Source organism: Tauraco erythrolophus, chromosome 11 (assembly GCF_009769465.1).
Source record: "Tauraco erythrolophus isolate bTauEry1 chromosome 11, bTauEry1.pri, whole genome shotgun sequence".
Lineage (NCBI taxonomy): Eukaryota > Metazoa > Chordata > Aves > Musophagiformes > Musophagidae > Tauraco > Tauraco erythrolophus.
In genome coordinates, this window is record NC_141475.1 from 2773048 (window position 1) to 2825316 (window position 52269).

General features: G+C 47.4%; 4 protein-coding genes across 9 annotated transcripts; 3 read left to right on the forward strand and 1 right to left on the reverse strand.

Annotated features, from left to right (window-relative positions):
- Positions 1 to 2377: 2377 nt before the first annotated feature.
- CEP63 (centrosomal protein 63) lies at positions 2378 to 22989 on the reverse strand. 4 transcript variants are annotated; one of them, XM_086618310.1, is made up of 14 exons: positions 22929 to 22989; positions 21033 to 21213; positions 19009 to 19104; positions 16667 to 16792; positions 15679 to 15792; positions 13022 to 13255; positions 12627 to 12772; positions 11704 to 11838; positions 10970 to 11084; positions 9146 to 9343; positions 8647 to 8733; positions 6471 to 6667; positions 5601 to 5898; positions 2378 to 2543 (listed from the first exon to the last, which is right to left on the reverse strand). In XM_086618310.1, the coding sequence occupies exons 1-14, from the start codon at positions 22970 to 22972 to the stop codon at positions 2385 to 2387; spliced, it is 2130 nt and encodes a 709-aa protein (XP_086474436.1). In that variant the 5' UTR covers positions 22973 to 22989; the 3' UTR covers positions 2378 to 2384. The 4 variants fall into 4 exon arrangements, with proteins under 4 accessions (XP_086474436.1, XP_086474437.1, XP_086474438.1 ...); XM_086618311.1 differs by lacking the exon at positions 8647 to 8733; XM_086618312.1 differs by lacking the exons at positions 5601 to 5898; positions 6471 to 6667.
- Positions 22990 to 26606: 3617 nt separating this feature from the next.
- Positions 26607 to 29392, forward strand: ANAPC13 (anaphase promoting complex subunit 13). Its single transcript, XM_009982898.2, has 2 exons — positions 26607 to 26809; positions 29007 to 29392. The coding sequence occupies exons 1-2, from the start codon at positions 26711 to 26713 to the stop codon at positions 29130 to 29132; spliced, it is 225 nt and encodes a 74-aa protein (XP_009981200.1). The 5' UTR covers positions 26607 to 26710; the 3' UTR covers positions 29133 to 29392.
- A 2339-nt stretch (positions 29393 to 31731) lies between these two features.
- LIPH (lipase H) lies at positions 31732 to 44951 on the forward strand. The gene is made up of 10 exons (XM_009982900.2): positions 31732 to 31783; positions 35784 to 36151; positions 36856 to 36964; positions 37075 to 37176; positions 38112 to 38201; positions 39285 to 39452; positions 40361 to 40456; positions 41742 to 41853; positions 43084 to 43257; positions 44867 to 44951. Exons 1-10 carry the CDS (start codon positions 31732 to 31734, stop codon positions 44949 to 44951), a joined length of 1356 nt encoding a protein of 451 aa, XP_009981202.2.
- A 427-nt stretch (positions 44952 to 45378) lies between these two features.
- On the forward strand, positions 45379 to 48018 carry TMEM41A (transmembrane protein 41A). Of its 3 annotated transcripts, none has more exons than XM_086618529.1 (5): positions 45379 to 45476; positions 45575 to 45775; positions 45966 to 46140; positions 47108 to 47246; positions 47588 to 48018. In XM_086618529.1, the coding sequence occupies exons 1-5, from the start codon at positions 45379 to 45381 to the stop codon at positions 47806 to 47808; spliced, it is 834 nt and encodes a 277-aa protein (XP_086474655.1). In that variant the 3' UTR covers positions 47809 to 48018. The 3 variants fall into 3 exon arrangements, with proteins under 3 accessions (XP_086474655.1, XP_086474654.1, XP_086474656.1); XM_086618528.1 differs by having other exon boundaries at positions 45575 to 45749; positions 45880 to 46140; XM_086618530.1 differs by having other exon boundaries at positions 45575 to 45728; positions 45979 to 46140.
- The last annotated feature ends 4251 nt before the right edge of the window (positions 48019 to 52269 follow it).

Below are 52269 nucleotides of genomic sequence, written 5' to 3' on the forward strand. Positions count from 1 at the left end.
TTAAACATGCATAGAACAAGTTTTTTATCTCTGGCAAGCGTATCTCTGCGCTTCCATCTACTCACGAGCTAGCTTCCTCACCCAGGGAGCAAAAACTGGTAGTAAACAATCCGATGCACTGCTGTTTCCACGCTGGCCGTGAGAAAGGCACATGCTTAAGAAACAAGCAGCGCAGTGAGAGCAGGAAACTGTTCAACTCATCACACTGCCTTCCTCAACCTCTGTCCTCCTCTCCTGTTGTCCATGCACAGCAGCTCCAGAAACTGCAGCCACCCCAGAGTCCATGGCACTGTGTATCTGCAAAGAGAGAAGGTGGGAAAGATGGAGCACGTACACCAGCACAGAGGAGTAATGCATTAGTTCCTCTGTCACAAATTTTACTCTTTAGATCAAACTTTTTCAGCCTACTCCCTGAATGAAGCTGCTTAATACATATATTAGAAATTGATAAATACTGCAGGATTATAGCTGCTAATTAAACAAATGGATCTTCTTTAGTTTTGCTCTTCGCTTCTGCCGACACGAACTGCCAAACCTCTCTAAAGGAAAGGGACACGGAAGCAAACATCACTAATGAGCCAAAATGGCTTCTGAACTTCTGAAAACACTTAGTGCACGACGTAGCTTGCTCAGCAAATCTTCAGGAAACAGAAAATGGTTTGTAAGGTATCATTTTAAAACCAGTATTGCTGTCACCACCGAAGGACACGAGGAATCCTTAAGAGTTCTGGCATACCACATACTCCGTGAATCTACAGGTTTATGCAGGAAGGGGAAACACAGTTTTCTCTATTTGCCCATTCAGTTGTTGTCAAAATGCCCTCACCTGAGATCTGGAAAGGCAAGGTGGATGTTCCGAAAACATGTTACCTGTGGACAACTCCGAACAGGAACCGAGGTCAATGCTGACTCTGTGTAAAACACATGACCGCAGCTCATCCCCAGTTGTGGGCAGTCAAAACACCTCCTTACAAAGACTGCACAGCGAGAATCCAGAATGGATTTGAAGGCTTTATCCTTGTTCAAAGAACTCCAGATGAAAGCCAAAATAAAAGGACTTGTTGATTCAAATGTTTTTCAACTCTGGAACGCAGGATTGCTTGACCAAGTGCAGTCCCATTTTATGGCATGACAAAGAGGGTGCAGTCTGCAGACGGGCATCACCTTTGCTGAACTCATCTGCCTAACCTGACAGTTGGTTTTTGCATGTGTATGCTGCTTTTGGATTCCTGTTTCTTTACAGTCTTAAGCTGCTCTCGGACAAGGTGAAGCTGACAGAAAGGAACAGGAAACACAGAGATGGACAAGGGATGTCTCTGTCGCCAGGTTTGCCTGTACAAAGGTTGTAAAGGCTCAGCCACAGAACTACTGCAGGGTGCCACTGGAAGAAAGGCAAATCCATAGGAAACGGGTTCTGTTCACTCATTAACAACTTGTTTTCCTTGAGGAAGGACTGAATATATTCCTCAAAGCAGGTCACAGATGTATTTTAATGCAGCAGTTCAACTTGACTGGACAGTGTGAGCATCTAGATTCAAACCAGGCTGATACCAGCTTACACAACAGCTGCAATTACATCTGCCATACAGATGAGTCTCACTTGCTTATGGGTGTTTATCTCCTCCCATCCAATCTCATTTCCAGTTCCAACTACTCTCCTTTCTTTTCTAAGAGCTGTGACCACAGTCAGAATTCAACCAATCATTCCTCAGCTATTTTTCAGTACTTCAAGCAATGTGCAAGGCAAGATAAAGATGCCAGATACTATACAAACAGCAAAGGGCAGAAGTTGCAAGAACCAGGAAATATTCAGATATTCCACTAAGGGAAAATTAACTGGAGAAAATACATGTAGCCTAAAGGAAAGAGAAATTATATTCCCTGTTCCTTGAAGAACATAGCTACTCTGGGAGGGAAAGAATGGAAAAGGTGTTGATCAAAGTTCCAGATAAGAAGGCATGATAAGCCACAAGAAATTTACTCTGTATATTTCTAGGAACAAGAAAAGAGGTGTTTAAACATTTTCTTTTATTTAAATGCTTTTACACGTATAAAACATACTTAAAATATTTTACATTAAAATTAGCAAATGGTTTGCTTCTAAAAAAACCACCACAATCTCTGTGAGTGCACAAACACGTACCTCTGACGCAGCTTTCTGACCTCCCGCAAGCTGACTAAAGCGTTTGTGGTGTAATACCCTCCATCAAATCAACCATGTCAGAGAGGAGTTTCCTTTCCTCCATATCCATCCCGCTAATTCAGCTCAAACTGGGAGATACGGCCTCTCACTCAAGCTCCAACAGCAACTGGTTTAGAGGTACCTCCCCAGTTGCAGTTTGGAACCATGTAAGCAAACCAGCGTTCAAGTTCAATGAGAAACGTTACTCCTGGTGTCCAAATTCTCTCACTATCTTTTGACTCTCTTTTTTCAGCTCCTCAATGTGAGCGTTTAGGCACTCCAGGATGTGCTGGGATCTCACTTCTTCCTCTTCCAGGTATCTTGCAGCTATCGATCCAACTGAAGATGCAGGCAAGGAGCACTAAAGGGAAACAGAGATATCAGGTATTCATCCACTCAGAGGAGTGGATCTTCAGCCAGAGACACTACAGATCTGCAAACCATGCAACTAAGTATGCTTCTGAAGGGCTCTTGTGTCATTTCTATCTTACTGGACAGACTAAGCACTCAGCTCTCACGCTTGTATTGTAGGTAAATGTCCCAACCAACAGTGAAACCCTTCCAAGCCTTTGCCAAAACTGCAGGGAGTAAAACTGGTACCTCAGCAAACAACTTCTCCATATCAGCAGTTCCCCTCTCTAAGGCACTGAGGGGGCTAGAGCTGAACAGAAACAAGCTCCCCATGTGCCTACACAACTGTTGCACTTCACAGGTGGAACCTTGACCCCAGAGGTATCAATAGGAATTGGCTGTTTACTTAGGGAAACTGGAGTTTCACTTCAATTACCAGCCCCTCCACTTAAAAATAATGACTGGGAATGACATGGCATGTGCAATCATAGCCCAACTCTACAGAAGGTCACTACAAAATACCAAGGGTTTTGTCCTGGGTGTCTTAGTGCAGCCTCACCCTTAACATCTACATCTTGCTCCTTGTCTTCATAAAAATCTCAGTGAGCAGTATCTCAGAATATGGGTTCCAGGAAAGGGAAAGAACTGCCAGACTGGACCAGTACCAGGAGTATCTCTGCTTTCTTTTATATACCTCCTCTGCTTCCCTGAATTAACAGGTTCCTGCTACAATCCCACAGGGGAAGTACAGACCAAACTCCCATGGTAGCTCACCAAACACCACTCCAGTTCAGCTAGCAACGGTCAGTAAGCTACCCCAGATTCTTTCCTTCACAGTCAAGAACTATTCCTGCTACTCACATCACTTACCCACAAGTTCTTAACTTACAAAAATAACATCGTGAACTAGCCTTAATTTACGAGTTGAAGCAGCAAAGCTTCCTGCACAAGGGCTGGCAGGTGAATTATAAAGTTACTAAGGGGCTGCTTTCCATTACAGAAAACTCGCCTCAGTGTCTTGGAAAGAGAAGGTAACTGGTTACTTCCAAATCCTGGAGTCTCGTGGTTTTCCAGTTTTCTACCAACAGCCAGGAACAAAGGGAAGCAGAAAAAACGCTGCAGATAACAAGCAAATCTCTCCTATCCCACTATTGCCTAGTGATAAGAATTCTTCTCTCGATGTTAAAGGAACAGATTTAAAGATATGGGAGCCCGACCGTGAGCAGGGAGTCCCAGTCAACACCAGGAGAAATATTTGCTTTTCCTTAGAAACCTTATGTCTACCTCTCAGAACAAAAAGCGGAACATTCTCTTCTACTAAACATCAAGTCCTAAAGCTTCCCAGACCCTGAAGTGGAACTATTCACACTTCAGTTCCAATCCTACATTCTGGAACAGTTTCCATTTAGAATATTACAGTTTCCTAAGCTCCCAACATTTGTTTCCTGGACATGTCCACAGCTACTTCAGTCTGGAAACGATCAAGACCTATTCTTGGTAGCAAACATCATCAATATCTACAAAGCTGAGAAGCCTCTGCTTATCCGTGCATCAGCCTTAGAGACTCTTCTTCTCTGGGCTCCCTACGAAATAAAAATAACTGTTGCCATTGCTAACAACACACAACCAGAGGAGAAAATACTCTGAAGACTGCTAGTGGCAACATGTCTGGAACAAGGATCAGCACCCAGGATTCCTCCCTCCCTGAACTACTGCAGCCCTGTCTGACCCATGGTATGACAATTACTCCCAGTGTCCCTCCACCATTCCCCTCCCTGTGCAAGTCAGTCTACAGCCTGGTCATTACTGGGAGATACGGTCTTAAACTCCACAGGCAAGAAGTGATCGAGTCGAAATTTCCTGTATCTTGGGCAAGTGCTTCAACAATCGAGCTGAGGTGAAAGGACAGAGAAGGTGTCAACACTACTCTCTACTGAAAAAAGCATGATGAGAAAAATAATGGCCTCCCCTTTGCAGTGAAGCACTGATTTCAGGCTTTCCCGTCAGCTGGCAGAAGTGGCTTTAAGTTCAGTGTGATGACTACTGCAGTCTCATTCTGGACTATAGCATCCAGTTCTGGAGCCCCCAACATAAGAAGGACGCGGACCAGTTGGAGAGGGTCCAGAGGAGGGCCATGAAGATGATAAGAGGGCTGGAGCGCCTTTCCTATGAGGACAGGCTGAAAGAGTTGGGGCTGTTCAGCCTGGAGAAGAGGAGGCTCCGGGGTGACCTTATAGCGGTCTTCCAGTACCTCAAGGGGGCCTACAGGAAAGATGAGGAAAGGCTGTTCAGGAGGGCCTGTTGTGATAGGACAAGGGGTAATGGTTTTAAAATAGAGGGAGGTAGATTCAGATGGGATATTAGGAAAAAAATTTTTACCATGAGAGTTGTAGAACACTGGAACAGGTTGCCCAGAGAGGTGGTGGATGCTCCATCCCTGGAGACGTACAAGGCCAGGTTGGACGAGGCCCTGAGCAACCTGATCTAGTTGGAGATAATCCCTGTTCCTTGCAGGGGGGTTGGACTAGATGACCTTTGAAGGTCCCTTCCAGCCCTAACCATTCTATGATTCTACGATTCTATGATTCAGAGGGGTCAAACTCGCCCTGTGCATTACAGGGAACGCAGACGTGCAGCGCCAGCTTTCGGATTCACCCACAAACTGTGTGTTGAAACACTCAGCCCTCTACATCCACTGTGAGCCAAGCCAAAAGCTGAAGCAGAATTCTGATGTGACCGCAGCAGTTCAGGGTACACACTGATGTACAGCACCAGTCTGGAGGGAATCATGAGCTTCTGGAATGAGCTTATCGGTTGAATCAAACACAGAGCCCTTCCCCAGAGAGTTCTGAAGAATAACCACGTGGCTCTCATCGTACAAGTACTAACCATCCAGCAGTGGTTTTTCCTCCCTGTTGAACGTTTGATGTATGCCTAAAGAATCATACACACCATGAGGCCAGACCAGACATTCAAAAATGTGGCTCCTTTCACCAGATGAGAACCCAGCTATACCCTCAGCTGTTGAATAGCAACCACCTTCTGTACAACGGCTTAAACTGCTTACCAAAGGCACAGATTCTCTCTGATCATTTGAGATGGACTGCTTAGATGCTTCATCTGCAAAACTTTTGCTTCCATCCAGCACGTGGAGCAAAGAATCCATTCCCAGCAAAGCAAGTGACTCCGGGCGGTTCTTCCTGCTGGTCTGGGTGGGTGGCTCACACGTCTCAGGGGGCACAGTTCCTATTTCAGCAGTCCCCCATATCTGGGGCTTGCCCTGATGATGCTCAACAGTCCCATCAGGCTTGCGATGTATTCTCTCTGCCTGTTGATCATGTTTGTGCTGTGCTTCCCGAGTTGTCCTGGAAGGCAGGTTTGAACACTTAACTGTTTGACAGTTTGCCTCTTGGCTAGCTGAACTTTAGCAACAACTCTCACAGAGGTAACAACTAACAGAGGTTACTAATAGCCCTGGCAATCCAAACTGGCTCTTGTTTCCATAGGATTTCCAGACGCACGTCCAGTCTTTAGGAAATTCTCTCTCACTCTCCTGCTATTGTAGATACCAAAGGCTACGGTTTGTACATCCTAGTACTGCAAAAGAAGGGAGCACAGCCACCTGGGCCTCATCTAATCCCATCACCGAAAGGAGCACATACTGCTTCTCGACCAAATTAAAAGGCAAAGGCAAGCAAAAGGCAGTCAAACACTAGCTGGCTTTGCAGAATACAAACCAGCTGGGACTACAAGCTATTGCACTGCTGAAAGCATAAAGGCAGCTTCCAGAACAGTCCTTTGTGCTCTCCCATATGTACTGTGTGCTGGAGACGGATGCTACACATAAAGCACATCATTAAAACCCCACATATCCCCACACCTTCTGTTCTCCTTTATAAATAAGGAAGCAGCACCCTCGGGGTCACGCGACGCTCACCTGTCCTGCACATCCCTGGCCTCAGGCTCTTTGTCTTGCACCTGCTGAGCAGTGCCCTCGGGTTCGTCCTGCTGGGTGAGCTCCAGTTTCGGTCTGGCCTCTGCTAGATCCTTCCGCAACCGCTGGTTCTCAGATTTTAATCTATTTAGTTCAACAGCATAGCCTTCACTGAGCGCTCTTAGGGCGACGTCTTTTTCCTAACAGACAGAGAAGGGCTGAAGTCAAAACTTCTGATTTGCCAGGCACCATAGTTAACTCCAGAGCAAAGGCCAGCAGGCGATTCCTTAAGGCATATCCTCTAATCCTGGTTTCGACCGGCGATATTTTCAAGGCTTTCATGAGAGCAAACCAATTATATATGTCCTATCGTGTCTGCACCCAGACAAGCTGTGCTGATCTGCCTAGGAAGGGAAGTCTCTCTGACCACTGGATGCTTCTGAAAACGGGAAAATACAAACCAAGTATCTGCCTCCGCCCTTGGGATAACAAGAAGGACTACGCGACCCCGAGTTCTCCTGCAGCTGTATATTCTAGGATTCCCTCACTTATCTCAGCTAAGATGCAAGCCTCTCAGCCAAAGCTAGGAACACTCAGGTGCCATCCCAGTAAACTTTCTCAGTCCCAGCAACTCTCCAGGTACCAGAGTAGCAGGGTCTGCCAGATACTTCCTATGGGTGTGAAGAAACACCTACCCCAGTGGCTCGGCTGTTGATGAGAAGTAACCACTCTCCTGAGAAACTATCTTCCATGCGATCTACCAGCAAAGTTGTTTGCAAAGAACACTTCTAGATCCCCTCACTCAAATGAGCAAAGGCCCATGGTAGTGATTATGAAAGGCTGTGCAAACACCTCCCCACCTGGGACGACCCATAGCCCTTTAGAAACTTTCACTGGTAGAAGTGAATTTTTTTTTTCTTTTCGAAACTCTGAATAACTTGCTTCTCTCCACCTCTCCATATCTAGGCCAGGTGGATATCATTTCCATTGCTTCTACTCCTGTGACATTCCCACTTTCTTTTTGCCAATCCTATCTGAATTAAGTGTCTAAATCTGTCCCATCATTGCTGTATCTAACAACACTCCAAATGTGCCTTAGAAGAACCTGGCTAAGATCAGGAGCTTATGTGCCATTGGGCTGTGAGGCCTTTTTTTACTTAAACAAAAAACAAACAAACATGAACAGGTTTGTTGCTTTGCACTTTGCTATCAGGTTTTTGGTAAGTCAGGCAGGCAAAAGCTGCCAGGCACTTTGAGCAGAAAGTAATGGGCTGCAGGGCATTTCAGTCTCAAATCAGCCCTCTAGAAAGCTTTGGTTTTTCTCCATCTCACCAGCAAGCTTCAGTTCAACGCTCTCCCAAGGACTTGGCACATTTGACAATCACCCCAAACTAATATTAAGAGCTGAGTATTTCCTTCCCACGGATCTGACAGGATAAAAGCTCTGATGATAGACTCCCATTAGGTTTTCAGCTGTCTGAATCCAGTCCTCGCCCCCTGTGAGGCATCCATTCCGGTTTCCGTGAGGCAGAACTTGCAAACTAGCTCTTTCTTCCTTCATGGAGGCACTAAAATGTACCACCTTCAAGGTATTATTCCTGCACATCTTCCCTGCAGGCTCCTCTTCTCCCCTCCGGATGAGATGCCCTCACCGAGCCTCGAGTGCCACATCAGCAGGAGCCCACCCCCGTGCCTCTTCCCGGCACGTTGCCCCACGGGATCCAGCCCATATCCACAGGCTACAACCTGCCTGTGGGGTGCACGGGATGGCCCTGCTGAATGGCTCCTCACCGGGAGAGGAACATGCTCTCACCCCAGAAATTGCAAGGACCAGAGCAGTTACAGATCTGAGACAGGTCAAAAGGACATCACAGATTTAGAATCAGAGGTTTGAGGTAAACTGGCATAAAATGGAAATGTTAACAAAACATACTAAAAATCATGGAGGTGAAACTGAGGTGAGGGCTCTGTTTCTGCAGTTCTCCTCGTCACTCTGTGCCTAAACAAGATGCTCAATATTTCCAGGCCTTATTTCCTCACAAATCACCCCTTTTGCTTCAGTTTTAAGTTCACTGAATTCTACAAAGCGTTTTGAGAGGCCTGGGCAAAGACTTTTACTGTTCCCAGGTAGAAGACACACCACACTAGCCCCTTCCCCACCCCGTTCCCTAACGCATACCTCTAGCATACTGCTCTTTGTTTTTTCCAGCATCTCTGCGAGATGACGTTTTTCCAGCCTCAAGGTTTCCAGCTGGACCAGAATTACCTGAGGAGACAGAGGCAAAAAACAAGCTCAAAAACAAACAAACAAAAACAACACATGCCCACAACACCCTCCAGGCATTTTCCACCCTCAATCCAAGCATGGGTACGACCCCACAGAGAAAGTCAAACAAATAACCATGCACAGTCATTCATTTTAGTTTTCAAAGATGTCATCACCCAAGCCATGAGTGATGTCAAAGAATTCTGTGGGACTGTCAGTTACAGGTTTGGAGAGAAGCAGTGAGACAGATTCAGTGAACACCACAAAGCAGAAGATTTCATCGGAAGGGTCTCAAAGTCTTTGCTCAAAGGCTAGAGAGAAGGAAACCATTAACATAAGCTAAAAACTAGGATGGTATTCCAAGCCTTCAGATCCCTTAAAGAGCAGCACAAGAGTCTTCCATCTTTCTTACCCTGTTCTCCACCGCTCTCCTCTCTGCTCTTTCAACCTCTGTTTTCAGCCGTTGTTCTAGGTCTGACGTGGAGCAATTGGCAGACGCGATTGTGATGTCCCGCTGGTGCAGCTCTTGTGTCAACCTGCAGATTTCCCTTTTCATCCCTTCTAGCTCGCTGCTGTGAGTTTGTTCAGCTTGAGAGAGCTGCTCTTTCAGCTGGAGGAAGATATGTGCACACACCACCCACGAGCTTTTAAAAAGATGTTTCAGCAAAAAAGCGAAAGTATTGCACATGGTAACGTGAAATCTAAGTACAGGAAAACAAAAGGCTCTATGTTACGAGTCCCCTGTGCATGCTTGTCCTTCTTGATTGAAAACCACCTCACCCCAAGCCTTTTCCACACCATAAACTGCCAACTGAGACAAGACATAAGTTACATGCTGTGGAGTACTGGAGAAGACCCATGATTGATCAAATCACAATCTCTTCAGCTCACCATTCTACTTCTGCAGCCAACAACAGACACCCAAGGGTTTCCATCACCGGGCAGACACAGTAACACTTCCATCACATAACCCTGCAATTTGCCACTCCGCCTTCCTGAGGCAGAGATGGGATCTTTAAATAGCTCTAGCCAGACTTTTCTTCCACGAATTTGTCTAAAGTCTTTTGAATTGGTATTAGCTTATAGCAACTAAAGCTCCCCATGGCAGACTTCCACGAGCTCGCTATGCACAGGGTAAAAATACACCTCTTTGTTTTCATAACTCCATTTGATCACCACTAGTCCCCGCATTATGAGGGAATAATCGTTCCCTATTTACGTTCCACATGACAGGCATGATTTTATTTTTAGTACGTTCAATCTCATTTATCTCTTTTCCAGTTTGGTAAGTCCTGTTCCATTCAGCTGTTCCTTGTATAAAAAGCACTCCATCCTTTTGGTCATCTTTTTCCATACCTTATCTTGCTTTATTCAATTCTTTTTTTAGATAGCAGACCTGAACTGCATATCATATTCCAGTAGGCACACCATGTATTTATTCTGTGACATAACAGAACAATAACACAGCATAATTTCTTCCCTAGTATTCCATTCCATTAACCAGAACTATTAACCACCCAAACCTCCAAGATTTTTCTGAGAATTACAAACATTTTAGAAAATTGAACCAGATGATCCTTGCCTAGCCATGTAAATACTACGCATATGGTGATTTATCTCCACGTCACCTCAATGCCTCCCAAGTATATAAAATAGAAACAACCATAATAAATCTCTCTTTCCTCCCCAGCAGCCTGCAGGAGATTCATTTACTGCGTGGCTGTTTAAATGGGTAACCAAGCACGCATCTCTGGCAGGATCTGCATCACTGTACATTCAGAATAAAGGATGAAAGATTTTCACAGAAGTAAGGTTTTTCACTCAAGTCCAATAAAGTTTCTCCTCTAATCAGGCTCCAGTGAAAGCTCTTACACTAACTGACGTGGACCATTACTAAAAGTCGAGCCTTTTGGAGAGCTTGCCTCCCTCGGGTGCACAGAGCACTAGGGTGAGGCTCCCATGGCAGAGGAGCTGCTCCATTTCTTCCAGACCCTGGTTCACCCCTAAGTACTGAGTCTGAAACAAACCCCCTTATTCACATACGGGCTAGAACACACCTGAAGCCCTGTCTCAAGTGTGATAGGACATATAACAGCAAAACCCATTCCCTCCTTGTTCATCGTCCTCTTAGGAGCCCGTATTAGGCATAAACTCAGGATTCCAGATCCTCATTCCTCAGCAGGAACGGCTGACTCCACAGTGCCTTTCCCACTCTCCAGGAACCAAGGGACATTACCTTTTTAATCTCTGCCTTTGACTCAGTATGGTGTTCTTCCATTGACTGCAGCTCTTTCATATTCTTATCCAGCTCCTCGTTCAGCTGTACGCACCTTGCATCGGAAGACACCAGGCTGGGCGCCAAATATAAAAAAACTACAGATTAGAATACCCCAAGGAGGAGGGCATGGTCAGAGAAGCTTTGATCTTCCAAGCAGTCTCCTATGTCCGTCATAACAGAAACCGGACTCTTAACCGAGAAGTTCCTTACCAATCCTTTGGTTTTGTTCACCGAAATAATTTCAAAAAAGATCAGGAAGCTGATCTAACAGAAAAGAGCTGTTTCTTGTTTGTTTCTTTACCATTCCAAGACGACAAACTTCCCATGCAAACAGCAGCCGAAAAACCACAAACTCAGAGAGGAAGACTTGTTTGTACTTCTTATTTCCCAGTAAGGTCTAGATCCAGTTCTTACCAGTTGACTAACAAAGACTCCGTAGGCTATTCCCAACGAAGGTGCTAAGCCTAAGCAAGCTAAAACACCGAAAACACCCACAGCGTGCGGAGAAAAGCAGCCAACCAATTAGCAAAACAGTCCCACTATTAAACTGCAAAATGAAGAGCACTGGATTTCTCCAGCCCTTTGATATTTAAAATAAGACTACAAAAATGAGAGAGACTGGTTAACTTGATGAAGACATTAGGTATTATATTATACAAGTTTCATTGCACATGCAGCAAGCAGTCAGCTACCTGTTCTCCAGATGAGTCACTTCTGACTGTAAGTCCTGTTCCTTCTTCTGGGCAACATCCAGCTGCAGTAGTACATGCTCCAGCTCCAGCCCCGAAGAAAAGAACTGGTTCTCTCGCAAGCGTTCCTCCAAGGCCCTAAGCAAAAACATGAACTTCAATCTCAGCACAGAAACATCATGTCCAAGTTCTCTAATACGGGGAACATAACCACCATTTTCTTGGAATTCCCTGAAAAATACACAAAACCCAACACTAGGTGACACCTGTGTGCATTGTGAATAAGCAAACATACCAGGTGGATGACAGCCCCTTCTTTGAGTTCAGGCTGACTAAAAAAAGACCACCCCCTATTCTGATGTACGCTTCCCGGATCCAGACAGTCTCCCTGCCGTTGGCAGACACTCAACTTGCAAGAAATGGTGTGGCTGCTCTGACACGGCCATCAGAACCCTACAGCTTTTGCATGTTGCCAGCACAGAAGGGGAAGGCCAAGATGATTCTGTCACATAGGTAGTTCCTTTACCAAGACCATAATCTGACATCATCAAATCGGTGAGAACTTTCACCTACGTTAATAAGCACAGTATCCAATCCTGAAAAGCCTTCAGCACTTGACTGAAAATGCCTGGGGAAAAAAAAAAAGTGAAAAGCCTCCAGAAAAAGTGGTGCCTCCAGAAACCTAGTTGAGTAGAAAGCTGATTCCTTCCGCGCTCTTCACTGAGTATCAGTTGATTTCAAAAGCAATACAACTTGGCAAATGCTGCGAGGAAGCACAGCACTTGTGAGAAACTACAGCATATCATTCTACGTATCAACCGATACAGATCCAGCTGTATGAAAACACTTCTACCACCCTCAGTGGGAAAATCTGGAATATAGATCTGGATTCAAGACCATAAGCACCAGCGAGGCACAGATGCTACCTGATGAGGCGTTCTTTTGCGTGAAGAGTTTCAGTCACCCTGTCCAGCTCTTTCTGTAACTGTTCCTGGTGCAGGTTAGAGCTGTCAATGAAATCTTCCTGAGACTGCAAGGTGGCTTTAAGTTCCATCTTCTCATCCTGCAGCACCTACACAGGAGGAAGAAGGAACGACCGTCGCAAGATGGACCAAATCAGTTTGTTGTAAGGCAATGACAGGTTGATCAGATTTTTAAGGCACCCTTGGAATTACTGCAGAGCACCACATGGGTACAAAGCCAGCTTTAGGGCCAATTACAAAGGCTCTGGAACGAGACAGGAGCTCCAGGATGAAGAGCTTTCCTGCTGCTTCTCACAAGCACTGCTTTATATTCAGTTTCCTAAAAGTTCCTTACTGACCTCTAACATTTTCTTGGATTGCCTTAATTCTTCTTGAACTCTTTGCTGATCTTCCAGAATCATCTGATTGTTTTCAGTCAGGTCGTCCACTCTCTTGTTAAGCCTCTCCACCTCCAACTCGTTGGCATAGATGGCATCATTGGCCTTCTCCAGCTCACTGGTTAAGTGCTGGATTTCCGACCGGCTGGCCAGCTCCACTGTCTCCAGAATCTGCTTCCTATTGGCAAGCTGAGCCTAAGAGCATTTGGTTTGCATTAAAGCTAAATTATAAAAACCAGTGTATCAAGACTACATTCAAAACAACTACTCATTTCTTTGTGTAACAAGTCACATTCTCAAAGTAAGCAATGCTACCTTTGAGGGAATTTGGGAAAGTATTGTTCCAGGGTTACATGATGGGTAAGACTTCTGATGGTAAGTAGAATTGAAAAAAAAAAAAAAAGGGGGGGGGGGGGGGGGCCCTCTGGTTCCAAAAGGGGTTCAAAGAGAATCTGGGAAAAGAGGATCTCAAATCACTCAAGTTGTCCGAGCACGAACTGTCTAAGAACAAAGCTGACTACTCTTTTTCGCTCATTAACCTAAGGCTAGAGCAGGAGAAGCAGCAGCATGTAAGAAGGTTTGCAAATAACACACACAAGCTAGAGATTACCCAACCATTAACTCCACACCAGGAAAGAAAGCAGCTCCTGGTGCACAACGAAAAAAAACCACAACCACCAAACAGATCAAAAACCCAACTGGGTGTAACAGTCAATTATGTTTTGCTTTATGTAGTAAATATCTGGTTCTAACAGCTTGTGAGAATGCTCACTTGGAACGTTTCATTGTTTTAACAACAGACAAAAAAAGTTATAAGGACCAGCAACAATACGTGCTCTATTATTTATAGGCACAATACTTCATTTTATGGCATTTCTTTCCACGTAGCTAGCTGGTGAAATTTAACAAGCCGGCTTTCGCATAAGCTTCTAAGAATATTCACTTCATCTATTCCCTTTTTGTATAGTACTTTATAATTTTTAAAGGCTGCAACAAAATATTTGAGTAGCCCTTTAGTCCCGATTTCTAAGAGCAGCAATTCCTGCCAGCTTCAGAATCACCACATGCCTTAATTTATTGCCTGACACATAATGCCTCGTAACTGAGCAAACCATAGGAGCTGTGCATTTGGAAGCCTATGGTATAATTTTGATTACAGCCTTTTCATTACTTGAATAGTCACGACAGAAAACGTAATCAGGAGGGGCAAGAGTTTAAAGTACAGCCTTCCTCCACGCAAGAACCCGGAGTACCAACCTACTTGAATATTTATTGCTGCATTAAGAAAACGTTTAAGCTATCTCTTATTTCCAGCCACAGAACATGCAGGACAGCACAGAATTCCAAGTTTCACCTGTTGGCTTTAAAGGCTGCAGGTGTTACAGGGAGGTGCCATCACTGGGTAAGAATGCCAGGCTTCCCCTAGGCTGCACCGAAAGATATGAGGGGAAGGCAGCTGAAAAAAAGAGAAAGGGGAAGTGCTCCACGGTCACGGATCGCAGCTTGACCTTGTGCCAAAAACCACACCAACCATACAAAACCCGTAGAAACATCCAAGGTAAAAATTGAGCACTTTCATGTTTGGGCTTTTCAAAGAAATTGGGAATTCAGGCAGTCTGTCCACCTAACTCATCTACACCGCTCAGGCAAAATCTCCCCAAATTCCTGTTTTTCTGCTGCACAGTAAGAGCTCCTCTGCACTCCCCTCCACCAGCCTGCACTCCAAGGACACATCTGTTCGCAGACAATTGAGCTATCAATGATACAAAGACAGCAGAGCAGCAAGACCTTCTGCTCAACGACTCTCTCTGCCTTCGTAGATCTGCTGGTGTCAGCCTCTCACAAAGCCCCTGTCAGAGCCAGCTTCAATCCTGTCATCACCAGCTTCCTCCTTGCAGGAGCTTCCACTCAAGAGCAACTCAGGAGCCCATTAAGGGTAAAGTCCCCAGCAAGAGCTTCTTATCAGTGTCTGCTGTGATTGTGTCAGTGGGACTTCACCGCTGCGCTCTAGGTCAATTCATCTTGCTCTGCTGCAGCACCACGAACTCGCTCAACCATTAGCTTTGCAGGAGCAGCAGCCCCACTACTTCTTGCGTTTAAGAGACTTTTTTTTTTAAAAAAAGAAAAAAAAAAAGGAAAGGCTGAAAACTCTTGTTACTTCAGTACTTTGCAGAAGTACCTGTCGTAGAGGAAGGCTATTTTCCATCGTCCTCTGAGCTGGACCTAGAAGGTACATATTCAGCTACTGGCAGGTACGCAGCTCTGAACTAGACGACGTGATGTAACAGCTATTTTCAAGTGTCATATGCTGTAGTGTCTGTCTCCGAGGGAAAGCTTCACCCTACTATCTCCTCTCCTAATCAGAGGGGCAGCAGGGAGAGCTGCACGTGGTTTATCTAACCTCTGCTGATGGACTCCAGATCTTTTTTCCATACACCACTTACACAAGTAAACCTTATTCCACCGGGACATTAGAAGCCATTTCAATGGCAAACTAAACTGGATTTAAGCCTGAGAGATTTCATTAGTCTCCCCCTCTTCCCCCCCTCCCTCCCTCCCTCCCCTCCCACCCGCTGCCACAAACAAAACAAAAAACTTTCAGCACATGTTAATTGTACCTGAAAGAGCTCAGACTGCTCAGTCAAAGCCTTCCTCTGGGCTTCCAGTGATGCCACCTGCTGCTGGTAAAGCAAGCGCTGCTTCTCCCAGTCAAGTGATTTTTGACGGAACTCCTGCAAGGACAGCGGGGGTGGCTTGGAGCAGTACGTCCACGCAGTTGACAAGAAGGCCCCCTTCCAGTTCATATCTGTGTTTGCTTTCTCTCTCCACCATATCCCCACGCACCTTTCCTCACAGCAGGGAAACCATTAGCCAGCCATTTGATGCACCAGCTCAGCAGCATAAAACCCCTCGCACACTGTGCTTGCTGTATTTCTTTCCCTCCTGAGTTAAAACGTCAGTGTCAATTATTGCTGTTTACAAATGTTAAGTGCTAACAGATTCATGGCTAGTTTCATGGATTTGCTGTCAGAGGTTTAACAATTCAGACTGTCTTCAGCTTCTAAAACATGCTGCTGTTGCAATCGCTACGATGGCAAGTGTGAACTACAGGATTTTAATGCTAATCTCTGCTCCAGAAATTGGACACTACATCAGTCAAGATGTGTTTGTTAGCCACATCTTCAGGGTACAGCAGAAGAAAAATCGAGCGCGGTTGAGCTCAGCATAGCAGAAAGATTAAAAGATGAGACAGGGTTGAGGAGAAGTTTGACATGCAGCTCCCTGCTCCTCAAAGAAGCCAGATGACAACCTCACCACACTGGAATTCATTCCATTCACATAATTAATTACCCTTCCAGTAGCTTCTTCCTTTTATTTAATCTAAGAATAAGAACAGTGGCATAGTTTATTCCGTGTAGTCAGAGGCCTCAACACGGGAAATTGCCTTTATTACACAAGCAGTTGACATGAGCTACACCTGGAGAGTCCTTTTTAAGCATGACTCAGTCTACCCCCTAGCTGACTATTTATTCTTTCATCAGTGAAGCCCAGAAAGTCAGTTAATACATACAAACTCCGAGCAGCATTTGCTTTCTCACTACATACCTCCAGCTTCCTGGTCAGTCGGCTGATTTCAAACTGGTCCTCCCCTTGTCTCTTGCTAGCTTCTCCTCTAGTTTCTCTTTGCTGCTTCTTCTTCAGCTTCTCATAGCTCCTCCTCAGCATGGACAACTGCAAGGAATTCCGTGAAGGAGATGACTTCGTTCAAGGCCCCAAGGCAAGAATTAAGCAGCGCTTTGCAAGAAGGCACACAGAACAGCTTCACACCAACAACTCCCCCAGTCAAAGCCACACGGCTTGCACGGGAAGACTTCTCTTCTATTGGCCTCGTGAGCCTGTTACACCAACAGCACTGCAAAACGCGCCGAGTCGTGCCAGGGTAGCAAGATGCCACTGAAGTCGTGACATTGGCAGCTCTAATTAGGCCTCCATCTTACCCCTATTAAAACACGACTAAAATATTGATACGATGGTGGTTTACAGGCAGCTGTGAACCCAGCAAGGGCATGGCAGCCCTCTCTACAGGTGGCTCCCAGCCACGGGCAGTACCTGTGGCCGATCTCCTCACAAAAATGGGCACATCACACCACACACAGGGTGGGGGGTAGTTCTACGCAGAGGTAACAGTTTCTTACACAATTCAAACACAGTTGTGAAGCTCAGGTGGGAACCAGAACTCTTCTGCTTAGTGGGAGAAGGAAGATTTGAGAATTGCTGTTCCGCATCATATCAACACTGGTTGATCTGTCCATTTTCTGCTCAGACACACCATGCATTTCACAATGTGTGCAGAATGCCAACAAAAAACATCACTCCTACACCTTTTGCTAGAATGCTAAAGTCGTAGCAGAAGCAGGAATGAGGAAAAAACTCTTGACATTTAAAATGACCCTCTGTGCAAATAACCACAAAATTTTCCATCCAATGAGCTCCCTCCAACTCAACCATCAAATAAAAAGTTTCCAAATACCCACAGGAATTTGAGAAGTCATCATTCCCATTTTACTGATGGAGAAAGCTAAGCCCACGGATGAACAGAAGGACCACGAGAAGAAAAAACATCTGAACCAAGACCTCATGCACTGGTCACAAAAGGTTCTCCAGAGCCCTGAGTCAGCAAAGTACTTGGGCATGTTCAAAGGGAACAGACAGACATAGAGGCTCAGAGTTAATATATGAACATCTTTTGCCAAACACATCAGGAGATTAGAGGTTCATTCTTTCAACAATCTCCATGAGTTAGACACTGTACCTGTAATTTTACCGGTAACGGTGGTAAACCGAGACAGAAAGAATTTCTCCAAACAGTAGTAAGAAGACTGAGGAACACTGGAGCATAATGTCATCTACATTAGTAATGAGAGGGTAAAATAAGAATGTATTGCCACCTTGGCCACAACACACACACTGTATTTTAGCCTCAACACATCAGGCAGATCTGCAAACGCACCTCTGCTTGGCTCTGCGGCTGATCCACGATTCCAGCGGGAACATCTAGTGAATGAAGACTCTTAGTCATACTGAATAGTAAGGTGTTTTAAATGAGGACAGGTGCCTTCTGTCATCAAAGCAGAGACTACCAAATTACTTTCACTTTGGGCTTAATGAGCACGAACAAAGCCCAACCCTCCAAAGAAAACAAGTCAACGCTCTACTGGCTGCTCATGCCATTCAACTCACTGCTGCTGACAAGCAAGTGGAGACAGGCAAAGAGTTAAGCTATAAACATGGAATGCTGTTATACCACCTGCAGGACATTCCACACGTACCACCTTGCAGTGAATAAGAAGCTTTTTGAGATGAAAGCTCTGAAATTATTTTTCAAAAAATATTTTCTAAGTATATTTTGTTTTTATTATGTTTATGAAGACTAACACGCCTTACCAACAAAATCAGAGCCAATAGAGGCAAAAAGATGAGACTACATACCATTCTCATCTCTTGATCTCATATGATCAAGGCCAGTTACACCACCACCCTTTTTTAATTTCAGGAAATGCTGAAGGAGCAAAGTGCTGCTGCCTGTGCCCATGGCAACTTCAGAACAAGCGCTATGGTGACTAGGATGGGTGAACATAGGACATTCTTGCAGTAAATTTATGCAGATGTCTAGCACATGAAAACTGCATCAATACATTTAGTGCACATTTCCATTCTAACAGTTTTCTGTTCATCACCGAGTTCCTCCGAAGTGCAAAAAACAGGCCTAATGGAGCGTAAAAGTATTACTTTGTCTATGCTCAATGCCCCTTTTTGTAAGAGCATAAACAATAAAAGAATGGGAAGTTTTAACCCTGCCATTTAAACAAAAGCAATGACACTAAATATTTCACCCATCAGGCCACGTATCTGAATTTAAAAACCAATCTTCTCTTCTTGCACCTCACCTCCTCTCGAAATTCCTTCAGCTGTTGTTCATATTCTCTAACCATGTCCTGTTTAGCTTTTTCCGTGTCTTCTACCTGCTGACGCAACATGGCAACCTGAATGAAGAGTTAAAAAGCAAATAAATAAAACAACAGAAGTGGACTTTATTGTCAGTTGGTACCGGGATAGTTTTCTTTTCATAAATATACATTATAGTAGGAGTGGTACATGACTATTAAAACGTCCTAATTCTATTAACAACTGCATATTTCAATGAAGTCACTTGTGATGAATCAGATGAAGGCTATGCCAAAGTTTTTAGTAGGCTGGGACCAGAACTGTTTCTGTTCTGGCCTCCTGTTTTGAGCCAGTTTCTTGCATTCGTTTTTCAGGATGAAACTAACAGTTTTGGCTTGCGTCAAAAGGCTATTTTTACCTGGCATTTTCATCAAATTCTTCGCAAAAATGCATTATGGTTTCAACCTGTCTACCAAGAGAAAAGATGCCCAGGTCATTATCTTACTACACTCAGGTGAAGCAGAGATTCCAAATAATACATGGAGATGAGGGGGACAAAGAAAGAAACGGGGCTTTAAAATTCAGGGGAAGACTTCTCTTGCATTGATTCAAATACTCCTGTGACCCATTTTCATCTTTTTTTTTTTCTCCCATCTTTTTCCCATCCACAACCCAAAGCAGCCACCTTTCTAACTGCAGGTCCCAAGGACAGCAAGCCAACAAATTAAAAGAAATCATCACAGAAAATTCATATGAGTAAACCAAAAGCACGAATATGCTCCAGTAGTGACTTTAACCACAGTTTCCAGTTCAGTCTTGAAATCAATGTTTGCTTTTGGTGGTAAGAAATATTTCAAAAGGGTCTTGAGAAAACACACTTGATAATAACAACGCTAACCTATATGATAAAAATGACACTTCTTGCTAATGAAAATCCTGTGGCGTGACTCCAGATTTAATAACTGGAGTTATTAACAAAGACATTAACTCTGTAACCTGCCATGAAGATCAGAAGAAGCACCTGACCCTATTAACAAGAAACCACATACAGCTTGTCACATTTTCCTTTATTTTACTCGATTCCATACCAAATTACTAAAAGCTACAGCAGAACTCGGGTAATTTTGAGGATATAAGAATAGCTGCAGTATAGTTGCAAAAGCACCCAAAAACCCCAACTTTTTGCACAGTTATCAGCTGGCTTTCGACCCAAGAAGTCAGAGCAACTTCCACAGAGAGCTGCCAAAACACAATTTGTAGCAAAGGGTCTGCTGAAAGACAGGACACAGCAGCTATAAACGTAAGGACAAATTTTAAACACGCTCAGAAAAAGTCAATGTGGCTACATCTTAAGATGCACCCAGAACCCTGCTGGTTTCCTCAGATTTGAGAAAAGACACATGAATTCATTTGCACGAGTTTATGGTCCACATCTTACGCAAAAATTTCCCTTGCTTGCACTTCTCCACCCATACAGAAATTTGGTGCACTTCCCCCAGGCCTTTAATTAAAGGCTACAAAACCTGAAATAGCTCTTGGAGAAGCTCCCAGCACCATCTTGGGGCAGTGTGCACCACTAAATGTTCTTTCTACATCGCTGGGCTGCCGAGTACTGTTGCACCCAGATTCAGCATCTCTGGGTTCTCTCTAGAAACTCTGACAATTCGGTCTGTGGACTTCCACCCACCCTTAGGGAGCTGATCACTTGACTTTGATTGAATTATGAATCAGGCACCTTGTTCCAACAGGCTCCTTTGGAAATTCTATTCCCGACTTCAATTATGAGACAGGCTCCTGTTTCGCTTAGCACAGCTATTTGCTAAAGTTAACCCTTTGTTTCAGCTTAGCATCTAAACGTTAAAAAAAAAAAAAAAACACAAAAAATAAAACCGGATGAAACAATACCCAAAACACATGTCCACAAAAAGTCAAACTCCGAAATTCAGGTTGTCTTTATACTCTATTTGTAACATGTAAAACACACAGGTCAATGCTGATCAGGAAACTATGAACCTGAGGCGGTTACCTCCTTATATTTTTCCTGCAGAGCAGCCTTGGCAGAGGAAAGTTCCTGCTCTCGAGCACTCAGGCAAGCTTCCAAAGCCTGTGTCTGTCCTTCCCACTCAGATTTCTTGTGAGCCACCATGATGTCGATCTGCTTCATCAGCTCCTGCAGCTCAGCCTCACAGGAGGTCAAGAACCCACCACTGGAAGGGAAAGAGCTTCAAGTTACGAAGCAGGCACCACCCAAGGCAGGTCCAGCGTCCCAAACCAACAAAGTCAGCGGAAGAACCTGACCTGAACCAAGGGGCCAACCCTGCACATGCTGTGCTTTGAACCCTACGCAAGTTAGCTTGCAGAGGAACACACTTAAGACATTCCTCCAATTCTCTAACGCAGCATCTCACACGTGGTAAGCTTGTATGACTGGGCAGAGACCAAAATTTGGCAACGACCCATGAAGAATACTTGTGAAATCCCAGTGAGAACAAATGACCTACGCTTTAAACGCAGGGGGTTTGTCTTCTATTCAGAGACCCATTTTACAAGCGCCTATAAACACTTATTCCTTTGTCTTGGTACTATGCAATACCCAAGTAAACCAGAGTTTTATCCATGTTTTGTATTTGCCTTAATTGCTCTCCGGGCAGAGACATTTTATACCAAGTTTCAGTCACCAGAGGAATCTTACAGCCAAGCTATCAGCTCCTGAAAAAAAAGAAGTTTATCGCAAACGCAGACAAATCCCTAAGTAGAGGGGGATGGATGACAACATGATAATGAAGAATAAAACGTTTGCAATCCGTTGGGGAGAGCATGCTCCCTAGCGACGCTGCAATTTCTAATTTGGTGCAGTAATTATTGAAGCCAATTCAACTAACTCCTCTAAAACTTCACAAGCTGCTACTAAGCCAGGGACAACATTAAGGCTTGCAAGATGCAGCCCTAGAGGGTGGTGAACTCCGTGATGATCTTTACCCCTTTAATTGGCCTGTCAAACGGGAAGCACTGAAAAGAAATGGAAATCAATAGGTTAAGAGATTGAAATTTCTCTGTTCCCCCAGAGCATATGCACACTTCACAATTTGGCAGTTTTTCTACAGGGAAATAAATACTTCTTAAAGGAGCCAAAATCAGTTAAATTTGAAGTTCACCCCATCCTGCGAGTTAACCAAAAATTAGCAGCTATTATGCAGAGCAAGAACATTTCCTTCACAGCATCTGCTAATATAAAGCTAGGTCTAAACTTGATTTCTGCAACCAGTTATCTGTAGAAGATATAGTATCAGTACATTTGAGTCACATTCTCGGAGACGACTAGGAAAATGGCATCAGTGACTTTTGCTTCATGCTTGTTTAACACATAAAACATTTTTTTTCCATTATTGGCACTACAGTCTTTCTCTGGGATCCGAAAGTCTACATACCTTCACCTAGGACAGAGCATTAAGGATTCTCCAGAGATGAATGGGACTCTGCAGTTTCAACACAAGCAGGCAATAATCAGATGTTTTCAATAAAAACAGGTAACAGACCTGGCTCATTAACCTTGCAAAGCTGCTACAAAAAAAAATATTTATTCACACCTTTAATTACCACTGCTCCTGCTGTAAGAAGGGTTTACACCAACAAAAAAGAGGTGAAGTTTTCAAGAAGATATAAAATTAAAATTCTAACAATTAAGACTATAATATCTGATGAGGGATTATTGCAAAGCCAATTCACCCAGTGACTTTGCTTCTGCACCAGCTGAAGGCCACTGCACACTGTGTTTGCCCACCAGCACGCGCCAGCAGACAAACTCCAGAGCCCTTATTTAAGCAGGAGCTTTGTCTGATTCCAGAGGATTTGGTTCTGAGTAAAAGGGAAGGTTAGTACTTCAACGATTTTGAATAACTGGTGTACACTGTTGCATACATACCTCCCCTGCCCGTTTCTCTGCATTCCTTCCAGCAAGGCCTCCATCACCAAATCCTGGTGGCTTTAGCAGCTAGGGAAGTACACAGAAGCAGCAGTAAATGGCAATGTAGGAACAAGGCAACTCCTCCATCCAACTGCAGAATAAGCAGAAGTCCACAGAGGAAAAATGTTAAAAAAACTACCCACTGCACATGATTACAGTGGCCACCTTCATGAACTTACAAGCCAAATATCTGCCAAAGAAAGGAAAACAGATTTTTCTACCAAAAAAAAAAAAAAAAAAAAGACCCAATGCAACCGTTCAGCACTGTCAAATCGCAGCGATATAATCACGCGATCTAACGAGCGGAGTAACTCAAACAGCAGCAGGGAAAGAGATCCTACACTTCAGCAAACAGGGGATCTCAACACGCTGGGTCTGGCAGATCTCCCACCTCCTGGGTGCACCAAACTGCAGAGGATCAGCGACACCCAGGGACTTCCAAACCAGCCAGCCCCAAATCCACCTTCGGCAAAAAACCATAAGCACCTCGTAGCAGTAAGAATCTGTCACTAAATCAGGTCTCTCCCATTTCAGACTGGATTAAACAGACCACACAGTTCATGATCACACTCAAGACACGTTGCTGGTTCATAGGGTTGTGAGAATTTTCTTTTAAGACAGCACTAACTCTTGAAAAATACCTCTGGTGCCTTAAGCTACGAAGTTACAAATAGCAACTTTTAAGTCATGAACACATGTATATACACATACTCGTAGAATTTTCATGTATTTGTGAAGCAAGAAAGGTTTACATTAAAGGCAAAAATGGGGAATAAACAAAAAAATAAAGTTACCATGGAACCACAACCGGAAAGCTAAAATTTCAGTGGCTCCTCCATGAAACCATGGCACTCTAACAGAAAAATGGTTAAACTCATCCTGAGGATACAAAACTACCCTTCGGTTTCACTATGGGGAGGTATTCACACGATCTTCTCTTTCCAAAGCATCTGTGCACATTCTCAAGTATTTAGAGACAGATCCTCACAACACCTTTCCCCAAAGATTACTATGGCATTATGAAGCAAACAAAAGGGGGAGCAGGTCACAGAAGGTGGGACTTTCAGAAGTGCATACTCAGCTTTGCTCTCTTTCACTTCCATCAGAGCTTCTATCCTGCTCCTACAACACTTTAAAACTCCTTCCAGAGATTAAAGCCTGTCCTTGGGAGTTCAGCTCTATTTTAAACCGAGCACATACAAAAAATACATATTTCACTGAAGGGGAAAAAAAAATATTCCTATCTCTATTCTGATACAGTGTTTTGTCTCTCTTTGGTCCTGTCTGTGCTTAACAGAATCCAATCAGTAAGCAGAACATCTTTGTTGTACTGCTGATAGCAGAGCTGCTGAGCTGAGCAAATGAGCAGGTCCCCAGAGCTGCTGACAGCCCTCCAGGAGAGATCTCCAGGTGGCAAGAGCAGACATCAGCCAGTAGCAGCTCTTCTGTTTCACTCCAGTCACACCTCCATAGAATTAATTTTCAGCAGGCAGCAGAGAGATTTCACTGTGCAACACGGAGAACGTCTGCTAAAATCCAAACAGAAAACTCAGAGAGCAATCCGGTCCCTTTATCAGCAGCTCTTCCAAGGGAGGCTGGGAACAGTTCAACACTGAAAGCTCTAGTGCCAAGAGGAGCCAGACAGCACCCACTCCTGCTCCTGCCAGGCTTTAGGCAGGGCCCCCAAGGTACGACACCCGAATCTGCCAACTTTGTATGCTTGCCAGCTTACCTGGGTTTGGGGTGGGAGCCTTAAAATCAGACACCTCTAGCCAGTTCTATGCTACACCAAGCTTGTTGATTTAATATTGTATTTTGATCTCTCAAGCTTGCAAGTTGTGATGTGCAACTTCCAGGCAGCGGATACCACCGGGGGAAACGATCTCTGCCATCAGCTACAGCTGAAGCAAGGTGAGCTTCTGAAAACGAAGAAAAACGAAGTGTTTGCAATAAAAAAAAAAAAAAAAAAAGATAAAACATTTAAAAAACAACAAGGTTTTGCATCCCGACTCAAGACGGAATCACAGCAGTACTGCCGAGCAGAGAAAAATCTGGCAATATGGACCCTGCCCGCGAGAAAAGCTCGGGATTATTTCGCGTTTATACACACGGCAGGATTCCGTGCTAAAGCGCTGCTGGGAGGGGGTTTACACCGAGCAGAAAAGCGCGACCCACGAACCAAAACCCCCCCAAAAAAACCCCAAACCCCCCCGAGCAGGCGGGACACGCCGCCCCGCTGCTCCACGGCAGAAGCCCGCGGGGAACCGCCACGCCGCAGCGCGGAGCAGCGGCCCCCCCGCCCCGGGACGGCCCCCCGGGAGACGCGCCCCCTCCCCACTGTTGTGATTCCTCCCTAACGGGACCCTCCGCACCGAACGGAACGCGAAGCGTCAGCGTTCCGGCCCGGGACCCTCCCCCGCCGTCGGTCCGTCCGTCCGTCCCCCCCCACCTAACGGCGGAACATCACCGCTGCGCCTGCGCTGCGCCTGCGCGCTGCCAGCGCCGAGGCTGCCGCCCGGAGATGGGCACGGTAGGGCGCGGGGCGGGGGGCACCGGGACGGGCCGCGTCCCCCCGGGCACCGGGGCTGGGGCGCGCTCGGGCCCGTTCCCAGGCGGAGCGCGGCCGGAGCGCAAAGACAAGGCCTGTTGGAGGCAGAGCGCTGGAGCCAGGAATGGCGGGGGGCTCCGCGCCCTCCCGAGAGGCCCCGTGTTTTATTTTAAATAAATACGGATCGTCTCCGACCGCGGCGCGGTCCAGCCACCCGCTGCTGCCCCGCAGGAGTCACGCTGGGGTGAATTCCTGCGGTGGCGTTTCACGGGGGGTGCAGTACGAAGGGAACGATCCCGGGAAACCTCTGGAATGACGGTGGTAGCTGAGGGTGGAAGATGGGTTTTATTTTTCTCCCGTTTGACCGTTTTCCTGGACTTAGAATCACAGAATGGTTTGGGTGGGAAGGGACCTCAAAGATCATCCAGTTCCAACCCCCCTGCCATGGGCAGGGACACCCTCCACTACACCAGGTTGCCCAAAGCCCCATCCAACCTGGCCTTGAACACTTCCAGGGATGGGGCAGCCACAGCTTCTCTGGGAAACCTGGTCCAGTGCCTCACCACCCTCTGAGAGAAGAATTTCTTCCTTAGATCCAATCGAAATCTCCCCTCTTTCAGTTTGAATCCATTGCCCCTTGTCCTGTCACTCCATGCCCTTGTCCAAAGTCCCTCCCCAGCTTTCCTGTAGGCCCCCTTTAAGTGCTGGACTTCAGGTTTTGGCACCATTAAACGCTTTGTCCTGACTCTTTCCCAGACTCGCCAAGGCGCCGGTGAGTTACGGCACTGATCGGGGGCTGAAAGCAAATCTCCAGCAAGCCATAAGCAACGGTTCTGCGGAGCTGGGGGAGCTGCAGGTTGCGAGCTCATCGGAAGAGATTTCCAAAGGTCGGTAGCTATAAGCACAGGTAAATATAATTAGTAATAACAGGCTAGTTTTATTTATTCATCAACCTGCAATTCAGTTTGGTAGCGTTCTTTTCAGATGAAGCAGATCTCTTGTGGTTCTGACCCCTTTTTGAAGGGAGTAGGAAAAACCCAAGGTTTTCTGTAGAAGCTAAAGCTTAACAGAAATTGGATAAAAACCAGAGCAAGCCCATAGTCTGAGCTCCAGCTGCTTGGCTGAGGATGTGGGTGTTTGAAACGGTATCTGCTTTGTGCCACAGGTTTAGCTGCAGTCACATTCCACGGTGATGGACAGCGAAGTGCAAAGGGACGGCAGAATCCTGGATTTAATCGATGATGCATGGAGGGAAGACAAATTGCCGTACGAGGATGTGGCCATCCCTCTGGTAGGTGAATTGCTACTTATCAGTCTGAGTTAAGGCTGGTGTGTTTATCACAGCCCCTTCCAAGGAACAGCACAGACAGGATTGCTTGTGGTGCAGCTAATTTGTACAAAAGGTTCTCGGGATGCATCCGACTCACTCTTTTTCTGCCCTACATGCCAGAGATCCCTGTGTGTGTATGAGGATGTGGATGTTTCTCTACACCTTCCCCTGGTCAGTTGCTGTATCTCCTCAGAAGGGGAGTGCCCTTCCCATCGCACACTTCTGGGTTTGGCATCAGGGAGAAGTAGAACCATCCTTTCCTTTCACATTACCAGTGGTTGAAGTGGTTTCCCAGCTGGTTTGTAGAACAGAGAGGATCAGTCTCATCCTGACAGTTGCAGTCTAGACTACACTTTATTTTCACTTTCTGAAATTCCATTAAAAGCTGAGAGTTTTTCAGACGTCTTCCTAATCAGTCTTTTCCAAATACACTGTTGCTGCTGCCAGTTCATAGAGAGTAGTGAACAAACTGGCATCTGCAGCAGGACTCTTGCTTGCAGCGCTGCATCCAACGCATGGCAGCTGTCTTTTCACCAGCGTACAGCTTGTTCTACGGCTATGGGGCCAGAGAGGTGCAGCTGGGAAAAAGCTACCTCAGATCCTACAAAGCCCAGAGCTGAAGCTTCAGATGTCCCACTCTGACGCCTTCCTTAGCTGTTTGGAAAGTACCAGGGAAGTGAGAGGTGTCTGAGGATTCTCCCTTTCCTTGTTCTGCCCGGTGCACCAGCTTTCCCCTGGCCAGCACTGACAAAGCAGTCATGCTGAAACCATGGGGACTGATAGGCTCCTAGTTTCTTTTAGCACAGAGACATTTCCAAATTGGCCGTGACACGGCTCAAGCTTTAGCCCTTGCACCACTGTCTTTTCAGAGGGGGCAAGGAGCAGCTGCAGACCTCCACAATCCAAAAACATGGCACACAAATTTTCCTGCCGAGATTTGGGCTTGAGGGCACGATCTTGCAGAACTGTGATTCTCATGTACAAGAGCCCAAGCTCCCCTTTGCTTGGGATAACCTTTATTAGGCAGGCTGAATATTATAATCTAGTTCCGTGCTGACATTTGCCTTTACCCTGTGTCCAAGTCAAGAAACATTACTGTTTATTTCCTTACAGCCATCTCTTGAGCTGCTTACAGTCCATACAGATGGCAGCCTCAGAGCAGGAAGCCTCATCAACTAACAATAGAAAGAAAGGCCTGGCTGTGGATATAACGATCCCCAGGGATAGGATTGGCTCTGATCACACAGGAAAACCAGCACAAATTCACGGGAGGCTTACTCAGTGGCGTTGTACAGGAGCAGACAGAATGGCTGTAAAGTGGTATTTGAGCCTATCCTGAGCATCTGATCCAGTGCTCACTGGAGAGATTCCTGTGAACTCAAATGGGCTTGAATCGTATGCTGTTTTCAAAACTGAACAATTTTATTTCGCTCGTGCTGGGATTTCCAGAGATCTAGAACTCAGAATTCTTGCCCAAATGGTATCTGGCAGAATAACACACACTTTACTCTGTGTGACTGTACCAATACAGCAACACAGGGAACAAATAACATAAGAAAGGAAGATGAAGTCTCAGTTAAACCATACTTCCTCCTTACTGTGTCACGAGCAGCTCTGTGCTGCAGCTGGCAGGGGTTTCTGACATCACTGTTGATACAGCCCAGCCACACCTGAGTTCAGCACGTAGAAAAAGGGAGGGTTTCTCACCTGCCATAGGAAAGTAACTTGTTACTGAACCAGTTGTCTTAAGAACAGCTATAATAAATGCAGTATCTGTGTTCTTGGCAACAGCAAAAGAAACACATTGCAAGCAAACAATGGAATAATTGCATGTTGCTATTATTTTCTTATTTTGCATATGCTATATATTCTCCTCCTTCACTGCATGTGCAGTCTGAGTGTGTAGCAAGGCCCCAGGGTCCTGGAAAACCAATTTACCTTTCAGATTAAGCACCAGATTCTGGTGAAAAGAATGTTGTTCAGAACTGGGCTTAGGAATATTTTTAAGTGGATCAGTATGCATGATATGTATTGTTCAGATGCACCCTCCGGTCTCATTTGTAGATTTTTGTATTTATCCAGATGAAGTCTTAGTAACCTGCTCCTTTCAGGAAGCATATTATGTGTGGAATGCATTGTACCTCTGTTTTCTTCTCAGAATGAGCTTCCTGAACCAGAGCAAGACAATGGTGGCACAACTGAGTCTGTGAAAGAGCAAGAAATGAAGTGGACAGATTTGGCTCTCCAGTATCTCCATGAAAACGTTCCACCCACAGGAAACTAGTGAATCAGTGAAATTTCATGCAGTGGATGCATGATTGCAATATAAAATAATGTTTTTCAGCTGACCATCACTGTCATAAGCTTCCCTAAGGAGAAAACATTTCTGAAAAAGGCTCGGATTCAAACAATGGTTCTACTCACAGTGATCAGAGTTTAAAATGCTTCTATAATGAGTGCAAAATAACAACAGCTATCTGACACCTCAGAGCTCATATCAGAATGTTCCTCTTATGTAAAATTATTTCATATCTCCTGTTAAATTGTTCTTAAGTTGGCACCGGTTCTGATCTTAAATGTTTTCTACATATGATAAAAGAATTAGTTTTTACTGTCTCACGTTGTCATTGATTTCAAAGCTCACGATGGGATCATTTGTGACTCCGAAGGCTTATGTCCCAAGAAGTATTCCTGTGTGTTCTGTGGTTAGGGTTCAGCGTACAAAACCCAAATAACTGTAAGTCAGTTGTTACCACCTTTGGTGTGTGGCTGAGGAAGGTTGTGTGGGACAGCTGTGAAAGACTGGTCCACAGGATTCAAGAGCTGGAATTAATCTGTAAACACAGGTGGTTATTTGGACTCCTCATCTCAGGATTGGGTGGTGGCAGCAGACAGCATTTCCAGTGCTGACATCCTGGGTGTGTTTGCCAATACAGGTACTGTAAACAGACAGTCTAATTTATGCTAAAATGGTGGTTACTCAAAATCATTGTCTTCTGAGAGACAGTTGAGAGTTACAAGGAAGAGCCCACCAGTCCCAGTGTAGCACCTGTTGAACTGATAGCCACTGGGATGAGCTGTCTCCGATGGGAAACAGAAAGTTGAGGAAAGCAATGAGGGAAAGAAGCAAGCGGGGCTTAGCTTCAGGCAGTATGCTCAGAAGAAAGGCAAGGCCCTCTTGATTTCTTTATCTCGTTTTATCTCTGATTCTCAAACGTCTTTTGCAATAGGTAAAAGCCTTCTGTTCATCTTGCATGTCTCACTGTTGGACCAATTCCCTCGCACCATAGGCAGAACTTGGTAAGGAGAAAATATTTTGACAGAGTTTAGGATTACTGGTAGAGGTGAGAAAGGAACTGGAACAAAAACAATGTTTCAACTGATTTTCTTTTGCCAGTGCATCAAAAAAAAAAAAAAAAAGCACTTTCCTGGAACTTGCAGCTTCCAGACTCCACATTGGTGTCTTTTCTCAATGTTTATCCTCTTCAAAATTACAAAAAACAACTTTTGCCTGTGTGATTACCAAGTGGAATCCCAGCATGGCACGCATCCTGTTAGACTGCGATTGCTGAGCTGCCTGAGGATGGGGAGCTCAAGGTGCTTGTGAAAAAAATCGTGTATTGCTTGGGCAACACCTTGGCTGAGGTGTAAGCCGTGCCTGCACCCGACAAGCAGCACACGCTTGTCTGAACAAGAAGGAGCTGCAGACAGCCAGCAGGCAGAGTCAAGGATTAACCCAAGCATTAGCAAAGTCAAAAAGCTTAGTGTGTACAGCATAGACCAAAGAAACAGCTCTGCAGCTAGGATCTGCAATAGTTCAGCTCCTCACTGGATCATCACCAGGGGGAAAAAACACAGCCTGTGCTTAATGAGGTGCTTCTGATCCTCCCCATGTTCCCTTTCCCTGGCCTACCTTAGGAGAATTTGCTAAGAAAACATTAGGCAAAGCTACCACACAGCTTCTACTCAGCAGCCATCCCTGTTCTCTCTTCCCCTCCCCTCTCTCACACCTTTACACGCTCCCCACCACCCTCATCTTTTCAATTTTGCCACTAGATGTTCCAGCTTCAGTTTCAGACTTCCTTTCCTGCCCCTGACAGTTGTCTTTGCATCTGCCATCGTCTTCCTCCCATCCAGCAGAAAAAAAAAAAAAAAAAAAAAAAAAGGCAAGCCTTTCTTACTTGAATTAGAGCTGGATTCATGAGGTTCCAGCAGGGATGCAATGAAGTGTGGTGGGGATGCCAGATGTATGGGTGTCATCCAGTTGGCAGCCTGATGGAGACCCAGACTGACGTGAGCTGGTACCTTCCCTTTGTCACGACATAGTGCTGTGCCTCCTCCTCGTGCCTGGGACGACAGGGTCTCGTAGGGCCCCGGTGCTCAGGAGAGCTGAAGAGACTTGGGGGAGTCAGGATCATCACGAACACTAAGGTAGGGCCCAGTGAAACCAGGTGCTGGCCCTGCCCAGATGCTTATCAGACTTGCAGGGACACCTACGTTCTTTGCTGCCTTTTGACATTCTTTGCAAGAGACAAACAGACAGGCAATAATTTCCTTAGTTTCAACATGCGTAGTCAAATTGCTGCTTACAGCGTGATACCAAACCATTGGTGTCTTTGATTAGTCATTCCCCAGGGCAAACTATATTTAAAATACGGAAATCTGGTAGAATAGAAGGTGCCCCACCTTTTTAAGAAGAAGCTTTAGTTGTATGAAGACTGGTCTTCATTTCTTGGCTGGTAACTTCCTCCTTTCACCACACCTACAGCAACTGGCAGGAAAAAAAAGAGAGCAAACTGTTGTCAGAGACAGCAGACCCATGCCAAAGAAACTGTGGGATCCTTAAAATCTTTTACCTGTAGAAGTTCCATGTGGAAGTCCATATGTTGGGGCTGTGTGTCGTGTTCATCTACCTTTTCTATGGGGTGAAAACAGGTAAGAAATCAACCCTTTGTTTTGAATGTTTTTGTCAAATATGACACGCTTTCTCTGCTTTGCAGGAACATGAATATGCCTACCCTCTGCATTATAGTTTCTGCGTGGGGTTTGTCACTGGCATTATTTATTTTGGCAAAGCAAATGACACTGGTTATGTGAATGTAGTCAGCTCTAAGAGTTACAAATGTAAAACCAGAAGTCATTTTTATTATCTTTTCCTCACTTTGCAAACATTTCTCTTACACAAGTACTATCCATCGACACTGAAAATGTCATTTGAAATCTTCAGAGAAGGATGATTTCTCTTCGGCGGTGTCTTACATGACAGACGCGAAGGATGAATTACCATTTATGAACAATAAGCTTCATTTCATATCCTCAAGAATCAACCTGTGTAACAATAAACAAATGTACTGCCTTGTGTTAGCATACACATGGGAGCAAGTCGAGTTATAGCTCTCTGCTTTGTAGGGAAAACAAACAGGATTAAAAAAAACCCAAACATATTCTTATAAATACTAACTTGTATTTCATCAGGTTCTCTGGAGTAATCTTGGGGTCGCATTTTGCTCAGTTCGTTAAATACGCTGTAGGACGTGTAGCCATAAGAAATGGAAAAAGAGAACTGTGTGAAAAGGCACCAAGGAAACCCAGTGAGATACTGGAGCCCAGTTTAGGAGGTAGAGGGCACGCGCTCTCGGTGGAGAAGGGATGGGAATCCTCACTAACGCTGCTGAGATTTGCAAAGTGTGCTTCAAGCTGAAGACTCACTACTGGTGGGTAAGACCCATCTGTTGAAACGCACTGTAAAAAGCCCAGGCAGGGTGACAACGTTTCGAGCGTCCGTGAAACCCCAGACAGATGCAGAAGCAGAACACACTTGTCTGAGGTCCAGGCAAGGTGCTGCCTGGGTGAGCAGCCCCTTTGCGGGCTCTGCGTGGCCATACAGTGTCCCGAGGACAACTACGAATCTGACCAAGTGACCACTGACACAAGTGGAAAAAAATCTGTTGGAGCTTCCCCTTGCAAGAGGACGGACTGGTGGAGTTTACAAATTCAGCTGCTGTTCTATTCATGCCCTCAAGATCACAGCCCCAAAATACCACTATTGCAAACCCTGCTTGTCTGTAGGATGAACATCCAGGACAGAAGGAGGAAAAAGCCTTCAAACACCTTGTCCAAGAAAGGAATGGGACAGACCAGGGGAAGGGAGGCATTAAGCAGCACTGACTGCAAGTATTTACCACCGAGTCTGCCTGGGACCATCCTCACAACCACAACACTCCCACTTGGGAGTATATAACTTCAGAAATACATATATATGCATGTAACTTCAGAACCAAGTTATTCTGAAGAGGGTCTTTCTGCTGCCATAGCACCTCAGAGGCTGATCTCAAGCTTGAGACAAAAGCCGTCCAGCTCCCACACAGGAACATGGGTTTGACATGTGCCCCCTGCTATAGGTGCTGAGATGTCAGAGCACCTTGCCCAGGAAACTGCTGGTTGCTGTCCTATTTTACATCCCAGAAAACAGAGCAGAGGGAGCAAAGTGAATTGCCCGAGGCTGTTCAGCAAGCTAATGGCCAAGACAGGGCCGGAAGGGAGCTAATGGGACACTGGGTTAATTGCCACATTTATTCACCTCTCCTGGAGAGAAATGGTCTGTTGGACACGGGTGTAAGTTTCCACCTCACTGATTTGCTTGCAGAGTCAATCTCAATAAGCCTCTTACTCCACCAGAGAAATCATGCTGGAGTTTGAAAGACGCTTGCAGCCATTTGAGTAGGATTCACGGTACTTACTAGGCAGAAGAAAGAGGAGCCAGGATAACTGGCTGTCCTCATGTGTCAGCTTCTGAAACACACGGTGGATGAGTCTGGGATAGGCACCAGCCTGCCACAAGAGAAGCTGGCAGGCTTCCCCCCCACTATTAGCACTGATCTGATTTTGTTAATCAAAACAGAACAAAAGGAACCAACTTGGTGCAGATATAACAAGGCTTTTTAAATGGTTCCTGTGTTGGGTATTAGCAAATGCCAACCAGTTCTTTAGAAGCTCTTCTCGACCAGAAGGTTTGGGCTGTTCTGGTGACAAACACAGTGCTCCTCCGGGCTTGTCTCAGCACAGCACAGGGGATACAGAACCAAATTAAGCAATCAGTGCAACCTTGCACCACATAGAAGTAATTCTTGCTTGGCCTGTGTCACTACAGCTTCAGTGGCGGTACAGATGACTAACACCACGAGATAATACAACCACACAACAACTAAAACAATTCCTAGTTAGTAAGAACAAATAATTAAAATTGTATTTTTTTGTGTTGCAGTAGCACCTAGAGGACAGTCGTTGAGTATCACTGTGTATGCTGGTGTGTGTCAGCAAAAAATGGGAATTTTTCCCTGCTAGTTCCTTAGAGATGTCCACACGAGCAGTGTCACAGAACTCCCGCTGCTGTTTCTCTGGAGCATCCGGGCGCTGTAAGAACGAGGTGAGGGCAAGCTGGTCAGGAGACAGCCACCCAGCTCACCTTTGCTCTTGCAAGCAGGGCCCAGAGTCCCACGTGGGAGGACATTTTGGAGGCAGAACACCTTCAATTCAAAGGCCCAGTGAACATCTCAACCGATGTTCACTGGGCATGCCTGAGGGCTCATTTGCCACCACTCCTGTCCTGCTCTTCATGTTTTACCATAGGCTTCATACAGGAAGGACTCCATGGATTTCAAACAGTAAAATTTATTTCTGAATTTATGGTAGCAATTTAAAATATCCAGTCGGACTTAACTGCAACATCCTTTTAGCCTATTAACTTTTATTTCTGGAGCTGCTGGGGCTTCTACAAAGTAATTAGCAGAACTATGGCAACTGAGCAGATTATTTTATGTACTGGGCACATAGCATTTATATCACTCTCCTGCTCCTGATTTCCACAGGAGTAGAAAAGGGAAAGTTATTCGTAGAAACTGTGAGAGTTCCATCGTTTAGAAATTCAAAAGCACAGACTGCTGGAGATTTGCTAGAGCACAATTAGCTTGCAGCTGCAGGTTTCCTAAACCCTTCTACCTACTGCACAGCCCTTTAAGCAACAAAGATCAGGAAGACAGAAGCAACTGCAGCCTGAACAATTATTGCAGCCCAGGGCATATGTGCGAGACAGACACTCTCTCTCACAAGGTTCTTCAATAAGATTAAGAGGATTTGGGGGAAAGGAGTGGGAGCCAGGAAGAGCTTACAAAACCTGGGAGGGCCTTCATAAGCAGTGTCTGTCTGGAGACAGTTATTCCATTCCCTGTCAGTGCCCTGTTGGAGATTGTATTGGACTCTGAAGGCTCAGCTGGTGTTCTGCTGGAAAAGCAAGAACAAAGACAGGCTTTCAGAGGGCAGAGACTGTCCCCTAAAGCAGCACTTACATAAAATTCAGTTACTCTTCAGCTGTGTATAAAGCAGTATCAGTAACATAACTCATGCAGTCAAAGGGTGTCCCACTTTGCAGTCTGAAATAGCAGGCTGCATCTGCAAACACAAATGAAGCAGCAATCCCTCACAACAGCAAGATCCTCGGCAGCTTGTCAGCTCCAGACTGGAGCTACAAACAAACCACAAGGATATCTCTTTACCCTAGAACCTGTCCAGAGCATCTGCGTGTGCTCTCAAACCAATACATCAACCATCCTAGTTATCAGTCTCTAATACCTTCCTCATACTAGTGGGGTTTTTGCAGAAAGTCCATGCCATCTCCCAGCTGCTAGTGCAAGCAGGGCTGTGCTGCTTCAGGGAATGCTGCTCCGAGAAGGTACACTTGCTGTCTTTGTTCCAAAACAGGAAGAAAACCTAAGTTTTAGGGTAACTCCAGTCATGAACGTGATGGAGAGGAAAGGAGTAGCCCTGGCTCAGACAGCTCACAACATACGTACCTGTGCCTGTGCAGGGCTGGCAGGTAGAAAAAGTCAAAGCAAACACGTTGGTGCTAACCCCAGGACTGCCACACTGCTCTTTGCAGATCCCGGGAAGACATGCCCTGCATTCACAGCTCTCAGCGTCGGCCACGCTTTGATAGGGACAGACCTGAAAGTGAAGCTGCTGCTCTACACCAGACAGAACTCAAACTGTGCTGAAGAGCTCAATTCAACAGCCTCCAGGTATCTAGACGTGACCAAGAAAACTACCTTCATCATCCACGGATACCGACTCACAGGTTCCAGCCCGATCTGGATCCCAGACTTGGTACATCTTCTGCTTTCTGTAGAAGACATGAACGTCATCGTTGTGGACTGGAACCAGGGCGCAACAACTCTCATCTACAGTAATGCTTCCAGAAACTGCAAGAAAGTTGCTGAGATTCTGAAGAAACTTATTGATGAAATGTTGGTAAGTTGAACATTCACGCTCTGATGTGGTCGTTAACGTACTGTATGTAAAGGGCACAAAGGAACTGTTTAGACACAGCAAGATGTCTGGGAAAAGAAACCTAAGAAGGAATGCATTGATTTTTGGAAGCGCAGCTATACTGCAGTGCCAAATTCCACCCTTGGCCTTAGTATGACGGTATTTTGCTGCAATATTCAGTTTACGCTCTAAGTCTCCACATTTCTGGATACAAAACTCTAGAGATACGTTTTCCCATACATAAAAACTCTATTTCCACTTTCTGGATGTTCAAAAGTCAGCTTATGGGGATCAGCTGCAGTTCCCAGCTCCTCTAAGCTGTTGCACAGGCACAGGCAGTGACCACACTGGATCCTGAGGACAGCTGCGTCTGCTAACGCCTTGCAGGAACCACGTGTGGGCAACTGGAGTTGTACTCATGAAGGCCACGGATACTTGTCCTTGTCCACACTTGTAGTCACTGTCCCAGGAAAACACAACCATTGCCTGAACTGTTCTCATCCCAGCTCTCTCAGTATGGGCTTTGTACTGTGGGACTATCAAAGGGGGAATTTACACAGAGCAGAACGCACCAAGGGAAAACGTGGGAAAAGTAGGGAGGTGCATGTACGTTGTTCCTCCTCCTGGTATTTTTTTATGCCTTTCGTGTGCCTAAAGTCTATCACACAAGTACTTTTAAACCTCAGGTCGATGGAGCATCGCTGGACTCCTTGCACATGATAGGGGTGAGCCTGGGAGCGCACATCTCTGGCTTCGTGGGACAGATGTTTGCTGGTACACTCGGAAGAATCACAGGTAAGCCCTTCTCCCTGTCCGCCCTCGTGCTTCGAGGGCAGCTGTTCACTGGCAGTGCCACGAGCTGCACAGTACCCAAGTGATGCCCCGTGCATGGTTCTTCATTGCAGGCCTTGACCCAGCGGGCCCCTTGTACAGAGGAAAGCCGCCCAGCGAGAGGCTGGATCCTACGGACGCACGGTTTGTTGATGTCATTCATTCGGACACCGACGGTATGTGACGTTTCTCCTCTTTACCATCACGAGGAAACCTGAAGACCGATGGGGAGCACAGGAAAGCGGGGGCTCTGGTGGGCAGAGGCAGCGCTGGGGGGTCCTTGCTCCTTCAGCCCAGGAGGACAGGGCTCTGCGGTCCCGCGCTCAGCAGTCCCTTGGGATCTGCTGTTTCCTTTGCATTTCACTACTGCTTCACAGCGATCCTAGCCTCATGGCCCATGACGTACCAGGACTTAGGCGCTGGAGCACCGGTGCCCACCGGGGCACGCCGTCCTGCCGCAGCAGTTCCACCACTGTGGGCTCGGGCTGCTGCCACGCACGCGCCATCTCAAAAGCCAGTCAGACCAGTTATCCCCAACCCCGTGGCTCCCTCCACGATTCTTCCAGTCTTCATCCCACCTCCGGTGGGGTAAAGCTTCCTCTGGGGCGAACCCGGCATCTCCCTCAGCCCTCTCCTTTCCCGATGGGTGCTCAGCACATCTTCACATCAGCCAGCCAGGCCGGCAGCGTGATCCAAGCCCTCCGCTCCGCTCCCACCACCATCCTACCCCCAGCACTTGGCTTTCCCACCTCATTGTTGCCTCTTGTTTTCTCCCAGTCCCTCCAAGAACTCTGACTTTGGCGGCGCAGTAATACCCAGTGTTCCACATCCCCTCCCCTCTCCTGCACGCAGCAACACAAAAAGCCAAATTTTGTGCTGTCACACGCAGAGGCTTATTTTAGGTATTCGATACCATTGCTAAAATGACACAGCTGGGTCACAACCGCTTGGCCTGCTGCCTGAACAGATGAATGACATTAATATTCCTGCACAGGCGGGCATCCTAGAGCTAAATAACTATTATTTTTTCCAGTTAGTTCCTTATGTTTCCATCTTCCCCATTTAGGCTTTAATATTCCCTCCCCTCACCGTGGCTGTTTCCTTTTGCCAGGACTAGGTTACACAGAAGCACTAGGCCACATAGACTTCTACCCCAACGGCGGGACCGACCAGCCTGGCTGTCCGCTGACGATATTTTCCGGTAATTAATTCTGCCTTGAATTGCACAAACACTGACAAAACGCTTCCAGTCGGAAAAGAGAAGGCAACAGAAACACCATCACCGCTTAGAAAATATATGAAAACCGTATTCTGGGAAAGCCATGACAGCAATCTCTTCCCAGCCACTGATGTAACGGGACTTTGGCTGATGGGCACCAGGCAGACATAGGAGTCAGGGGTGATCCCTCTGCTCTCTGTCACAAATGCCAATGGGATTAATTTTCCGTGCAAACAGCCATCAGGTAGGGTTGTGCCTTTATTTTGTGACTACATTCAGAAAACCTGTGGGATTTTATTTTTAATTACGTAGAACACACACGACTAGCGATAGCAAAACCTGTTCAGAAAACAGGTTCAAGATGAACGTGGGGTAGGAAGTTATACCGAGTCCAACACACGTTTCCTGGCAGTGGCAGACAGTGCAGTCTGGCAGGTAGAGCCCCAGTCTCGAGTGCAAGAAAGCTTTTTTCCTTCCCAGCCCAGCAGCAGAACTGGTTTTATGAAAGCTGGGTGTAGAAGATACCTCACAGAAGAAAAGGCAGTAATGTGAACTCAACCCTTATCAGACCCAAGCGAATCTACATACAAAAGCAGCCTGAAACAAAAATCCATACGAAACGAGGCTTCACTCACTTCGCTGCTCATGCAGCAACTCATTTTATTAGTTGTGTCTTTCTAAAGAGTTTTGTACACCAAAACAGAAGGCCATGGGCAAAAGAAAAAAGCAGTATCGAGCTGTCAGAGCTCAGAGAGAACACCTGAGCAGGATCTACAGCTGGGTCCTCTGGAAGTGCCATAACAACATGAACAAATATGGTTTTAAAACCAAAAAAGACAAGAAGAACAGGAAAGCAGACACAGGCAGAGCTGAGAGCACTCAAAAGGGAGAGGCTTGTGCCCGCTTACTGCTCTGCCACAGCCCAGTGCTTCCCAGTGCAATGTGTTGTGTGCAGACCGGTCAGTGCCTGTCCACTGGCGTGTCGTTTTTTGCTAGTGCATTAATACTCTTTCCCTGAAGCGTGAGGATTGCTAACAAAATATTTCTTCCCTGTGTGTGATTAAGGATTGCAGTATTTTAAGTGTGACCACCAGAGGTCTGTTTTCCTGTTCATGTCATCCCTGAAACAGAGCTGCAACATTACTGCGTACCCCTGCGACTCGTACCGAAACTACAGGAACGCCAAATGTACCAGCTGCGAAACGTTCTGGCCCCTGCCATGCCCCATCCTAGGTAAGGATCCAGGGAATGTAAATACATCCTGAACACACGTATCTGACAGTCTGCTCGTCGTTCCTGCAACTCAGCGTGTAACAAATGCTTTGCTGAAGGACTCGCACCACACAGTGCTTTGCAGAAGCGTGGAAGTTGTTGCCACTGAGGTTTGGGAGATGGCATCTCCTGGACTTCTGCAGAGGTACCAGGCTCTGCTGCAGGCAAAAGAGGCCTGAGAAATTTCCCTGCTCTTTGTACGGTCACATCACCTTACGATCTAGAACAGAAAGCCACATGTAAAGGATCCAGGACGAGAAAAGCCAAAACAAGACTTGGGATCTTTAAACTAAAGTCACAGAAAAAAAAAGAATAAAAGTCCATTAGTTACAGAGTTTGAGGGACAGGGACATGTTCTTGCTAAAACAGAATCTTTTCTAAGAGATTTTCAGCACCATAAATCCCTCTTGGCTCTAAAAGGAACGGCAGAGGAGTGAACAAAGGGCATTATCCTGTTTTTTTTGTAAGTGACCCAGAGAGGTGTCCCAGCCTGGATGTGACTGCCCGGCTTCAGGCTGCCGTTTCCAAAACGTTGATGCTAAAAACCCTGACTCCTCCAGAAATGAACTTGCAAAGCTACGGGGATGATTTTCAGTCTGCACTGCAAAATGAAAAAGATCAATCTTCAAATCAAATAAGTGCTGAACAGTAACCAGGTATATCGAGACACTCTCTTGGCTTTAGTTAACGCAAGCCCAATTAATCCCTGGGATAAATCTGCGGAGTATGGGAGCACGTGTCGCGGCACTGCCTTGCAGCTGGCAAGCAATGCACTATTTCCTAAATACTTGCTGTGTTACTTTAGCAACGTAGTTGCTTATACACCTGTGCAGTAACTCTCTGTTTCATTTCCAAACTGGCATCCACAGGTTATTACGCCCAGCAGTGGAAAAGCTCTTTAACACAACAGAGCCACCCAACGACAAGGGTGTTTTTCGATACGGCGGACAGAGAGCCCTTTTGCAGTAAGTGGCTGGGATTTCTGAAATCATAGAATGGTTAGGGCTGGAAGGGACCTTCAAAGGTCATCTAGTCCAACCCCCCTGCAAGGAACAGGGACATCTCCAACTAGATCAGGTTGCTCAGGGCCTCATCCAACCTGGCCTTGAACGTCTCCAGGGATGGAGCATCCACCACCTCTCTGGGCAACCTGTTCCAGTGTTCTACAACTCTCATGGTAAAAAATTTTTTCCTAATATCCAACCTGAATCTACCTCCCTCTATTTTAAAACCATTACCCCTTGTCCTATCACAACAGGCCCTCCTGAACAGCCTTTCCTCATCTTTCCTGTAGGCCCCCTTGAGGTACTGGAAGACCGCTATAAGGTCACCCCGGAGCCTCCTCTTCTCCAGGCTGAACAGCCCCAACCCTTTCAGCATGTCCTCATAGGAAAGGTGCTCCAGCCCTCTTATCATCTTCGTGGCCCTCCTCTGGACCCTCTCCAACTGGTCCATGTCCTTCTTATGTTGGGGGCTCCAGAACTGATTTTGCTTTGTGTATTGCCTCCTTCAGCAACAGCCAGGCACCATAGCCAGCCTTTTCAAAACAAAGCCAGTGGCTGCTGGATAGAATTGTGCCCATCTGCAGTCTGGCCATTACCTTCCCTACCTGCAAACCTTCCTGGTGCTGTGAAAGCCAGCTGCTCCCTAGAGATGTGCAAGAACAGGCTCGCCTTGCTTACAGTGCTAGGAAATCCGTTGAGAACATGCAAATGAAATAGAAAAGGGTAGTTCCCAAACTGTGTTTCGGAACAACCCACCACTCTCGTGCAAGTAAGAGGTGTGTGAGGATGATGAGGGTCAAAGGCATGCTCTGAGCTGAACAGGGAAAAAAGCCACCCTGGACAAAAGCGAGAAGCTCAGGGGAAGTGCCCAGGCAAGGGGGAATCTGTGAAAAAAAGGTTTCACCGAGGTGTCTCCTGACTGCTGTGATCACCAGCACACCAAGCCATGGGCAGGGATTGTGGCCTGAGCTGCAGTGCTGCTCACAAGTGAGTTCAGTGACTTCCAGATCCGAGCAAAGAACGGACAATCCTGCTCCGTGACGGAGAAGACGAATGAAAGATGCCGAGAACAGCAATGAAGGGGATCAGAGAAAGAGATTTTGGAGATACATTGAGCAGGTTGTGTCAGATGAGCACATGGGAGCACTCCAGCTGCGGCTCAGCTCCCAGACAGGCGCACGGCTGGGATGGAGAGCAGGCGAGCAGGCAGAGTCTAACCCCACGCTCTCTCTCTCTCTCATCCCAGTTTACCACTACTTTGTGGATATTATTACCTGGAACAAAGACACCAGAAGAGGCACCTTCAGCATTGTACTAGCTGATGAAACTGGGAAGAAGGCAGAATCTAAAGTCAATCCGTAAGTCTTACCGACCTGATGGTCTGTAAGTGTTAACAAATCACTTGGTACAGCTGCAGCTGGGAGGAAGCAAGAGATCCTCCTCTGATTTTTCTGATGATACTTGATGGTGTACATGTCTTAGGGCTTTCCTGGCCCTCTGTGATTTCCCCAGACTTCCCCAGCGCACACCAGCTGACAGGCCAGCCTTTGGTTTGGACCCTTCTCAGTCATCTTAAGGACTAGAAGTGGATAATCCCAGCCAGCAGCACGACTGTCCTAAGCTTCCACTAAAGCAAGAGGGAAAACACATCTCCTCTTTCCTTCTCCCTCCAGGGAGCGCTCCATTCCAGCTCCGGGTGCCCAAGACAGCTGGGATGAACCTGAGCCTGAATACGTCACATCCAAATCAATTCATTCCACTTGGGAGAGGCAAATTAATGCCTGGTGTTTATGTGGCCGTGCAAATTCCTGATTGATCTAAACACACTTCAGCCAAACAAGTCCTGCTCAACTAGTTTTCCCGAGCATCCCTAGCTGAGTGTTCTCTCAGCAGTACCTGCTTGCACCGGAGCAGTCTGCATCGCTCCCCGGGGCTGCACAACACGACCGCCCCGCTGTCGAACCAGCCATTCTGCCAAATCAGACCAAGGCCAAACCTCAGCCCTGCGAGGCTTCCTGTCTTTAAGCCTGGGCTATTTCCCTATCCTGAGAAGCTGGATTATTGTCCAATAATTCCAGTCAACTCTGTGCTGTTTCACAGACGCTTCTGATGCATTTGCCAGAAGAGAATTATCAGAAATTTAGTTAGGGGTGTTAACACCCCCCAAGGTACAGTCTTCCCTTTGTCATACAGCGTTGTTGCAAACAGATTTTCATACACAGCAACCTATTCTGCAAACTCCACGGATGACTCAGTGCCCAGGTCTGCACAGCCACATACAAACGTCATTTGGGTCTGGTTCACTCGGGTTCCAAGCAGAACCACAGTGAGGATATTCTGCTTTGGGACCAGGGCAAACAGCATCAGACCTCTGTGCCCCTGCTCCCATCCCAAATGTGCAAAAGTGGCTGAGCAGATTCACACCTGGGGTCCTGGATTTATACTTATTTCCTGCAAATCAGAAACTAATTGTTAAGTTCAGTCCTCCTCCTCCTCCTCCAGCACTGTTTCTAATATTATTCTGAATATATTAAAAGCGGTGCTATTCCCTTGGTGACTCTCTGACACCTTGTCTGCTTTATCTTTAGAGAAGCTGCAGCCTTTCAGCAGTACAACCAAATCACTTTGCTAATTGGATTCGACCAGGACTTTGAAAACATCAAAAGAATTTCCTTGACATTTTCCACGGGATCTGTCATTGGCCCAAAATTCAAACTCAGGATTCTCCAAATGAGGTTCCGGTCACTTACAAATCCAGAAAGGTAAGCAGAGGTTTAACATACCATTTCTGTTGCTGCAAAATGGACAGAAGTAAATGAACGTCCCAGATACCTAGCCTGGCTGAGTTCATCCAGAAGAATTATATTTATTTCACATTTAATAATTCTTGCACACATAGCTTGGGAGTAAATTCTGCCTTTAGTGCATGCACATAAACCCCATAGCTGAACTTGAACACAGAGGCTGTCTTATCGTCCTGAGGACATGTAATGAGTGGTCTGACTCTGACGTGGTCCAACATTTTAACCTTTGGTCAGGAAAATGACCTTTGAGTAGCTACGGAGAAGCTGCTCTGGACTGAAAGTAAATGCAACTGTCAGGGAAATATAGATATTCAGCCCTAAATACACATTTTATATCTATCAGTTTCCATCTCCAGCCAAACAGGGAGATTAATTTACTCCTGGAATTCCAGTAACCAGGAGCTGCTGGCCACTATGCCCCAAAGCACTGACTACAGCCCACAACACCTGGAGGTACCTCCCAGGTCATTTGCTGATGACACTTCTACAGCTGCTTCAGTCACTTTGTTAACCTCTGTCTGCTCTGCACTCGTACCCTTAAACTTCCCTGATTTTCAGGGCACTTTTGGAGAAGGGAATCTCTGCCTGAGCTCAACAAGCACAGAATTTCTTAGGTTGACGTTGTGTGCAAGGGCAGGAGGTGGACATCAAGCCATACATGCTTTAAATTTGGGTTAAAACAAGGATTGCACATCACAGAGCGGTAAGGGTGAAGCAAAAAAAGGACAGAGCTGCAGAACATGTTTTTTTGGCAGTTCATGAAGGTCTAAAGCTCACTTTAGTCTTAGAATAAGGAAAAGATTGTGCATGTCTAATAAGCAAAGTCCTTCTGCACCTCCCCCTCACTGACACTCCCCTTCTCCTGTCCTACACCTCCGCAGTCACTTCCAGCCCCAGATTCACATGTAACCTTTTAAAAAGTAGACGTAAATGTCCAAATGTTTCATCAGAAGCCGTCCACTCTCCCCTCGGAGTGGCTGCCACAGGCTACGAGTAGAGTTTCATGACTATTTCAACATCATTAAATAAACAGTCACTGCCACAGGGTGGGATGCCCTGCTCTCTCTCTGTCCTCCTCCGTGCCAGGGCTCAAGTTCATGGCTCCAGGTGAAAGCCTAAGTATTTCCCCCAGTTTTCAGCTGGGCTCAATCTGAGCCAGATCAACACCTGGTCGTGTTGATCCTCCAAAAAAAAGATAAAGGGAGTCGGCAGGAACACACAGGTGGGCGAGAGGAGCTGGAAGGACCACCTGTTTGGTGGCCATGTGAGTGCAGACTGGGTTGAAGGGAACCATGAACTGTGCAGTCAACACCTCGGTTTGCTTGTTGTTTCATTTTTCCATGAGACAAAGCAAAAGATAACACAGAACAGAATGAAAACAGGCTCAGGGCATCCCTGACCTTAGCAAGGCTTGAAGCCCACCTCACCTTGGGTGGCTCTCATGCCAGCTGTCTCGAGAACGTGGCTTATTTCGGGTAAGCCTGTAGCACGCTGAGAGACCTCCCGGGGGCTGGTACAAGAAAGGCCCGTTTTTCACTTTCGGCTCGTGTTGACTGTTTTCACGCAGACCACAACTGTGCAGATACGACCTCGTCCTGACGGAGAACACCAAAACAACCTTCCAGCCCATCCCATGCCGGAGCAGGAGCTAAGGCGCAAACGCATCACTTCTGGATGCACTGCACATTTTCACCACCGCGCAGGGACTCACCTGCAAGTTCCTCTGCGCTTTCTGCGGAGCCCAAGCGGCCGCGGGGCGGGGCCCTCCTACCAGCGCAGCCATAGAAGCGACAAAAGAAAATAAAAACAAACAAACAAAAAAAAAAAAAGGCGGAGCGTGTTTTTCGAGCGCGCTCCCGCGGCGGGGCCAGCGCCGCGCCCGGAGGCTTTAACGGGGAGAGCGGAATCCCGCCCCGCCCACAGGGGCTGGGCCCCGCCCACAGCGTGGCCCCGCCCACAGCACGGCCCGGCCCCGCCCACAGCGCCGCCCCGCGCCTGCGCGCTGCGCTCCGCGGCGGGACGGAACGGGACGGGACGGGACGGGACGGGACCGGGCGGCAGCGGCGGGCGCCCCGCGGGATGTGGCGGCGGCTGGCGGGGCTGCTGCTCGTCTTCGCGGCCGCCACGGCCGCCCTCTGGCTGCTGTCGGCCCGGCTGAGCGCGGGGCAGGCGCGCAGGTGGGTGCGGAGGGCTGCGGGCCGGGCCGGGCCGGGCCGGGCCGGTGCTGCGGGTCTCCGCGTGTTGTTCGCTCACCCCCCCCCGCACACCCCGTCAGGCCGCTGCGGTTCCCGTCGGACCTGGAGGAGCTGCGGGAGTTGGCCGAGGCGCTGCGGGACTACGAGCGGCAGCACCGGGGCGCGGCGCTGGCTCTCTTCTGCGCCGCCTACCTCTACAAGCAGAGCTTCGCCATCCCCGGCTCCAGCCTCCTGGTACGGCCGCCCGGCGGGAGGGCGGCGGGGGGACACGGGGCGGGAGCTGGGATGAACCCCGCAGAGGAGCCCTTTGCCCCCGGGCCAGGCGCTGCCCGCCGGGGCAAGGTGCGAGGTGGGTGCCTCGCTGGGCCAGCCAGGGCTCCGCGAGGGCGAGCGGGTCGGTCCGGTGCCCTGGAGAAGCTGGAGCGAAGGGACACGCGTGGGTGTGCGTGTCCCCGGGCTCCCACTCCGCGTTGTGCCCCGGCAGAACGTTCTGGCTGGAGCACTCTTCGGGACGTGGACTGGGCTGGTGCTGTGCTCGGCCCTGACGTCCGTGGGAGCGACCTTCTGCTACCTGCTCTCCCGCGCCTTCGGAAAGCAGTTCGTCGTCCGGTACTTTCCCGATAAAGTGGCTCTGCTGCAGAGAAAGGTGAGAGCACGTTCGGTTCTGCAGACACCCGGAATGCCCCGAGCGAGGCTGCCTTTTGGGGTGACTTAGTGAAAAAATCACACAGAATCACAGAATGTCAGGGATCGGAAGGGACCTCAAAGGATCATCTAGTCCAGTCCCCCTGCCAGAGCAGGACCACCTAGATCAGATCACACAAGAACGTGTCCAGGTGGGTTTGGAACATCTCCAGAGAAGGAGACTCCACAACCTCTCTGGGCAGCCTGTTCCAGTGTTCTGTTACCCTTACTGGGAAGAAGTTCTTCCTCATGTTTAAGCGGAGCCTCCGATGTTCCAGCTTATATCCATTTCCCCTTGTCCTCTCATTGGGTGCCACTGAGAAGAGCCTGGCTCCATCCTCATGACAGTCACCCTTTCCATATTTGTAAACATTAATGAGGTTCCCCCTCAGTCTCCTCTTCTCCAAGCTAAAGAGACCCAGCTCCCTCAGCCTTTCCTCATCAGGGAGATGCTCCACTCCCTTCATCATCTTTGCGGCCCTGCGCTGGACTCTCAAGCAGTGCAGGGGATGCATCAGGTCAGTTAAGGTTTTCCTTTGACACAGTCTAGGAGCAGGCTGCTCTCTTGGGAGCAAGTCTGTTTGCTAAGGGGGTGCGTGGAAAATCCCAAGGAAGATGAGAAGTAAGAGAATGCATTGATTGGGAAGCCCTTGTGCTCCAAAACCGCCTCCACCCGTCCTGTGCTGTGTTGTACAGCTGGAGGTGGTTCTGCTGTTGACTTCCCAATCTTGTTCAGGTTAGATCCCGTTTTCCCCACTTGCACGGAAGGGGCTGGCTCACATTAGGCTCTCGTCTGTACAGAAAATTGCTGCTTTTCCTCCATTCTAGACTGATGCTATGTTGCGGCGTGTTAGAAGAAAACTTAAATTCAATTTCGTATTGTGGCCATTCAGATTAACAGAAATCATTTGGAACGTTTCTCTTGGCAGGTAGAAGAGAACAGGAGCTGCTTGTTTTTCTTCCTGTTGTTCCTCAGGCTGTTCCCCATGACACCAAACTGGTTTCTGAATCTTTCAGCTCCCATTTTAAACATCCCTGTGGCCCAGTTCTTCTTCTCCGTTCTCATCGGTAAGGCCCAGGGAGACCGTCTGAGGGGGCGGCGTGACATTGCCTCTCCAGTCGTGGAGCCTTGGGTGGTGTGCTGAGGTGGGGAAGGCGGAGCAGCAGGATCATAGCTGTGACTCTGCCCCACTTAACTGTTTGCTCTCACGCTGTCCTCGTACTCGGAGGTGTCAGAGCGTTTTGCAAACCCGTGTGTGTCACCAATGCGGCAAAGTTTTGAATCACACCTCGTTCTTTCTGTTACAAACACAGACCCCTGTGTCTGGCCTCGGGCAAGGGCATGTTTAAGCTAATTTTATGTGGGGGGGGGATGCTAACAGGATTTTTTTCTGCTCTGATTCTTTCAGGTCTTACACCGTATAATTTCATCTGTGTGCAGACAGGAGCCATTCTGTCACAAATCACCTCGTTGGATGCCATTTTCTCCTGGGACACGCTGCTCAAACTGCTTGCGATGGCTGTGGCAGCATTGATACCAGGGACCCTCATCAAGAAATACAGCAGGAAGCACTTGAAGCTGGATGAAGACAAGCACGCTCAGTTACTCAATGGCAAAAGGAGCTTGTGATGGCTCAGGGGCCCCAGATGTTGGGGGACTGCCTCGCAAAAGCTGCAGGTCTCTGTTCCTCTGGGTTCTATTCTGCATGCTCTGTGCCAACATGGACCCAGGACAGTTGCAGTTTTTAATCGTCCTTCTCGCCTAAGAGGAGGTGGAAGGTTTTTATTTTTCATGAATGTTAAACTGTGCATGTATCTGCACGGAGAGCGCTATACAGGGGCTTTGTGAACACCTCAGTCAATTTGCCTGTTTCCTTTAAATCAGCCTGCGTCTCCAGTGTGCCCGAGGGTGTTGCCAGCCCACTGCACATGTATTAGCAATCGAAAAAAAAAAAAAAAATCAGGAGTATTAGCATCCCATGAGGAAGACAAACCAGAATCCCATAGTCCTTCCTAGCTCTTAAACACAGGGGCTAAGCACCGCACCTTCCGCGGTCTCCCTACCAGCCCAAGTCACAGGCTTCCCCTTCCCATTGAGCCCAGCTAGTCCCAGTGGTCTGACTGGTGTGGCAGCAGAGCTGCTGCCTGCTCTGAGCGAGGCAGGCTGGTTTTCTAGGGGCCAAGGGGCAAGGCTGGGCAGGAGCCCACGGCACACGGAGCTGCATTGTGCTGCAGCAGCAGAAGCCTTGGTTATTTTTCACCCCAGCTGCAGTAGCAGCGTTTCCCAGCTCTAGCCAGGCCCTACTCCCTCCTCCCCCTGCCCTTTCCAAACCCATAGTTATTTAGCATTTTTGGCCTAAAATGACAAACCATGGACTTCCGTGCTGTTGGGTACAGTAGTACAAGTACCAAGTTGAGAAAAAGTAATGATGTTCTAGGCTCCTCGCACCTTCTGCAGGAGACCTGTCACGGTTGTAAGTGGGTGCACCCTGCAGCAAAGTCATTCAGGTTTTGGGGCCAGTTATGAGCTGCTGTATCATTCATATGTCAGCATACACAAGATGGCTTCGGAAGTCTGTCAGTGGCTGCTCCTCCCCACAAAGGCTAGGGGGAGCAAAAAAGGAATGGATGTGCCTGGCTCTGAGAAGCACCTTTAAACCTACACATTTGCTCATGTATAACTAGGTGGTTTCCAAATAAGCAGGTAGGCTCTGTCCCAGTTGGTGGAGAACAGTAGCCCCCAGGGATGATGCTACGCTCCTGGGGTTTTGATATTTGCACCAACTTGCTCTACTCCCCATGAGTTCGCCTTCCACTCGAAAGAGAAAGTAAATGTTCTGGCATGGAAGGGGGCAGGGAGACCCTAGAGCACAGAGTAAACACTTGATCCATTTTAACACCTTCCCCACCAGCAGGGTTGGAAGTGAGTGGGACAGCAGGGTTCCCAGGATGAGAGTCACGGTTGCAGACTCAATCCCCCAGCTCACATTGCAAAAAAAAAAATCACTCGTTTGACAAGAGCAAAGGCCGACGCTTAGGGACACATGGGTGCTTGGTAGGCTACGTGTGTCCAACCAAGCCTCTGCCCTGCTACCTGGAGCTCCCAGTAGTTCCAGTTCAGCTGTGTTCAGAAGCAGGTAACAACATGGTGCTCACTAACATCATGTAAGTTATTAAAAGGGTTCATGACATTGTCCCGAATTACATTGAGAAACCATTCCCAGATCACCAGACCAGCCTGAGAAGCATTGAAGTACACTGGCTTTTTATTCCATGCATTGTTTGCTTTGATAGTCATTCTTGTTTCCATCACTGTACACTGTTCAATACAAAAAAAAAAAAAAAAAAAAAATCAAGTTTGTATCAGGAATCCGCAGAGCAGGGAGGAGAGAGATGAACACTACTGGACAGGGCCAAGATGAAATGGTTACTTAACACGACAGTGGGGAAGGCAACATTCAGCTCTGGGAGAAAATCTAGTGCTCAGGAGCTGTCAGCAGCCTTGAGAACTGGATCAGGGAGTCGGGACGCTGAAAAGGGAACCCCCGGTGTACTGGTGTCCTGCGAAGGCCGTGTCACTGCCGGGAAGAAGGCGGCCCAGTACGCTGCTAGGAGAGAAAGTGAGAGGAACCACAGCAGCGGCGCCCGTACAGCGCCGTGGAGGTCACGTCTACGTGCAATTCTGGGTGGGTTTCACCAAGGAAAACGCCTGTACGACCCCCTGCAGAACTGACAGCAACCGCCTGGGGAAAGCGGGGGGCTGCGGAGCCGTCCCTGCCTGCACACGGCTGCGTGTGCAGGGGGAGGCTGGGATCCCACCTCCACGGGCACGGGGTTACATGTTTCGGCGAGGGGGGCAGGTCTAGTGGCAGTCCCAGAGGGACACTGCATAGGTTAGGAGGGGCAACGCTGGACCCCAACAGTGCACTGACCCCGGCGTGGAAAGAAACTAGAGCTAAGTGTGGCAGCAGACAAGCTGATGGGTTCAGCTCTGCTCTTCCAGGCTGCAGAACGGACCAGCGTGCCCCTGGGCAAGGACGGGGAGGAACCAGCGCACACCAGGGCCAGCTGGCCCAGGAGGGTCCCACAAGCCCACACGTCAAAGCTTCCATGCCTCTCTGCAAGCCCAGAGGAGCTTCATCGCATGGTGGAGGAGCTCAAAGCAAAGACCCCAGGATCCTCTGCTGGGGGGGACGTTTGACGGGAGTTCTCAACCCACAATAGTTTGGTCTTCCTCTTTGTGTGCGTGTGTTAGGTGTGCACGGTTCTCCACTGCTGAGTTCCTGCAGCCCGGCCTCCAGCCTCCTGAGTAGCCATCTGCACCACCTCTTCCACACCAAAACCCTCTCGCACCACGACAGCAAAGCCCTCTCTGGCCCTGCCACCTCCTCCTGCTGCTGGCCGAGACAGAGAATGTTTGGGAGGAGGAATGAGGGATGGGAAGAGAGAGGAAACAAGAAAGAAGCCAGGAAAGAGCTTCACTCCCCACGGCATTCTGCCGCCAGCCAGAGCGGAGTATTGCTGCTGCAGGCAGGGGGGAGCTGGGTGCTCCCTCTCCAGCAGCCTGTTTGGTCCTGCACGAGTGATCCACCATGTGGGATCCACCGCTGGCCACCCCTGATCTCATACCCGCCTGCCTGGAGCAAGCGCCCTCCTCTCCACTTGTCCTTGTGGATGCTCTTGCCGGGGCATCTTGAGAGGGCCGTTCGCTTTGTGATCGATTCGAAAGCCGCTCGCTCCCCCATCACCATTCCCCACCAGCTCCGGGGCTGCCGACTCCACCGGCAACGCGAGCGAATCGCAGCATCGGCCACGAGGACTAGCACAGGGCCCACGGGGCTGACTGCATCCATCCCTCCTGGACCAGCCTCGGCAGGTTCTCTGCCCCGGGATAACAGCATCCTTGGAAATCAGGAGAGGCAGCAACTACTGACAGCTGCTGAGACCAGCTCTGCTCCCGTTCCCCCAGCGACGGGGGAGAAGGTAACATCACACAAACAGATTACAATTGTGCTAGCGGTGAAGCCAACCTTCTGATCTACAGAAATGATAATAAATAATAAAATAACATCATAACTTAAGATCTGTGTGTAGTCCAGCTACAAAAATTTAAAAATATGGGATAATTTAACTCATACAATACTGCTCTCTGTATAAGTAAGACATTTTCCTTCACTTTGCCAGGAGGCTATAAATTACCACAGTTCAATTCAAACCAATATTTTAACATTAAATGTAAACAAACGAAGCAACAGAAGTACCTGTCCACGGTCCGTTCCTGCCGTTCACCTCAGGCTGGTGTGCCAGTCTGCAGAGCAGCACCCGGCCGCGTGCCACGCGCTCGTGGCACAGCCGCGCCAGCCGGCACGCCGGGAAGGGCAGAGGGAAAGCTCTTGCAGGGGGACATCAACTAAAGTAGGGGAGGGGGGGGGACACACAAACGTGCTCTATCGTTTTGTTCTCTTTAAATATTGATTTCGAAGAGTAGTGTTTGAAGGGAAGGCACTATGAGTTCTACCAGAAAACAAATTTTTCTCGTCTGCCAATGCCTCGGCCTGCCGCGTACCAGTGCTGTCCTCGCTTTCACCTGCAGAGTTTCAGCTTGAAGGAGAAATGGAGGCCTCAGGGTATCGCCCAAGACACAGCTGTGCCACAGCCACCGTCAAGATGCCCTGCGCAACCCGCTGTGCACAAAGCCTGACATGAAGGGCAGGCAGCTGCTAATGCTTTCCAGAACGTACAGTGAATAAGGAGACAGAGCAGGGCTGATGCTCTTATCCCGGCCAGTGGTTCCCAGTCTTCCCCCTCAACACACAGCTCTCTGCTGGTTATCGACGCTGTTGTAGGTGAGAGACTGCTTCTCCGAGTCCAGTTCAGGCATCTCCAGCCTCCTCCCCAGAGGAGCGCTCAGGCTCTGCAGGATGTGCTTTTCCACGGTTTACAAGTTCTTGCTTTTCCAACACTGATTTGATTGATTTCTTTGACTGACTGAAACAGACAGGAGGTAAGAGGAGGGAGTAAACTGGGAAATGGCACACTGCTTCTGAAAGAGGTTTCCCTGCTCAACTGGAGATGGGCACTGCCAGAGTGA

What these genes read in the sequence shown, in the direction of transcription:
- CEP63 (XM_086618310.1), bottom strand. Translation starts at nt 22,972, where the DNA reads ATGGAGGCCTTGCTGGAAGGAATGCAGAGAAACGGGCAGGGGAG. An exon ending in TGCAGGAAAAATATAAGGAG is followed by an intron (nt 19,105 to 21,032) that starts GTAACCGCCTCA and finishes CTCTTCATTCAG; the next exon opens with GTTGCCATGTTGCGTCAGCA. An exon ending in CAAAGAGCAGTATGCTAGAG is followed by an intron (nt 6,668 to 8,646) that starts GTATGCGTTAGG and finishes TCTGTCTGTTAG; the next exon opens with GAAAAAGACGTCGCCCTAAG.
- LIPH (XM_009982900.2), top strand. Translation starts at nt 31,732, where the DNA reads ATGTTGGGGCTGTGTGTCGTGTTCATCTACCTTTTCTATGGGGTGAAA. An exon ending in TACACTCGGAAGAATCACAG is followed by an intron (nt 36,965 to 37,074) that starts GTAAGCCCTTCT and finishes TCTTCATTGCAG; the next exon opens with GCCTTGACCCAGCGGGCCCC. An exon ending in GCAGAATCTAAAGTCAATCC is followed by an intron (nt 41,854 to 43,083) that starts GTAAGTCTTACC and finishes CTTTATCTTTAG; the next exon opens with AGAAGCTGCAGCCTTTCAGC.
- ANAPC13 (XM_009982898.2), top strand. Translation starts at nt 26,711, where the DNA reads ATGGACAGCGAAGTGCAAAGGGACGGCAGAATCCTGGATTTAATCGAT. An exon ending in AGGATGTGGCCATCCCTCTG is followed by an intron (nt 26,810 to 29,006) that starts GTAGGTGAATTG and finishes TTTTCTTCTCAG; the next exon opens with AATGAGCTTCCTGAACCAGA.
- TMEM41A (XM_086618528.1), top strand. Translation starts at nt 45,379, where the DNA reads ATGTGGCGGCGGCTGGCGGGGCTGCTGCTCGTCTTCGCGGCCGCCACG. An exon ending in TGGCTCTGCTGCAGAGAAAG is followed by an intron (nt 46,141 to 47,107) that starts GTGAGAGCACGT and finishes TTCTCTTGGCAG; the next exon opens with GTAGAAGAGAACAGGAGCTG. An exon ending in CTTCTTCTCCGTTCTCATCG is followed by an intron (nt 47,247 to 47,587) that starts GTAAGGCCCAGG and finishes TGATTCTTTCAG; the next exon opens with GTCTTACACCGTATAATTTC.